Source organism: Felis catus, chromosome D3, assembly GCF_018350175.1.
Source record: "Felis catus isolate Fca126 chromosome D3, F.catus_Fca126_mat1.0, whole genome shotgun sequence".
NCBI lineage: Eukaryota > Metazoa > Chordata > Mammalia > Carnivora > Felidae > Felis > Felis catus.
Window position 1 is genome coordinate 35,278,238 of NC_058379.1, and position 72,089 is coordinate 35,350,326.

General features: G+C 39.4%; 2 protein-coding genes and 1 long non-coding RNA gene across 6 annotated transcripts in view; all 3 read right to left on the minus strand.

The window, feature by feature from the left end:
* The window catches only part of ANKRD12 (ankyrin repeat domain 12), a 128,586-nt gene extending 124,239 nt beyond the window's left edge, over window positions 1-4,347 (minus strand). For 3 of the 4 annotated variants that reach the window (XM_023241751.2, XM_045042439.1, XM_011287973.4), the window contains exon 1: window positions 4,212-4,347. The gene's annotated coding sequence lies outside the window, so the exon portion shown is untranslated. Of the gene's footprint in view, window positions 1-3,733; window positions 3,869-4,211 lie in introns of those variants that run through there. The other variant, XM_023241750.2, reaches the window with a different exon arrangement.
* A 4,661-nt stretch (window positions 4,348-9,008) lies between these two features.
* Window positions 9,009-40,371, minus strand: NDUFV2 (NADH:ubiquinone oxidoreductase core subunit V2). The gene is made up of 8 exons (XM_003995021.6): window positions 40,239-40,371; window positions 25,155-25,220; window positions 23,260-23,322; window positions 23,056-23,172; window positions 19,887-20,055; window positions 17,653-17,762; window positions 13,564-13,640; window positions 9,009-9,164 (listed from the first exon to the last, which is right to left on the minus strand). The coding sequence occupies exons 1-8, from the start codon at window positions 40,290-40,292 to the stop codon at window positions 9,071-9,073; spliced, it is 750 nt and encodes a 249-aa protein (XP_003995070.1). The 5' UTR covers window positions 40,293-40,371; the 3' UTR covers window positions 9,009-9,070.
* Window positions 40,372-50,760: 10,389 nt separating this feature from the next.
* Window positions 50,761-62,681, minus strand: LOC109493324. Its single transcript, XR_006588469.1, has 3 exons — window positions 62,534-62,681; window positions 55,340-55,450; window positions 50,761-51,905 (listed from the first exon to the last, which is right to left on the minus strand). It is a non-coding gene; the product is annotated as an uncharacterized LOC109493324 (long non-coding RNA).
* Between the last annotated feature and the right edge of the window lie 9,408 nt (window positions 62,682-72,089).

The following is a 72,089-nucleotide window of genomic DNA, read 5'->3' on the forward strand; positions in this document are numbered from 1 at the left end:
TTTTAAATGCCAAAGAAAAAGAAATTACTTCCACTCTCTAACTTGCAGCTCCATAATTTATCTCTTCTACTTATCTCAATTTGGAAGCATTTCTGTGTTTACCTTAATTTTCTAAGAACTTAAGAGTCTGAACTTCTTAGAATTTTGGAGGCTGTCACTAATTGGAAAACCTATTGGGTGCTATTTTCTAACCTGCACAAATTTTCTATTGCTGGATCTATTCCTTTACAAAAGTCCTAAATGAGTTTGGTTGGTGATCTTTTTCCTATAGTAACTATGATTAAAATGTTTCTTTAGAAAAATGGCATCAATATCAAGGTGGAGTTTGTTAAAATCACCTCTTGTAACGTTAAAAACTGTAGTCCTTCTGTAGCTGGGGAGATTAATTTGCTTCTGACAACATAAAAAAAAAAAACCCAACAGTTACCTCAGCATCTCACAAAAAGGCTTTCTGCCTACCTTCCAAGAATCTCATAAGGTATTTACTTTCTTTTTGGTTTTTTTGACCAACACAGTAGAAGGTAGAATAGCTGGCCTCCAGATATTTTCACAAAATCTGAAATTAAAGAAACTCTGCCTCAAAACTTTTCAAAATCAGTTAAACACTCTTAATGAGAGGCAGAGCACAAACAAATGATTAAGAATGGGAACAATACGGTCTGTCACTTTTTTCAGGTCTATGAATATATACACATCGCATAATAGTTCAAAGCCTTATTATCCTGGCCATATGTTAGAATAATAGTAGTATCTGTTTAACAAGATTATTTTGAAAATTATCTTAAATATTTCACTTAGAACTTTGAACATTCTAAGTGCTTAAGAAGTATTTATCATAATCTTCAAACTCACGATTACAGGTAAAATATGTAATACTACAATAAACAATATTACTATATTGGTTTCCAGTATTATCAATTCAAAGCACTAGAAGCAAGATCTTTAAACATAACAGCAAAAGCCAACAAACAAAAACTCACTTTTACATATTTAACATTAACATTTCTACATATTTAGATCTACAAGATAACCTTAACACCAACCATTCAAAGCTGAGTTTACAAAGGAAATTATCTCCTGTTATTGCCATATGTGGAAACTAGCAACAGACAAATTAACATTGCAACTAAGACACTTTCACTATTACTTTTAAAAAGCCACTGTTAAAGAAACAGATTATGCATGCATGAGTGTAAATGAGAATATTTTCAAATGCTATATGGAGAAACTTCATATTCTCCAGAGGAAGTCAGGCTCTAACAACTGCAATATTTAAAATGTTCATAAGAGGCTTTACTAAGATTAGATCTAAGTGGGGATCAGAAAATGTATCTACAGGGAGTTATAATCTGTAAAACAGCAGGTGCTGGAAACAATAAAGCTAAGGCTAAGCAAAAACCTAGGGATCTAGACACCTTGTTACACAGATATTTTAAAATATCACCACTTTTTATATGTATAAAAGTTTACAATATACCATGTGCTTTTCATATGTAATCACATTTATTCCATCCCTGTAAATTATGTAGGAAAATGACTTTTTGTAGATTAAGAAGGTCCTGAAAGTTAATGCAATTTGTCAAAAACCACAGTTAGGAAGTAATAAATCAAGAATTTTTAGTTTTAAATCAAAAATTTTAACTGAGGCTTTCTTGCTTATATTTCAATATTCTTTCCAGTACTCCAAAAAACTACTTCTTAAAGGAGCAAATTAGCATTTTCACAGAAAGGAATCTCTAGGCCCAAACCACAGACTTTTTGAACTAGGTTGTACTGACTTATGTAAGTTAGTTCACTTTAGTAGGACTTTATTTTCTCATTCGTAAAATGAGAAAATCTGAAGTCCCTTCCAGTTCTAAGGACAAATCACCATGACTCTACCCTTTACACAATACATTTTACAAATACATTTTGATGTTAATTTTAGAAACTCCAAGTAACAAAGTAGTGTGTGAACAGCTCTTAAACAAACTATTGCAATTATTAAACAAATTCTTCATGCCCTTCTGATAAATGTTGCTTCAGTATCAAGTTTATATACAGAAAACAGTCTAAACCTCTTATGGACTATGATGGAAGCAATCTCATAAATCATTCTCTTTTTAGACTGAAATAATGCTCTTAAAACAGGAGAATGAAAAAATTTAACTACCAGTCAATACCAACAAATTGAACATTTTTACTATTATTCTTCTTATTCCTTAGAATAAAAACCTCTTTTCCAACAAAGTGTTTTTCAAATAGCCCACTGACTACCATTTTCTACAATCTACCTCAAAAGAATATCACACTTTCCAAAAACTTCTACAGGATTATATATATATACACACACACATATATATACACACACACACATATATAAACACCTTGATAAAAACATCTTCCTTTTAAATTCATTCCACTGAGTAGGCACTTGTCTCCAAACAAAATTCAACTGTTTTCCCCTTCCCTTGATATTCAAGAACTAAAACTAGCGACTGAACATATTTTTTCACCTACCTAAGTTCTTTCCTCATCAGAATATTTTAGTTCTCTCTATTCTATCTCAAATACTCCTCATGGAATACACACCCAAGATTTTCACTTTCCCAGCTCTGCTTGCTCATTAAACCATACTAAACAACTATGGAAATCACAGAGACAAAAAACATTAAAGGTACCCTGTTTCTTTTTTTTTTTTTTAACTCTTTACCTTCCATGAATACCCCTTAATACTCAGATTTTAGTTCCCTTTAACACCTTGCATGCCCCTAAAATAGAACACATCCCTGAATAGCTTGACTTTAGTCAAGGTGGCTGCATACCTTCCTTTAAAAGACATTTAACTGGTACTTGTGTTAACTATAAAAGATCTTTAAGAAGTAAAACCTTTTCCTCTTGCCTATCATCTCCTGGAGAGACATGAATTTTTATTTTTTGCGTTTAGCTCAAATATAATGACTTGATCTTATACAGTCAACACTATCTCATTTTGTTTTTAAGCCACTTGGCACCAATAGAGCATATGTTCTGCCAGTTCTGAGCTAATCTCCAGGAAAGCCTTTGTACAATGATTGAAGAAACTGAAACACATCAGTGCCCGAGATTCTGAACAGCCTACTTGAGCATATGTTTTTAATAAACAGTCAATTTATTTTAGAATAGCTATTTTACCAGTTCACCTTCCTTCATAATTTACGTAAACAAATTTTAAAATTAAAAAGGAGCACATGACTAAGAACACAGGTTCATTTCAACTTCGGGATTACAGATAATTCCAAGGCTTTACACATCACTGAATCTGCAACCCATTTCACCCGCGGGTGTCCGGTGGAAATTACAATGTCAAAGAGTACACAGCTTAAAATGTTTCCTACGGTTTCAACTGGTGCAATAGTGTTAACTTCCATCCCAAACTGTTTCTTACTGTTATTATTAAAACAGCTGTCAGCTGGGCTTCGGTAACCTCTTTGTACAACCGTTTATTCAACGCTTTGGGATCCTTGAGGATGCGTCACACCATATTACCCCTCAAAATGAGATCTAAGAATCTGACGTGCTCCAAGGGTCTACGAACACCATTCGAATGGGCACTTGCAGAACGATGAAGAGAACCCACTGCCCAATGCGGCAAGGACAGAGTACACTGGCATTTAAGACAGAACTGCGGCGTGCCGCTCTCCTTTCCCTTGAGACTCTCAAAGCGGCAATTTCCCTTCTCCCTTTCATCTTCCTCTCCCCCTGACCCCGGTACCTCCGATGCTCTCTCCAGGAGGGGCCGCAGCGGTCTCCCGCGGCCGCGCCCGCACCCTGGATCACGGCGGGCCGGCGGGCGCGCGCGACGGGCCGGGCGCGCCCCCACCCCCGCCCAGCCCCGCCTCGCCGGGTCCGGCCGCAGCACGCCGGCGGCGCCCTCTCGGGCCGCGCACACTCGCACACTCGCACGCACACGCTCCTCCCGGCCCCGCCATGTTCCGGGAGGCGGCGGCAGCCCAGCCCCGGGAGCGGCGGCGGGGGGGGGGGGGGGCCCGCCGAATCCCCCCGCACCACCGCCCTGCTGGCGGCTCCCGGCCGCGCCGCAGCTTCTCAGGACTCCTGGAGGGGCGGCGGCGGGCGGAGCGGACCCGCGCCGGGGCCACTAACGGCCTGTCACTGTCAGGCCGGCGGCGCCTTGGGCTGGGCCTGGCCTGGCCTGGCGGCACGAGACAGGGTGGGCAGGGCGCGTCCCCTACCTTGCTCTGATGAGGGGAGACGGGAGCAGCGCAGAACTGAGGGGTCTCCTCCCAGGCGCCGGGTACGGGGCTCGAAACCGCGCCCCTCCTTCCTCCTCGCCTGTCGCCACGCCCCCCTCACCCTCACGGACCCAAGGCACTAACGGCGCAGGAGGGTTTACCCCCTGAACGAGTGCCTCGGTGTTGCCGTCGCTGTCGTTGTCTTCGTCGCCGCTGCAACCGCCACGAACGCCGCGGAGGCCGGGCTTGAAAACATCTCCGGTCTCCGTCCGTCTCTCACCACAGCCTCCTCGCTCCCAGGACAGCGCCGCCCGGCGATTGGCTGCGACGTAGGCACGTGACTCCACGGGCACGGGACGGGCGGCGTGACCGCCCCGCCCCCGGCGCCCGCCCGCCCCTTCCGCCAGCCCCTCCCCGCTACCCCGCCGCTCTTTCAGTTCTACGGAGAAGCTTCCCGAGCCGCGGGGCGGGGGCAGTCGGAAGGTACCAAGTGGGAGGCGGCGGGGGTGTAGGCCGGAACTCCTCTACGTGCTCGTACCTCCTACCACCTCACCCAGGTGTTACCGTCTTCCTCCGCCGTCACCGGCCCGAAAAGAGAGGGGAAAATCTGGGGGTGAGCTAGAAAGCAGAATAGGCTCCGCTGACGCTGCCAGGGCGACGGGTTCTGCGGTCGCTTTTTGTGGCGACCATGGCAGTGGATGTGACTGGAAACTTCTGGAAATGGCGGCGGCGGCGAAGAGGCTGGACATGGAGTATTCACATACTCTTGTTATTTTTGCAGATCGGGTGGGAGAGTTTGTGAGGTCGAACCCGGGAAGACAGGTCTAAAGGCAGAGGCGGGGAGTCAGCCCCCTAAACTCCTAGCTGCAAACGGCCAGCCCCAACGTGTTCGGAGACGCGGGGCGCGGCTGGGCGCCCACGTCCACGCCGCAGTGCGCTTGCGCGCCGGCTGGGCAGCACCTGCGTCGGAGCCCGCGGGACGGGGACGCTAGCCGGAGTTCGGCCGGGCAGCGACGCGCCCGCCCTCACCTGCGCCAGCTGGGGCCCCAGTGCCAGTTTTGAAAGCACCTTAATGTGCACCTGCAGCGGGGATATTGCGAACCCCAGGATATACTCTCTCCCATTCACACTTTCGAGTAACCATTTTAGAGAAACAAGTATCTTTCTCCATATCCGAGATAGTATTTGAGGGGGAACTAGTCAGATACTGGAGTAGAGTGCGTGAGGAAAATTTACGGTCTTGGCTTACCAGCAGCGGGAATTTACTTCGGATGCTTTTTATTTACATCGAGGTTAGTCTGCGACGGTTCGTACATGCCTCTGTTTAACCACCAAGGGGGTTACATAATCAGAGGGAAACCATTTTATTGACTAAACTTCTGGACGCTTTTTATTTACATCAAGGCTAATCTGCGACAGTTTAGGAATGCCTTTAACCACTAAAGGGGGTTTACGCATTGGACGGAAACCACCGTCCTCATTGTTAACATTGGCCTTGCCATAGTAAGCTGTCATTTACAACTACAGCACGTATTTGTGACTTAATGGAGTTACAGGTTTATGTCACTAATCACAGTTTTGACACTTTAGACTTGACACAACATTAAATCTCAACAAATTATATAAAGCATAAACTTGCACTTTTCCCTTCCTAGGTTCCTGATTTCTCCCACCTATAAAACATTAGGTTCTATATGAATAGTAAAAGAGCACTTTATGGCTGTAGGTGGAATACTGTTACCTTTAATATGCGTTATTTACGGCATGAAATACAGAGATCCACTAAAAATTTCACCAACTCTGCCATCTCTTCAAGTCATTGAGTTCTCATTTTACTGTCAAAGAAAGTCCATTAGTATTGATGGTAATGGCAATTGCTATTTCTATAGCAGTTTCTATAGTGCCTCACTTCAGAATTGAAACGTAGCTAATCTTTAATTTGCTCAAGCAAATTAACCATAATTTGTGGCAACTACACGTACAACCTTATTAAAATCACTGAATATATGAAAGATTCATAAGGCATTGGCTACACTCGATGGGACACTACCTGTAGAAGAGCTCATTGTAGAATTCAGCTGCAAAAACATTTCTTAATGAAGCCCCTATTTATACGTGGTAAATGACATATTAGCTATAACTTATTTTCCTTTTCAGTGTGAAACTAGAAATGTAAATCAAGACATAATCATTATAGATATTACGGATAATGGTCTCAAGAAAAGTCTGAAGAAAACCGTATCTACAAGCTAGTAGGTTAGTAAGCTGCTAATTAAGACTTTTAATTGTATATCCCTGTCTTTTGTTGGCTCAAGTCCTGGAATCCATCTTCAGCAAATGGGTAAAATACCTATTTTCCGAATAGGACCAAACAGTCAAGGACTGCAAGCATTGAACCTCAGTCTTAGCCAAAGTTAAGCAGGCACTTAAAGTGTGCATACAATTGACTTTTTTTTTTTTTTTTAAGTTTATTTGACAGAGAGAGAGAGAGACACACACACCACGCATGGGGAAGGGGCAGAGGGACTGTCAACACGGAGCCTGCTGGGGGGCCCAACCCACCCAACCAAATCGTGAGATCATGAACCAAGAGTCAGATGCTTAACCCACTGAGCCACCCAGGCTCTCCACAGTTGACTCTCGAACAACATGGGTTTGAACTGAATGGGTCTACTCATATAGAACTTTTTTTGAGAAGTTCCGTATTAAAATGTATTTTATTTTTAACCTTTTCTGTAACTTTATAATACAGTATATATAACACATATAACATAGAAAATATGTGTTAGTCAACTATGTTACCACCCAACAGTAGGCTATTAAGTTTTGGGGGAGTCAAAAATTACATGAGGATTTTCAATTTGGAGAGAGGTGGGTTGGTGCTCCAACTTCCTTCCACTCCCTCGCACTGTTCAAGAGTCAACTGTATTTGGTATCTGTATCAGAAGCCATTCTGCAAAATTTACCTTCCCACCAACGTACTTAGTTCTTCACAACTTTAGAATCAACTATCTTTATGTTTTGCTACATTACATCCAGATATATCAGATCATTCAAAAACTCCTGCCATATTTCAGGAAGATGAATGTAATAAAAGTATAATCTCAGATCATAGCTTATCATATGACTTAGTCTATATGTAATACCTTTGCAGTGAAAACTCTTACATAACTGTTATTATGTGCTGTAGGATTTTCTGGAGCAGTGACCCCATCCAGTTACAGCAAGTAATTCTGAGCAATCAGTAGCTTTCACTACCAACTTTCAGTAGTTGCTACAAAAAAACTGGTAATAGATCCTTTGTCATTAGGGAGAATGATACATTGATTTATTCTTATTATTAAACAATAGTAAGATTTCCTCCTCAAATACCCTTTTTTAAAAAAAGCAGAGCTAGGAACTGAGAAGAGGAAATGAGGGAGCAAGTGATAGTAAACACACAAATGATGCCTAACTCTCCCTACAGGTTTGAGAAATAGGCCAGGATACAGCAGTCATCTCTGAAAACTGGCAAGGAAATTTTAATCAGTGTGTTCATATACATTTTGAAACCATGTTGGATTACCGTAATAAAATTTTACCTGGCAGGTGTTTTTAAAAGCTAATCAGGAAACTATCATTTAAACCGGTATTCTTGTATTAAAATTGATACAATTTTTAAGAGAAATAGGCAAAAAGATTAAGACTCAAAATCCTAATATATACTGATACAATACAATGTAACTGATGATGTAAGAACTACAGAATATGTTTTGATAATGGTATAATATTATGTCTGTAATTATAATGACTGAAAGTTAATTTTCTAGTTCCAAAATATTACATAAAAATTGATCATCAGTGCATATCCTTAATATGTCTTTTTTTCACCCAGTATCTGAAGCTTCCCCACTCCTAACTTTTTTCCGAGTAAAAACAAAACAAAACAAAAAATGTCAACATAGAAGGCATTTTTACAAAAGTCAGTAGAAAATCAAGAGGATAGAAGAGAGGTATTTTCATTGTGTTACCTTTCTATGCCACTTGTGTAACTACTGTTATTGTTTACCCTCTCAGATAAAAATAAAAACAAATTTTTAAAGATCTTCTTGAAAATAATGATATTTTAAAGCATCATAATTACTATTAGTGACTGATTAATCTGTCATAAGAGCAGCCAAACAATGACTTTGAGAAATTCTGAAACAAGCTATAAACATTTTTTTTCAACTTGCAACTAATGTACAATAGCTAGTTTCTTGAACTGGATATAATAATACACAAAAGGTTTTATCCTTTGTTCTACGTTGAAATATGCATTCAACCAGAGTCTATTTTGTTTATTGACTGCTCTTTCCAACTCAGACTGTATGTGCAGTATACAATAATATCAAAGTATTTTCTACCTTCCTTTTATAAAAATGATAAACAGTACTTCTAGAGACAACTACTTTATCCTCCTTACACCTACAGTCTGCTTGAGGTGTCACTTACCAGTTGGAAATACAGTAAAAACTGTATGCTGTAAATATAAAAATGTTTTCTGTAGAACAACCATTTTAAAACTTGGCTATAGCTAAAGATGAAAAAGCAAAATATATGTGAAATTCACAATAACCTAATATTATTGATAAAAGTGACCTGGCATTTGAAAATGGAAATACTGGAATGACTGTTAACTAGATTATGTGATACTGTCTTTAGAGTTAGCCACAGATAGCAAAAGACTTTAAAATGGTACTAAGTATTAACATGACACTCATAGCAGCCAGTTGCTAGGTATACACCATGAATGAAATGAACAAATAATATAAAAAGTTTATGTAGATAGAAGATTCATGTTTTATTCCTCCTGGAACATATTTACAGTTGAATATAAATTAAAGTCCTGCTTGCACACCAAAGCCAGGTCCTTTGGGTGGTTCAGTCAAAGAGGTAAGACCTCCAGCTGGCTCACAAGAGAAGCGTCCACTCCTGAAAAGAAAAGTAACATTAAGTTGACTATTAATAACTACCATTTATAAATCTTTACTTAAGAAAATAACTGTTACTTTACAAAGCCCAGTTAGGTAACTATTTTTCACCCAAGAATTAGCATGGATTATTTAATTCAAACATTTCAACTGCTGCAAGATTTTCTAAACTTAAGTATGAAAATGGACATATCCAAAACTCACCATAAATATGAAAGATATAAAAGTAACACGTTACTAGTAGTTCCCATTTATTGAAGAGCGTACATATATTATTAGCTCATTTAATCTTTAGAACAATGCCATGAGTCAAATGATACTGGCCTTATTTTACAGATATAGAAACCAAGGCTTAGAGGAGATCAGCATCTGCCCAAGGATCAGAGCTAAGAACTGCAACATAACAAACCCAGAGGACATTTTATTCTTTTTATATTTGAATTTTATTTAAACTGAATTTTATTTTAAATTGAGATCTACCATAGTGAACAGAAGGGAAAACAAATTTATACATATGTTTGGAAGTCAACAGAGGAATTGGAAGGAAATGGGAATCTGAAGATTTAGGAGGGTATCCTTTAGGGGCAGTGAAAACAAAGTATATTTCTATTCATGTTTTTAAAAGCTCTATCAGTAGTAGTAACTTTTCAAAAACAGGTTCCAGACTAGGGTGGCTACCACAGCCACAAAGAAAACAAGAACAGGTCCTTAATGCAGCACAGAGGTAGAAGAACCTGTCTTTTTTTCACCCCCACACATACTTTCCTAAGTAATCACTCAACTCTGCCCCTGTCTGACCTCCATTGCTAGAGCCCAGCTCAGCACCTCCTCCTACTTCACCCTTCCTATTCCCTAGCTTTGTTAATTTACCTTGTTCCTGCCATATATTTTAGCTAAAGGACTGTTCAATTTATATCTTTTTACTCCTTGCTTTGCCCTTTAAATTCTGTCATCAATCTTACAAGGGTCTTTTTACAGCCACAGGAAATTATTTTTTGTTCAGGGGACAGGACAATGATACCACGTTAATAATGTTATGATCTTTTAAGATATTACATTACACAGTGCAAGTAACTAAGTAGTATATTGTAATGAAGAGTGCCTACAAAGTCAGAAATTAAGTATTATTTGCATTACAAGTTCACTGTGAAAATGAGATAAAAAAACAGTCACTATTGGGTCGTGTGAGTGGCTCAGCCAGTTAAGTGTTCAATTCTTGATTTAGGCTCAGGTCATAATCTCACAGTTCATGAGATCGGGCCCCATGTTGGTCTCTCTGCTGACAGTGCACAGAACCAGCTTGGGATTCTCTCTCTCCCTCTCCCTCTGCCCTTCCCCCACTCGTGCCTCTCTCTCAAAATAAATAAATAAACATAAAAACAAAACGTCACTGTGAACTGACAGAACCTAAAACTAATGTAGGGTAAGTGGCAAAATGAGATCAAACTTTAATAAAAAACAGTATTTGGCTTTGTAAATTTTTTACGTTAACTAGTAACACAGGTATACCTGCTGCTCTTTAACTGCCAATGAAATAATTATTCTGGAAAACTTTCTTCCCTTTACTAAGTCCCCTCTACGGTTTAAGCTCATCTACCTTCTTTACCAACACAAAGGACCAATTAGGAAGATTATAAAAACTGAGGTTTTTGAGAACAATAAATGAGAGAATTAATCATGCACACTGTCTGAACTCTTCAAGAAATTATGGATTTTTATATAAGAAAGTAATTTCAAGAGTAATCTGGTCCATTTTCCTAGTTGTTCCGTAAATTACAGTCCTATGACATACTTAAGGGGGAAGAAAAGGTTTCAATGGTCTGTTATACCTGCCAACTTTCTCCTTCCCTCACCCTTCACAAAATGCACAAAAAAAAACCGCTATAAAGGCTGTTACAACCTCTGGTAAAGCCCACAAATTGTCTTTAATCTACTAATCTCATCTCTCCCCTCATTTTATCTGTAAATATGCCTCAGAACACCAGACAGGCAGCAATCTAGCCCTTCCATTCACGATTTACACTAGGGCTTTCACTTCATAAAAAACATCTGCTTTATGCATTATACTTAAAATGCCATCTATTAATTACTTTGTTCTCATTACAACTTAAAAGGTAAATCTGGTTTTTCAGCCATCCCAACACGATTTGTAATTCATCATTTTAAACTCATTTATCTTCTAGAAAACTTGACCTTTCTGTACATTGTTTATGGCTTAAAAGTACTTTTTAGGGGCTCCTGGATGGCTCAGCTGCTTTAGTGTCCAACTTCACCTCAAGTTGTGGGTTTGAGCCCCACATCAGGCTCTCTGCTGTCAGCCTGGGACCTGCTTGGGATCCTCTGTCTCCCTTTCTCTCTGCCCCTCCCCCGCTTGTGCTCTCTCTCTCTCTCTCTCTCTCTCAAAAATAAACATTTTTTTTAAAAAGGTACTTTTTAAAGAAAAGGTACTTAATGAAAGTTTAATGCTTATCTTTTTAATAATGCTGAGATATATCCACCAATGCCCACTACTTTTGGTATAAAACAACAAAAATGGGGGCGCCTGGGTGGCTCAGTCAGTTAAGCGTCCAACTTCAGCTCAGGTCATGATCTCACAGTCCGTGAATTCGGGCCCCAGGTCAGGCTCTGTGCTGACAGCTCAGAACCTGAAGCCTGCTTCGGATTCTGTGTCTCCCTCTCTCTCTGCCCCTCCCCACTCATGCTCTGTCTCTTTCTGTTTCAAAAATAAATAAAAACATTAAAAAAATTTTTTTAAAACAAAAATGACTTTACATTCTAGACTTATCCGTCAGCAATGACCTATGCTTTTTTATATATGCATTGTGGCCTACCTATATATTTTTACATCTCATAATATCTGCATCCCATAGAATTCTGCAAATTTTAAGATATCTTTAGAAAACTATGAAGAATTCAAATTGGACTTAAAATTAATTTTATTAAAATTTTTTTTTAATGTTTATTTATTTTTGAGAGAGAGAGAGAGACAGACAGACAGAGCTCAAGAGGGGAAGGGCCAGAGAAAGAGGGAGAAACAGAATCTGAAGTAGGCTCCAGGCTCCAAGCTGTCAGCAGAGCCCGATCGATGCGGGGTTCGAACTCACAAACTGCGCGATCATAACCTAAGCTGAAGTCGGATGCTTAACCGACTGAGCCACCCAGGCGCCCTGGATTTAAAATTAATTTTAGCTAACCCATACCAAAAAACAACTTCTATCTCTTAATTAGTAATTTTTTTTCCTATTTTTTAAAATTTTTTATTTATTTTTGATAGAGAGAGAGAGAAACAGAGTGCAAGTGGGGGAGGGGCGGGGGGGGGGGACACAGGATGTGGAGCAGGCTCATCTCTTGAGCTGTGTGCACAGAGCCCAACGCAGGGCTCAAACTCACAGACTGTGAAACCATGACCTGAACCGAAGTCGAATGCTTAATCAATTGAGCCACCTGGCACCCCATCTTAATTAGTAATTAATAATTGAGAGCAGGTTTAGAAGTTATTTTCAGTACTTAAGAAAAATGAAAATAACAGAGCGCGTGGGTGGCATCCGACCTCATCTCAGGTCATGATCTCGCAGTTTGTGGGTGCAAGCCCCACGTTGGGCTCTATGCTGACAGCTCAGAGCCCAGAGCCTGCTTCAGATCCTATGTCTCCCTCTCTCTCTGCGCCTCCCTGACTCTCACACTCTTTCTCTCAAAAATGAATAAACATTAAAAAAATTTTTAAGAAAAATGAAAATAACAATCTTAGCACAAAAATTTAACTAATGTCAAAATATTGTCTTACCATCAGTTTAATATTTCCTTTCTAGCGATCATTTACTAAAAATATAAAAAAGCAGTTCCAAACCACTTATAGACCTGAATCTTTTATTGATTTTGGCTAGGGCAGACCTGGTAATGGTACTCCAAAATCAGGTACTGTTGAACCAGTTTAATTGTTCTGGTTACTCAATGACTCACAATGAGCACCTGTTTTATGTATCTGAGCAGAGAGCTTTATTATAAAAATACTAATAAAAAAAGAACTAGCCAGCTTTGGTCAATTTAAAGAATAACTATATTTTGGTTATTACTATCACTGCAGTCTCTTTCATCATACTATATATGCAAGAAATTAACTTGAGGAAGGAAAAGAAAAGTTTGTTTTCTGATACAATGGAATAGATTTCTATTTGTTAGTAAATTTCCCTTCTCTCTAAATATTCAAGTAGATACCAGAGGATTATCTGATAGGGTTTTAGAGGGGGGGAAAAAAAACAAAACTTGTTTTAGATGACAAGTTGGTTTTGATACTATCCAAAGCACCTGACAACTCCTATGAACACATGGAATAAAATTTTAAAATGAAGTTTACATTAGGTTAAGCCATTAAAATTTATTTTATAGAAATAAAAGCATACCTTGGCCCAGGTTTTGGAATTTTGCCAGCTTTGAGCTCGTCAATAATTTCTTCAATATCCTTAGGTGTCAGATCCTCCTAAAAAAATAAATAAATAAAAGTCATATTAAAATTATTTCCTACTACTGAAATCTGTGTAAATTTTAAATAATAAAATAACAAATACAATTAAAACACATAGACACTTATGCCCATAAACCTAGCTATACCCTAGGTTTAACCAAAAGACGCTCAAAACAGAATGGGAAAGATTAAAGAGAAATGCCTAAACTGTACTCCCATTCCCACCACCCCCCCACCATCCCCCTGGAAAACTGTTTAATTACTTAGGAAAATGTTTTATGACACTGTGCTGGAGAAATCATGATTCAGTAATACTGCATCTCTAGTGCCCAGCCACATCGAAGTTCTTTAATATTTGTTCAATGATTAAACTTTTATAAAAATAAAACACTGCTTTCAAATTGCTTAGGGTTCAACAAATGTTCAAAACTTCAAAGCCAGAAGGAATCTTTAACTCATCTAATGATTTTATGTCCCCCAACTATTTATTATGAAAATTTGAAAACTATACATGAATACCCATATTCTTACCACCTATATTCAACAATTTTTAATTTGTCATATTTGCATTTTAATGCACATAACCTGCCCCCCCCCCCCCGCCTGCTGTGGGTTGCACCATTTTGAGGTGTTTGGTTTTTTTTAAAGATGGCATTAAAAAAAATTTTTTTTTAATGTTTATTTTGAGAGAAGGAGAGCCTGCAAGTGTGAGCAAGTGGGGGGGGGGGGGGGGAGAGGCAGAGAGAGAGAAAAAGAGAGAGAAAGAAAGGAGAAAGAGAGAGAGAGAGGGAAAAACAGAATCCCAAGCAGACTCCAGGCTCTAAGCTGTCAGCATAGAGCCTGAAGGGGGGCTCGAACCTACAAACTGTGAGATAATGACCTAAGCCAACACCAAGAGTCTGATGCTTAACTGACTGAGCCACCCAGGCACCCTTGCGCTGCACCATTTTGAAAGCAATTGCACACATGATGGCATTTCACTCTTCAGCAGACATCTAAGAATCTAAGAATAAGAACATCTTCTAAATAACACAATGTCACCACACCTGACAATAATTCTTTAATCAAATGTCAAATCCATATTGAGAATCTACCCAACTATCCTCAAAATGTACTTCACAGCTGTTTTTTTTCCTAAGCAGGAGCCAATCAAAGTTTATGTGACTATTTCATTTTATCCACTAGTCAAATGAGTTCCAGAAAAGTTAACTGCCCTGGGGGCACCTGGCTGGCTCAGTTGGTAGAGCCTACAGTTATTTTTTTGTTTTATTTTGTTTATTTATTTTTGAGAGAAAGAGTGGGGGAGGGGCAGAAAGAGAGGGAGAGAGAGAATACCAAGCAGTCTCCATGCTATCAGCTTGAACCCACCAATGGTAAGATCATGACCTTAGCCGAAACCAAGAGTCAGACACTTAACCAACATAGCTACCCAAAGCATGCAGCTCTTGATCTCAGGGTCATGACTTCAAGCCCCACGTCAGGTATGCAGTCTACTTAAAATTAAAAAAAAAAAAAAAAAAAAAAAAAAAGAATTTATCTTGCCAAAGACCATACCACTACTAAGTGAAAGAATCTTTATCTTTTGGATAAACCCACAGGCTATTATATTTAAACTTAGAGTGCTTCACACAAAGCCTTGACTGATTCCTGCAAATCAAGATCCTCTTTATTTTAAGTAAATTACAGAAATGTGGGAGAAGGAAAAACTGTTGCCATATTTTTAAAGGACTTTAAGTTTTATTTATTTAAATAATCTATCTCCACACCCCATGTGGGGCTCAAATTCACGACTTTGAGAGCCGGAGTCACACACTCTTCTGACTGAGCCAGCCAGGCACTCCAATGACTTTTTTTAAGTATAGGGGATAAAGAAGGTAAGAAATTTGAATCTCTGATCATTAAAATGAAGAAAATCACAATAGAGAATGAGACCACTCTAAAAATCTAAACAAATTTTATCTCCATTAAAAAATAAAATTGTAGATTTCTATTGCAGGGACTATAGCAGATTAGCTATCCTGAATGACCCATCCCCCCAAATGTAACAACTAAAAATGCTAGATAAAATTAAAAAAACAAAAAATTGTAAATGTCATCAATATGCTGACAAGAAAGAAATACCCAGAGCCAAAAACTCAGTGAAAACCCAGGCAGCCAAGTGGAACACCAAGCAAACTTGGCTTCAGGGTTTCACAGTCCAGAGGGGCAAGAGACAAAGCCCCAAGCCACAAGAGACATGTCAACCACACAAAGTTAAGACCCTAAAAAGCTATTCCCTCAAGGGTAAACTAGAAATTAAACTGTCTCTCAAGAAGAACTCCTAGTCTAGAACCTTACACTTTGGGTAATAGTGGAGGGTATACAGAAGAGCTTTCTTTTGCAATAGTAGAATTTCTAGGAGCAAGAGAAAACCAAGGCAAATACCTTCTTGAAGAATCCATACTCACTCAGTGCAGGACTAAAAGAATTCCCATTAACAAGTTTCTAAGAAGTAGGAACTAACAAAATATTATGTATGAAAACCATTAAATATAATTAGATAGCAAGCAATCTTTTAAAAAGGTAACTAGAAAATTCCACATGGAGATAAATACTGTATTTCTAAAAGACACAGGCCAAAGAAGAAATCAGAACATATATTTTAAAATATTTAGAACTAAATAATAAAAATATTACTTATCAAAACTTGTGAGATCCAGCTAAAGCAGTACTTAGAGGTCTGACACCATTTCTGTAAAATTTTTAAAAAGCAATATAGTATTGGGCCGCCTGGGTGGCTCAGTCGGTTAAGTGTCCAACTTCGGCTCAGGTCATGATCTCACAGTTTGTGAGCTTGAGCCCCACGCTGGGCTTTGTGCTGACAGCTCAGAGCCTGGAGCCTGCTTCGGATTCTGTGTCTCCTTCTCTCTCTGCCCCTCACCTGCTTGCTCGCTCACTCTTTCTCTTTCAAAAATAAATAAAACATTTTTAAAAATTAAAAAAAAAAAAGCAATATAGTATTATACATTAGTATGGCTGGATACATTACTCAAACAGTTTAAAAACATGTACAGGAAAAATATACACAATTTATGGTACTGGTTACCTCAGAATGAAAGGGAATATAGGATTTGGGGGGCTTAGGAGTGGCTTATCTGCATCTGGAACTTATTTCTACAAATAATAATGATGAGGATAAAAATAATAGTACCTAATATTAGAGTGGTAAAATATTATGTTATGTTTTGGTGGTTATTTTCTGTATTTCTATGTAAATTTTTTTTCATAATTTATAATTTTTTAAAATTTGGCATTCTCTCCTAGAGTTAAATGCAAAAATGTTTAAAAATAATAATTTTTAAGAACCTTCTAGTAGACAACAATGTGGAAGTTAAAACAGACATATTTTGTGCAAAGTTTTTCTAGTCTTTGCTTTTTTTTTTTTTTTTTTTTTTTTTTTTTTAAATTTTTTTTTCAACGTTTATTTATTTTTGGGACAGAGAGAGACAGCGCATGAACGGGGGAGGGGCAGAGAGAGAGGGAGACACAGAATCGGAAACAGGCTCCAGGCTCTGAGCCATCAGCCCAGAGCCTGACGCGGGGCTCGAACTCACGGACCGCGAGATCTTGACCTGGCTGAAGTCGGACACTTAACCGACTGCGCCACCCAGGCGCCCCTCTTTGCTTTTTTTTTAAGATGTGTTTTTTTTCATGTTATTTTGAGAAAGAGAGAGTGTGTGAGTGGGTGAGGGGCAGAAAGAAAGGGAAAGAGAGAATCCCAAGCTCTGCCTGGTGTGAGACTCATTACCTGAGCCGAAATCGAGTTGGACGCTTAACTGACTGAGCCACCCAGGCGCCTCCTCTATTCTTTGCTTTTTAATAAACTTGGAAAAAAAGAAAAAAAAAAAAACCCTTCTGGATAATTATGCCACCAGTTTCTTCTAAATGAATAATTCAGAAAATAATATCCACAGGATAGGAAATCAAATACTTAAAATTTAAAATATGGTATCATACAACGTTAATTTATATTAAATGGAATACTTACATAGTAGTTGTCATTTATTTGAACCATTGGTGCATTTACACAGGCCCCTAAACATTCCACCTCTATAAGAGTGAAAAGTTTATCAGGTGTCGTCTCCCCAACCTTTATTCCTAAAAATATAAATGATTGCTGTTAAGGACCAGGTTACACTTTAATAGCAATATAGCTTAATAAAACAACAACAACAACAAATTACAGCAGCATACAAAAAGTATTTAAGAACATTAAGTTTCTTAAAACAACTCTATATAATTATACTAGAATATGCAAGGATTTCTTTTTTTTTTTTTTATCTTTTTTATAATGTCTATTTTTGAGACAGAGTATGACTGGGGGAAGTGAAGAAAGAGAGGGAGACAGAATCTGAAGCAGGAAGCAGGCTACAGGCTTCCAGCGAGCTGTTACCACAGAGCCTGATACAAGAGGGCTCAAACTCATGAACCAGGAGATCATGACCTGAGCGGATATTGGATGCTTAATTGACGGGGCCATGCAGGCGCCCCAGAACATTCAAGGATTTAAATGGACTTGTTCCTTTAAAAACAATCAAATTTCAGGGGACTCATCTCTACTGTCTGTTGTTATACAGCAGAGTATCAGAATATATTATTTTCATTTTGACTGTGATAATTAACCTACTAAAATCAGTCACACTGTCAGATTGGCAAAGACTCAGAAAATTGCTAATGTCAAAGACCGTTAAAACTAAAAGGAGGGGCACCTGGGTGGCTCAGTTGGTTGAGCATCCGACTTCGGCTCAAGTCATGATCTCACAGTTCGTGAGTTCGAGCCCTGCGTCGGGCTTTGTGCTGACAGCTCAGAGCCTGGAGACTGCTTCAGATTCTGTGTCTCCCTCTCTCTCTGCCCCTCCCCACTCATGCTCTGTCTCTCTCTGTCTCAAAACAAAAACAAAAACAAAAAAAAACCTAAAAGGAAAACAGGTACTCTCATATCTTTAGGGAAGGCATTTTGGCAAAATATAGTAAAATCTGACCCAGCAATTCTACTTCTTGTAAACAACCTCAGTATATATAATAGGACAAGTATGCAAAGATATGTATGCATGAAAGTAATTGCAGAATAACTTATAATAGAGAAATGAGGCAGACATACATATGTTATAGCCAAAATAAAGTACAAAAGACAAAGACATATTTATGTTTTTAATAATGAAAATAAGTAAAACAAAATCTAATATACACAACTAATATACACAATCTAATATACACAATCTATAATTGTGTATATTAGATTTAGATTGTGTATATTAGATTATAGATAATCTATAATCTATACAAAATCTAATATACACAAAACTAATATACACAACTATTATCAGAATTTGTACATTAGAGGGGCGCCTGGGTGGCTTGGTCGGTTAAGCGTCCGACTTCGGCTCAGGTCATGATCTCACGGTCCGTGAGTTCGAGCCCCGCATCGGGCTCTGTGCTGACAGCTCAGAGCCTGGAGCCTGTTTTAGATTCTGTGTCTCCCTCTCTCTCTGCCCCTCCCCTGTCCATGCTCTGTCTCTCTCTGTCTCAAAAAAATAAATGAACGTTAAAAAAAAGAATTTGTACATTAGAATTTGTACATTAGAGGGTGGGATTTTGAGCAGACTTCAGCTTTCTGTGTTACATACTTCAATACAACCCAACTAAAGTAACTAAACTGTTACTTTATATTCAGTAACAAGATAAAAGTATACATCCTTTTACTTCCTTTGATTTTCAGTTATTAATGCAGCAATGGCAGTTTTGTATGGAAAAATGCCCTTTTAATTTTGTAAATGCTATCATAATAATACTTCAAGTACTTCCAAGCAGAAAATACTTCAAATTTCCCTTCCCAACACATTCTTACTATTTTCTTATCTTATTTGTTCCAAGACTCATTTGGAAGAATACAAGGACAATGCAGTCACTTTTTTATGTACCACATGCTATTATTACACAATGAGTGAAATTTAATTTTTAACAATGAAAACTTTAAACCCCCCACAAGCTTTTCCAATATGCTTAATGATTACAGGAAAAGAAGAAAACTCAACTTTGAGGCCGAGAACTAAGGAAAAATATAAAATAAGAATAAATAAAGGTGGGCAACCACAGTAAGACAAAAATTTACTGATGAAAAGTACACATCCGGTACGATGGCAAACACTGGAAAACTTAAGTAGAAATGGGTCAAATCTAGAAAGACAATTCTATTTTTCATTAAAGTTATGTGTCCCATACCAAGCTTTTTCTGGATGGCCTCCAGTATGCTGTCAGAGTTTCGAAGCATGCAAGGTGTAGTAGTGCAGACCTGAATGTGATACTTTCCAACTGGCTTTCGATTATACATCGTATAAAAAGTTGCTACTTCATATACTCTCATTGGAGGTACCTGTAAAACTTCCGCAACCTAAAATATTAGGAAATTTTAAGATGGTATAATTACAATGTTTATTAATTGAACCTTAGGTATGTTGTAAAGCACATAAAGTCAATATTGCTTCAATTTGCTAAAAACACGAAAGTTCTTCCGAGGCAGAAAATACACTTGTATTTGATATTTGTGAGGTGCAAGTCCCTCAGTTGTTGCAGCCTTTACACTTAAACCACACAAAGCCCAGAAGCTAATGGTTACAGCACCTCCTCCACTTACCCCATGCCCCATCTCTGCCAAAGGATCTTCTTTTCTCTAAATGTTTCTAAGTTTTTCACTATCAAGAATTTCTACTTTGATCATTTCAACCCTCATATTTTATAATTTTAAATTTCTAAATGTCAAAAAATTTGTTGGTCAAATCCCAATAAATTAATTATATTTTTTCAACCCTTCACCAATTTTTTCAAAAAGTCTTGATATTACTGGTGATGTACAATGCATGCAAATGGTATGGCAACACAAAAAAGGGCAAGAATCAAAGCTCACCTATTAGCCTATCTTGATTTATATATCTACACGCTTATATACACACAAAGCTCACATACATACACATACGTTAAGTCTCCAGAAAATCTAAAACACAACTTCTACTTCTAATCAAGACACTCTTTACAAAAATCTTATGGACTAGTACTTCCCAACTCTTCACATCAAGGTATTTAGCAAATATGTATTGACACAGTGAGGTTCAGGACCAAGGGATTCATTGTCTAAGCACAACTCGCTTGGTCAGAGCAAATCTGTTAATGAAAACAAGGTTGTTTTAGTTGTTTGCTAGGGATAGTCTACATACAGTCTGTCATGACTACCATCCTGGTTACAACTTTCCAGGTGATCTAATATCATTTAATCTATCAGGTCTTAAGATTTGCTATCTGGCATTCTTAAAAAAATTATGCATATATCCATGTTTTGACATGAAAGAGGAGTTTGTTAAATAGCATTTCAGATGACAAATATGTTGAACTTTCTCATATTAGAAAATCTAAAGGATATGTATTCTCAAAAGACATATAATCATGGCTCACTAGTGAAAGATAAGTAGCTGTGCTAAATTTAATTTGGGGATACTAAACCAGGTATGTACCTCTGAAACTGGGAGCTCTCTCAAAACACACATGCTAGAGCCTGAAAATACACAGTGTTCCTGGAACCCTACCACTGATGCTAACTTGAAAGAGCGTCCCTGGGAAGACTGCTGTGCATCTCCCTACACTCTAGTGATGGTTAAAGAACTAACATGTGAGCTTCTGGATTTTGTTTTGGTTGTAAGATTGGGCTTTTTCTTTGGGGGCTAGGGGGTAAGAGAGTAAAGAAACAACAATATTAAAAGTCTCAAATGTAAAATGGAATTTGATTCTATCCTCTGTACACTTTCCTGCCTCTCACACATACACATTCAATTCTAAATAGAACAGGACAATATTTGTGAGATGTTCTCACATTAGTTCTCATTTATTTTACTCTGCTAAGCTTGCCATTCAGCAAGACTTCCAACACAACTCCTATTATTAAAAATGTGAATTTTGGGGGTGCCTGGAAGGCTCAGTTGGTAGAACATGCAAGTCTTGATCTCAGGGTGGTTAAGTTTGAGCCCCACAGTGATGTAGAGATTACTTGAAAAAACATAATCTTTAACAATGTGAATTTTTGCCAAAAAAAAAAAAAAAAGCATCATCTATGGTTAGAAACACACCTAAATCATTATTTAGAATGTTGGCTATTAATACAAAACAGTGTTAAGTAATTTAGAAAATACCCAAAGAGGCATGTGATTTATTGGGGAAAAAACCCACCTGACTATATTTTACCAAGTACAGTACCAACCAAACTTGCTTTGTAACATTTTTCATAGTCAAAAAAAACAAAAAAATGTAAAACTAAAGGTCCATAACCATGTTAGAGTACTGTACAAAGCAAATAAGCGATATGAACTGAATCTAAAATTTGTATATGGGATTCCAACAAATCACTGAAGACATTCCTGTTCTCTAAGAAAGATGATAATGGTCTATTCTAATAGACCAAATAAAATTTAGAAGGTGAAAAGAGGAATGAAGTATAGCAGAATCTCTGCCAATACTCAGTCAAGCAGAAAATGCAATGAACTGGAAATGTTCAGTCCCAACTCTATCACTTAGGAATCATAACATAATAATTTAAAGAGATCTACCCTAGTTCAAAATCTTCACTGTACATAAGGAAGTAAGTCTACAGAAAAGTCAGATCTCTTAGCTCGAAGTCAAATATACTTTCCATTATATTACACTGGCTTATTATTTGTGAGATTCTTGTAAGAATCAAATAATATATGATTTTGTATGGTACTTCATAAACTATACACTGTAGCATAATACCACAAAAATTTAATTAATACAATGTAAGTGTAAAATGTGGGTAACTGTTGAAACAACTCATCAGAAAAAAATTAATCTTAAAATATGTACGAACAGATTAACTCCCTTTAAATGGGTCACCCATAGCATTTTTGTAAGTTGCTGATTATTAAGCATAGGGTGCCATCAAGTGTCATAAATACGATGTCATAAACACTGATATAAATCTTTATTAAAGCCTACAGCCAAAGATAAAAACTAATAAAAAGATTCATATTAGGTATGAAAGATCAGATCTTTTTCTCTATAATTTTAGTGTTTAATACATTAATTTTCAGAATACCTTGAGAGCAAATTATACACATGTGGGATCTTTTTATCTTTATTATGGTCATTTAAGAGAAAAAAGAGAAAGCTACTGTGACTATAATGCCTCTACTATTTCTTGCAAGGATAAAAAGCTCTCCATGTTATTAAGAGAACCAACAAAACCACAAATTTGAGGAAACAAATGATTAAAAAGGCTTCAAACTCCTAGATTCTGACACTAATAATCATCAGAGGAATTTCTACATAAGGAAGAAATTCTTACACAGTCTCTTCTCTTTTCAAACTAAGGCAAAAATGAATTCGGTACCTTGTTCATGGCAGAGATGGGCAGCCATCCATTCTGTCTTTGGGCTAAATCCAGGACTGGAAGCACAGCTGCTGCTTTATGTCCTTCTGGATAGTTTCCTACAATTGCCTCTATCCTCTGTATCAAAGAAAAAGCACCTGTTTTCATACATTTGGAAGATACTAAATATTTTGTAAATTAATCGTAATGTTAATTTTGTCATACCTTATAGTTTTCTGGTGTGAAATCAAATGGAGTATCTGGGTTATTCTCAGGAGTATCTCTGTGCTATACAAAGGAAAAAAAAGTTTTTCAAAATTATCAAAATTACCTCAAAAGTGTTAACAGCTTTATTACTATACTACTACTGATCATTTAATTTCTTCACTTTAGTGGCATCTGGGTTGGCCAGTCAGTTAAGTGTCTGACTCTTGATTTCGGCTCAGGTCATGATCTCACAGCTCATGCGTTCAAGCCCCGCATTGGGCTTTGCACTGACTGTGCAGAGCCTGCTTGGGATTCTCTCTCTCTGCCCCTCCCTGATGCTCCCTCTCTCAAAAACAAAAACAAAAAAACCAAACCAAAACAAAACAAAACAACAACAAAAAAACCTTTAATCTCTTTGCTTTAATTCCACTATAACATATTATCAATCTATCCTTGCATCAAAAAGAATGGCTAATTATTAAATACACATTTGAGGAGTATGATTAACAAAAGTAATGTTAACAGAATTTAAGAGAACTAGCTTTAGAACCAAAATCAAAAAAAAAAAAAAACCAAAAAACAAGTGTTATCCAACTTGATTAGAGAATATAATCTTTTTAAGTTGACTTATTTATTTTGAGAGAGAGAATGAATCCCACGCAGGCTCCACACTGTCAGTGCAGAGCCCAACGTGGGGCTTGAACTCACAAACTATGAGATCATGACCAGAGCTGAAACCAAGAGTTGTGCATTCAACTGACTGAGCCACCTAGGCAACCCGAGAATAGAATCTTCTAATGTAATTACCAAAACAAACAAAGTGCCGGAACGCTTATAAAATTAAGGCACAAAATTCTTAGTGTGAACATAACTTGCATTGTTCCAAAAGAATTTATCAGATTATCAAAAGGACCCACTACTTCAGGGAAGGTACAAAAGCACCATCTCTTCCCCACATAACAGAAACTAGCCAATGGCAAGCAGCTTTATTTCTTCTCCGTAAAAAGAGCAGGCCCTCTTCAAAAACTGACAAGAAATGGCATGTCAACAGGAAATCAAATGAGTCACACTGAGATTAACACTTACATCAATTAATGTTTAGTATGTACAGTCAACAAAGAACTGTATCCCTTATGCTAACTCTCAAAGTTCTGCTTTTTTAAGGATATAAAAGAAGAAAGAAAATGGAAACTTTGGACAATGATCTCAAATATGTGGCAAATTTTATGTTTCTAGACAAACAAAATATAAAGCAGGAATCAACTCAATGGTGTGGCTAACTCACTAGGATTCAGCCTGGAAATAACTCAGTTAATAAAACTGTACCACTAACTCAAAATCATCCTACAAATCCACCAAATTGCCTTTAAACAACACAAAATTAATCCCTGAAAATCATGCCTTGTCACAGAAAGGAGAAACATCTCTCTTTTACTTGTACAACTAAGCTGGGGAGTTCACTGGCCTCTACCTGGAGTTAAACCCTGTAAAGCAAAAATATAAAGGCAACCACTAATGTATTCACTGTATTACTAAAGTCCGTGAGTTTCAAACTGGAACCACTTTGGGATTCCCCAAGTTGCAGCCATACAATCTTTATTCAGCCAATATGACTGATTTTTAAGAACCCGAAGTGAGACTAGAAATCTTGTTAGGGCTCATAGTAATTTCATCAAAAAATAATCTACATTCTTATTCCCAGAGTCGCCCTGGTGTCAATTTGAACTTGAGAGGTTCAACTGCAATCACACAACTTTTGAGATGTAATGAATTCAATTAGCTATCTTTAAATCACCACCTTGGCCAGCATATACCAAAGACACTGGTGTTTAAGATACTTCTGATTATCACAATAGATTTGCCCAAATTTCCAAAAGTCTTTCCATTCTGAAGAAATCAGAGTAATTACTTACAACAAATAAGGCTCCTCCAGCTCCATTTTGCACAGCTGTCTTATGTAAATTCCTTATATGTCTTCCCTAAAATTTCAAGAAAGTTTCGTAAGTCATAAGCCTTAATAAATTTTCAGGAGTAAATACTTTAAGATCCATAATTAAAAATAGAATCAACTTATATAAGTAAAAGATCTTAGGAGATATGGCCTACTGTGCTACACCCTGCCTATCTCTATCTCAGAAGTACAAGGAAACGGAGATCCAAGGAAAGGTTATTAACTTGCCTAAGGTCACACATGCGTCCATGGAAGAACTAGGTCCACAACCCGTATCTCTTGGAGTCATGTATCCTATTTCTACTGGACTCTTTTTGGCATGCATTGAGAAAGTTAGTGTTCCATTAACTTACAGCCTTTCACTTTTGTCTGAATCAAGTTGGGTGCCAGCTTTCATTTACTGTGGGCTTTCATAAACATGTTTTCATTCTGTACAAATGAGTCATATACTATGCACAAATGAGTCAAGTGTGTCCCCCTTTTTCGATTCTTTGCTGAATTAGTTTACAAACTCTAGCTATAAAGTTTCAGAGAGCTGCTTATGATGCTATGCAGTGACCATAGTCAATTGTTTTAGAAGAAATCCATTTGACTACTTTCTGTTGCATTTCATTTCTCTTTGCCCTCTTGCTCCCCACAACACCCCTACCCTCCCCACAGCCACCAAAAGCAATTCAACAACTATTCAGGAATCCTGATTTCTGAGTTCTACTTATCACAAAGATGGTAGAACACTGGATTAAATCAAGCATGGAACTAGCGAAGAGTTGAAACAATTCAAAGAAAGCAAATACAAAAGAAGTAAAAGCAGTGATGTATAACACAATCATGTATTTAAACTATCCTAGGTCCAAATATTGAAGTTGAAGAAATGTTTATGTAAACACTTGTTTAATTAACAAAAGATCCAAGTACAGAATGTGAGACATAGGTATAAAATATAGGGGTAAATACCAGTTTCAGGATAATGGGAGAAGGGGAGAATTTGATTGGCTAAATGGTATACAAGGGGGCTTCAACTCTTGTTTTTGTTTTCTTTCTTAGGCAGTAAATGGATACACAGTGTTTATCCTTTTTTGTGTCTTAAACACATACAACTTGAAAAAAAAAATCAAGGAGATAGTTTAGGTTCTTATACTTTTATTCAAATTCTCCTCAACTGCTCCAGGGTCAACCTGTGAATTACACACAAGGTTATGCTTATATCCCCAATTTGCCTGTCCATAAAACTGAGATAGACAGATAAACATAAAACCAAGGTCACATTCCCAAGCAATACTATTAAAAACAACATCAACAGAAGGCTTTAAAAAATTAACTGAAACTAAAGTTTAGGAAATAGAACCTGCCGTCACTTTAGCTGAGATTTTTTTAAATCAAAGAACAATTTTTACAGAGTAACATTAGTGAATTACTTAACTAAATTTGGAGGGAAAATAAAGGATTTCATAATAAAGTGAGGAAGGATTAAGAGAATGGAGGGGCACCTGGGTGGCTCAGTTAGTTAAGCCACCAACTCTTGACTCTTGATTTCAGCTCAGGTCATGATCTCACAGTCCTGAGGGTTCTGAAATGGAGCAGGCTCTGAGCTGGGTGTGCAGCCTGCTTAAGATTCTCTCCCTCTCTCCCCCTGTCCTTCCCCCACTTGTGTTCTCTCTCAAAAAAAAAAAATAAATAAATTTTAAAAAATTTAAAAAATGCTTAAGAGAATGGAAAGCATCCAGTCCCCTCTTTTCCTAACTTCCGAACTATTTTACTGTCTCTTTACCCACTCCCTCAGGGTAGGTTGTCCTCAGGGCTCAGCTCTGTCCTAGGTTCTGTTCTCCATAGATCTTTTGCCCCTGAAGAACTTATTTATTCTCATCTATGAACTCCATGATGATGATTCTTGAATCACTCTTGGCAAAAAATTAACAGCCTGAAGAGATCATAAACACATATAAACCAATGAGAAAAATGAGTATACATGAACAGAAATGTCAACATAATTTTAATGAACTAGTAATCTAAAACATGCATTTTTAAATGAGAGAATATTTGCAGCTATCAAATTAGCAATGATTTTTTTTCAAAGATAACAATTCTGTTGAGCACATGGAGAAATGGGCATGCTTATACATTAGGTAAAAATTGGTAACAGTCTTTTAGGAGAACAAATTGACATAGTATATGGACAGACTAAATAAAGTTTCCATCTTTTAACTTAGTAATTCTACTTTTAGAATTTTATCCTAAAAAATAGTATAAAATGAGGATAAAAGTTTATAGAGAAATATATTCTCTGTATTGTTACAGGAAAATACAAACGCCAAAAAAGGCCAACATAGAGATCTTTTAAATAAATATTAATAATTCCAACAAAAATATTATTTAAAAAAATTTGTTTCCTATTTAAGAGAATGCACACGTGAGCATGAGCAGCGAAGAGGATCAGAGAGAGAGAGAGAGAGAGAGACAGAGAGAGAGAGAGACAGACAAAGAGACAGAGAGACAGAGAGAGACTATCTCAAGCAGGCTCCATGCTCAGCACAGAGGCCAACGTTGGGGGGCGGGGGGAGGAGGGGGTATCATGACCTGAGCCAAATCAAGACACTCAACCTACTAAGCCACCCAGGTGCCCCCCCCCAATCATATTATGTTGCTACCAAAAATCATATTTCCTAAAAATAATGACACTGAAAGATGTATTTGTGACACAATCGTAACTAGAAAACATCAGAGTTAAATGAAATAAAAAAGCATAAACTACCATCCCAATTATATTCAATATAGACACTAAAAGACTGGAAGGCCATAACAATTTAAAGTGTTTGTCTGTCATTATTATAACAAGATTATAAGAAACTCTTACTTTCGTATTCTATTTTTTATATTTTTCTCCATTTTCCATGCTTCCTATTCAGTATGGATCGACAAACAAAATATCTTACTAAAAACAAAACATTCATCAAGTATAAAATGAAACTTAACACCTCTACCGTTAATCCTATTTATCTTTCCAACTTCCCTATATATTACCAAATTAAACACCACCAATCTCTAAGTTAAAATAGCTTCAGTTTGGGGTCAATATTTGATCCCTTCCTCATTATTCCAGGATCTGCCACACAACTTTACTTAAAATGAATAATACAGGGGGTGGGGCGCCTGGGTGGCTCAGTTGGTTAAGCGGCCGACTTCGGCTCAGGTCATGATCTCGCGGTCCGTGAGTTCGAGCCCCACGTCGGGCTCTGTGCTGACAGCTCAGAGCCTGGAGCCTGTTTCAGATTCTGTGTCTCCCTCTCTCTGCCCCTCCCCTGTTCATGCTCTGTCTCTCTCTGTCTCAAAAATAAACGTTAAAAAAAAAAAATGAATAATACAGGGGAAAAAAAAGAAAAGAAAAATGCAGAGATAATCTTGAAAATCAGTCTGGTCTCTGGGACTATGTAGCTACATACTGGAAAATCTGGTGCTATGTAGCTGTATATTGGAAAATCTATTTTGAGGCACTGTCTGGCTGACCTGTAATTCTGGATTTGCACATGAGTTTATACACAAACACACAGACACTTCTACCCAAAATTACGTGTTTTAAAGTCCAAATCATTGAAAGCAGACTACTGATTGAGGTCAGGAAAAAAGGAGCTACTTTAAAGAAAAAAACCACTGGAGTTTCAGGTTAAAAAGAAATTTTTTTTAGGGGCGCCTGGGTGGCTCAGTTGGTTAAGCGTCTGACTTTGGCTCAGGTCATGATCTCACGGTTCATGAGTTCAAGCCCCGTGTCGGGGTCTGTGCTGACAGCTCGGAGCCTGGAGCCTGCTTCAGATTCTGTGTCTCCCTCTCTCTCTGTTCCTCTCCCACTCGCGCGCTCTCTCTCTCAAAAATAAATAAAGATTAAAAAACATTTTTTAAAATTTTTTTAAATTTGGGTTTAAATCACCACTCTGCCACTTACTAACATGTGACTTTACACAAATCGCTTAATATTTTTAAGCCTCAATTTCTGCACCTATATAAAACAGAAATGTTTTGAGGTTCAAATAATAGTTTCTCTGAAAGCACTATATAACCTCTTAAAGCATTATCACATCTGCTTAGTCGATATGGGGATAAAACATTTAATAAGTGAGGAATGGAAGATTTAAATACAACTGCATTTTAAGAACTAAACAGATTTTAAAATTGCACTTGGTTAGCTGACTCTAACTCAAGAGGCACTGTCACAAAAGGACAGATTACTGAGAGCTTCCTGAATATCCACATAATTATTTTTATTATTTATAGCCACATAAGACTACCAATTTTTCTAGTGAAAATATAAATGCTTGAAAAATACTATCTCCTCCCTCATGACTGAAGTTAATATAAAAATCTTTTTTTTTTTTCTAAGTGGAAGGAGGAAGAAGCAGTACTGGTAGACAATTTTTCACGGGTGTGGGTTTCTGCACATCTCTGCACATGAGCAGAGGCACTAGCCATTAACAGCTTTCGTTCCACGCTATCTTTTCAAGGATTTTTGTAGAGAATATCTCCCTCTTGGGCAAAGGTTGGGCAAGTGCTCTTGTAACTGGGGTTGGGTTCCTCAGTTGTGAGGTACAGCATTCGCCCAGGCTGCTCCATGTCACTCCCATGGGATGTGAGGGTAAAGGAAAACCAATTCTAACACGAAGCTTATGCTGGCTGCTATGCCAGGTATTAAAGTCCTCTGACCCAAGAGTCTCAGTCAGATCCATTAAACTGAGGCAGGTTAACTTGTTAGCTAGCAAATACGGTAAAATCTCAAGAGCCTTCACAGTTCTTGACAAGAAAAATCAAAATATACAAATATGCCAGTCTGCATGTCCCACTAATTTTTCAAAATATAGAAAATACTATAAAAGAGAGAATGAATACAGTGGTATTACAAAAGAAACCAGTAACAGTGGCTGTCTCTGAAGAGGGAGATCAAGGATGTGGAGTAGGGAAGGAAATTTACCCTTTAATATACACAATGTATTTTATACATTCACAATATATATCCTTGTACCTCTATTCTTTAATATATATTTTATAGTTACTATAATATATATATCCTTGCATACCATTTGAATTTTTTGCCATGTATATATTTCATATTTTTCATATTTTCATATACATTTCAACTTTTAAAAATGAATAAAGTCTTTAGTCCTTTTTTCTCTCTTACTTTCACCACTCTATTTCAGACATTATTTCAGGTTTGTGCATTACTCTAATAGCTTTCTAGCTGACTCTTCCCCTAATCAACCTGCTTAATGTCATCAAACTAATCGTTAAAATACCACTTCCTTATGGTGGTCAGGATATGAAAAAAGGACAAATACAAACAGGAAGTATCAATTCCATTGTTTCTAAAAGCCACATTTTCCGCATTCTAACATCTCAGGAATTGGGATCATCACTGGTACTTAATATTCTATAAATATACCACATACAGAGAGACAATAGCCAACTGGTTAAAAGCCCAACTCCACAGCCACTTTCCTCTTCTGTAAAAAGGGAATAACAGTACATACTTCATAGGATTATTGTAATGATTAAAAGAGATAATCCATGCAAAGTGCTTAATATACTGCCTACATATAGTAAGTACTGTATTAGTGTTACCTATCATTAGCTATTTTTATAGTAGTACTATATGTCAGGCACTAAGCTTTTTTACACATTTAATTCTTACAACTTTCATGCAAGATGGGTATTATTTCAAGAAAATACAGATTTAAATGAGTTATGAAAACTTCTCATAACTAATTATTGGTAGAACAAGCATTAAATCTTAGGTCTAATGCCTACAAGGTTATGGCCTTATTATCAGCCACTTGAATGGAACTATTTGATGAAATCAGAGCTCTAGAAGAACAGAGTAAATCTAGGAAATGAAAGAGTTTAAGAAAACCAGGAATGCATCCATACACAGGGAGACAGATTAGAAATGAAAAGACCTGCCTCCTCCATTGGCTCACCACGTTCCCATTTAGAGACTGAGGGATATATGTATGTCCTTTATTTAAAACAAGCTATTTACTGTTTTTTTAAAAGCCTTTTTTGAAAAAAAAACAGTAAATGCCACTCTTCTGTTCCTATAAAAAACTTAAATATGTGTGTGTGTGTGTGTGTGTGTGTGTATTAGCATAGCATTTGAGCAACTTAATTTTGATGTCTGAAGCCAACTTCAAGGTAGTAGAAAAAAGGCTCAGATAATTTGTTTATGAAACAATAAACCAAGTGAAATAGGGTAAACTGATAAATATTAGCCCTTATCAAGTTAGCAAGTGGCCATTTTCAAAGCTACCCTGTTTTTTGAGATGTTTAAAAGCTTCATCTATTTTATATTCATTATAACATCCACATCAGACACTTGCAATAAAGGAATAAATAAGATATGAAAAGTCTGAATTAACATCTTTGCACTAGTTAATAAACCATTTGATTTTAGTTTCACCTTGGAATGAAGAGGTATTCCAGGACCCATTATCGGTCTTAAAACTAGACTTAGCTAGGCTGGACTGATTTAAAGAGTAAGCAGAGATTCCCCCCTTAGAGTCTACTCTTTTCACCAGACTAGAGTCTGGCTTCTCACTGAACTCTGAAGTATCTATGCTTCAATGAATTCCATTTGAATACAGTGAACACCAGTTGAAAATTCAAGTAACTTTTTTTAAAATAGACAAGAACATAATTTGACATATAGCTCAGAATTAATAGTGGGCTTCGATTCTAGCTTATTCTTTTTTCAGAGTGTTGAAACACTTCTGAAGAAGGAACAGAGAGGATTTACAGCAAATAGTGGCAGTGTTTTCTCTGAATTCAACTCAAGTGGCTTTGTGTTAAGTACACTTCAACACACCTTTTTTCACTGACTCCTCAAAAATCTATGGTTAGTTATTATTATTTCCATTTTACTTTTAAAGAAACTTAGGCTCAGAAACCGTAACCTGCCTTATACTACACAATTAGTGACAGAGATGGAGTTTGAGCCCAAGCCTTTTGGATTTAAGTCCTCAGCTTGATTAGCCCTTCCCTTTTTAATCACTATTTGTATTACCAAGACCAGTAGCTCAAAATGACGATAATTTAAATTTGACACTCTTCCACCCACTCCCCAAGAACAGAATCTTTCATGGGCCCTACATTTGTCTTTTTAGTTTCTCTTGTTGCTCAAACATTAACAGTATCCACTCTGTTCACTTTTCAGTTCTATCAGACATTTGCACTTTAAAAGGCCACATCCAGCCAGAGGAACTTAATAAAGGACAAGGAAGCTGCAAGACAAAACTGACAGAATCAGTAACCTAATTAGTTAGAAAGACAGGACTAAGGTCAGGCAATAGAAAAAATGTTTTCCTTTATTAGCAACTAATTCAGGCAAGGAATATACGTTTCACACTACCCTGAATATTTAGATTAAATCCACAATATATGTGTGCACCAGCGGGGGGGGGGGGGGGGGTCACAACTCACATGTGAAACATCTGGTAAAGGGAAAGTGATATTGGCTCCCAATGTACTTTCTTCCCATTGTTCACCGATTATCTACTCACCTATTACCTACAGCCTCCCTCACTGCCAGCTTAAGCAAAAGCCATTTCTTTCAGCTGTCTAGAGCAAAGACATGCAGAGAAAACAAAAAGCTCCCAAGAGCTTTATGTATAATATACTCAGAGTAGGTATTCCCTACATTTTAAAGTTTTCAATCCATTTGGGTTTAATAAAGTAGATGATGGATGAGCTAATAGTAACTGTGAAATCTATTTCAAGGATAGTGATAATAAATACAAGTGCTAACTCTGCATCAAATACGTGCTACAAACTTTACAAATGCTGTAACTCATTTACTTCTCCCAGCAACCCCTACCATATAGGTATTATCATCCCCAGTTTTACAGATGTGGAAACTAAGGTGCAAAGAACAAAAGAAAAAACTTTTCCTAGATCACACAGCTAAATAAAGCCAAACATAAGTTTTCCTGACTACTAAAATTAAGTTTTGTTAATATTTTCAACTATACATGGGAGGGCTCTTACAAATGTCTTCCAAATAACATTCCATCAATAATTTAAAAATGTTAATTCAGATTAAAGAAATCGGATTTTTCTAGCACTGTATAAGAGAATTAACAAGCAAAATTTGGCCAAATTATGTAACAGAAAAGCTACCCAAAAAGCCCAGGTATTACAGGAGCACTGCAGATTAAGATAACCATATCAACAGCAACAATACTGTCTATCCTGACCATAAATTAAACAAAGCACTCTTTAAACATGTAAAATCCAATGTGGATATAAGCAACACTCAAATATTCTAACGATAGGGATACTTCCTAGAAATGAAACGTCCAAGTATCATTTTAGCCAGCACACCTAGGTTCAGTCACACCTTTGCCAATTCTAGTATGGTAACCTTGGGCAAGTCACTCTACCTCTCCATAACTAAGTGTGCTTACCTATAAAATCACAGCAATACCTATCTTAAACTGTTAAAGATGAAATGAGATGAAATATTTAGCAAAGTATCATTATAAGTACTCGTGTACTGGCCACTTATCATTATTATCATTATTATTATTACTGGAACTTTAATTAAACAGTAACACTCCCAATTTCCCATTATCTTTTCTTCTTGTGCTCCATTAAAATGAAGGAAATAAAATGGCCAAGCTATAGGCCTGAATAATTAAAAAAATAAGACCCTAAATAATTACAAGTTGACTGTAGGAGCAAACATTCATTTTCAAAAGGTTAAGTGATTTGAAGAGCTTTTGGCCTAAAGAATTAACTGGTAAGGGGTGCCTAGGTGGCTCAGTCGGTTAAGCGTACAACTCTTGATTTCGGCTCAGGTCATGATCTCAATGGTTCGCAAGTTAGGGGCCCCTGTCCAGCTTTGTGCGGACAGCTCAGACCTGCTTGGGATTCTCTCTCTCCCCCTCTCTCTGCCCTCTCTCCTTCTCTCTCTCAAAATAAATAAATAAACATTAAAAAAAAGAATTGGTAAAACCTAAGCACAATTTTTTGTTGTTGTTTAATTTGAAAATCAAATAAACATGAACAAATGCTCTGTAAATATAAGTTGTCTTATTTTCTAGTCTTAGGGACTAATACTCAGACAAGCATATATTGTTTAAAATTTAGTAAACCTATGACCAGGTGGAGCTCAAGTATGTGTATTTTTTTTTTTAACTTTTATTTATTTAATTTGAGAGAGCAAGTGCATGCATGAGAGCAGTGGAGGGGCAGAGAGAGAGGCAGACAGAGTCCCAAGCAGACTCCACACAGGGCTCCATCTCATGACCATGAGATCTTGACCTGAACCAATGACGGATACTCAACCAACTGAGCTACCCAGGTGCCCCCAAAGTAGGTGTATTTATTTATTTTAGAGAAAGAGATTGAGAGCAAGCAGAAGAGCAGAGAGAGAGAGAGAGGGAGAGAGAATCTCAAGCAGGCTCCACACTGTCAGCACAGAGCCCAAAACGGGGCTCCAATTCTTGAACCTTGAGATCATGACCTGAGCCGAAATCAAGTTGGACGCTTAACTGACTGAGCATGCAGGTGCCACAAGTATGTGTATTTTTAAAGCATCATAGACGATTCTTTTTTTTTTTTTTAATTTTTTTAACGTTTATTTATTTTTGAGACAGAGAGAGACAGAGCATAGAGACGATTCTTTTAATCAAGTTTGGGATTTACTGCTTTAGAGTATATGGCATCTATATCCTAACATGCAGATGATGGATTTTCTGAATGGTCTTCAAAATTTAAGGATGCCAAGAACAAGAAATGCTAGGCTATCTTTTCCAACCCAGAATCTCTGGAAGTACTGAGGGATATTAAGGAATATTTTAGTCAGTGATGATAAGGAACTATCATGGTATCTCCTTAGGAACAAAATTGCACCCATCATGACCAAAGTTAACCTCTTCTTCTTATCCCCTCCGCTCTCTTCCTTTAAGTACAGTGAAATCACTTCCCTGGTTTCTGATCACACTGACAAACTATTCTACTATTATAGCATCTATAAAACTTAAATCTTCACCAAACACACCAATTTCCCTTGGTAAATTTGAGCAACTTAAGAAAAATAAATTTAAAAAAACAAAAAATAGGACTTGCAAACAAACCCAGTTCAGGCTCCTACTACTGTGTAATTTGGGGCATATTTGTCTGGGAATCATCAGCTGTCTCATGTACAAAATGGGATAACACCCAGAAAAGTATCCCACGTATAAGGCATTTTCCCTCTCCACCAACAAGGCAAAGAAAAAGTGTGTTTAAATGTTAAATCTTTAGTGCTTGTTGAATGAAAAAAAATCTCCTGCAACCAATTTATAACAGGTTTCCTGATCTGACTCAAAAAGTAGTGGGTGAGTCAAGGTTTCTCAATGGAAAACCAGACTGACATGGTCAATGAACCTATTATTTATTACCCAATGTACTGAGCTGTTATTAAACAGTATGCAAAGAGAAGGGAAGTACAGCTATTTATATCTTTGAAATGGAGATGGAGTTTACACCTCCAATATAAAAGATCTGAATTTGTAGTATGCAGTAGTGGTCTATTAAACCTCACTGAATAAACAAAAATTTTGCCTATTTTCTCTTTCCCCTGAAGTGTTTAAGGCCATGGCAGGCAGAGTAATAGTGCCCCCCAAATACCCATTTCCTAATCCTGGAAAGCTGTGAATGTATTAGTATGCATAGCAAGAGAGAAATATGGTTGCAGATGGAATTAAGATTACTAATTAGTTGACCTTAAAATAGGGAGATTCCTATTCTGGATTGTCAGGGCCCTTTAAATGTGAAAGAGGGAACAAAGTTAGAGAAGGATATGTCACAAATGATGGAAGCAGGGTCAGTGATGCAACAGTTTAACCTGCCTTTGCTGGCTTTGAAGATGGAAGAAAGGAGCCATGAGCCAACAAATAAGGGCAGCTTTTTCTAGGAGCTAGAAAAGTCAAAATAATGGCTTGTCCCCTACAGTATTCCAATAAGCTCTGCCAACACCTTGATTTTAGCCCAGTGAGATCCATGTCAAACTTTTAATTTACACAATCATAAGACAATAAATCTGTTATGTCACTAAGTTTATGGTAATTTGTAATAGTAGCAATAAAAACACTAATACAAATGCCTTTTTTGTTGTTGTTGTTAAAGAACTCCTTTAGAGTCCTTGAGTCAAAATGGAGATACCCTGGGACACTGCAAAATCAGGTTTAATGATCTCTAATGAAATGACAAAACAGTCCATTCTACAAAACTTAAAGTTTAGAAAGAAAAATGCCACTAGTAGAAGGAGGTTCTACTTCTAGAGTGACTGAGTAGATATTATCAGGCCAAACCACTAACAACTATAAACACTGGGCAAATTATTTTTAAAAAACCAAAACACTTTCTGAAGGCACTGGAAAACAACCAAATGCAGGAAGACACCAAAGGGAGTCTATACTTAGAAGAAGCCAATGAGAGTTTTTTTGCTTTACACTCTATATCTTTTAGCCTAAAAGCAGGCCCACAGGCCTGTGCTGGGCAACTAAAACCAAAAGAGAAAACCTGCAGTCTTAATGACTTGAAGAACCACAGAACAGTATGGGACAACAGGCATGGGAAAGTGCGAAATCCCAGAAAAGTAAGCCAGAGAGAAGCCCCAAATTCCGTTGGCTGACCCCAAGGCCTGCATGCACATGGGGCCAACTCCAGGCAGCCCAGCTAAAAGAACTGAACCAGTATTTGAGGTGCTGCCTACAAGGGAGCTGGATTATAGTTCAAGTTCAATTGAGTTAACAGCCTGCACAACAAACACTTATGGAGAAATTAGAAAAATTGAGAGTCTCTATGATTTATTGTTCACAATGTCCAGGATACAATTCAAAATTACTCAACAGCCCATTTTTAAAAGAGAAGGCAGTAAATGGAGATTACCACACAACAATTTCAAAACTGCTACACCCATGTTTGAAAAAAAAAAACACTTCAATGAACAAAAAAAATCAAATAGACACTATAAAAAAGAACCAAATGAAAATTCTGAAATTGAAAAAAAATTTCTAAAACTGAAAATACAATCCTTGAAAATGCCACTCACTCCTACTGAAGTGGTGGCTTGGAAATGAAGCAGCGATGAACTCCAAAGTGGTGTCAACAACTCAAAAGCCATGGAAAATTACTGAAGAGAATAAGCCTATTCTGACTATTTACTACTCCATAATTCACACTTTTTAGGCAATTCTTGATAATCAAAGTGTTACTGTACTTTTTACAGAAGACTTCAAGAGATTAAGAAATATGGTTCATGGTCACACAACTATGGTCTTGTAGGCACTTCTAGACAGTACTAAGTTATGGGTATTTTTAAATCAATGATGAACTCAAGTCTGTGGCTGAAGAAATTAATGCAGCAGAAATTGTAACAGAATAAGCAATTTCTTTGAAAATGTAAAGGGTTTCCTTAATGGTTTCTTTTTTAAGAAACAAACTTTATTAAAAGGCACCTCTTTACTCACACATTTCCTAGGTCATTCTGATATTACACTATTTGGAAAAGGACCTGGTTATATAAGTTATAGAACATCCTCACAATGGAATGCTATGCAGCATTAAAAATGACAGTATAGGGGCGCCTGGGTGGCTTGGTCGGTTAAGCGTCCGACTTCGGCTCAGGTCAGGATCTCACGGTCCGTGAGTTTGAGCCCCGCGTCGGGCTCTGTGCTGACAGCTCAAAGCCTGAAGCCTGTTTCGGATTCTGTGTCTCCCTCTCTCTCTGCTCCTCCCCTGTTCATGCTCTGTCTCTCTCTGTCTCAAAAATAAACAAACATTAAAAAAAAAATGACAGTATAGAAATGTCTACTGGTAAGGAAAATGGATCAACAATGTTTTTATGGGAAAAAAACAGGCTACATAACAATGTGAACAATACCATCAATTTTTCCTGTAAGGTCTCTCAATTCTAGACACAAAAATGTTCACATTTTGGTTATTTCCAGGTTGATGAGACTATGGGTAATTTTTATTTTTTGAGCTTATTCTGTTTGCTGTTCCCAAAATCATGTTTTCCCTACAAAGTATTACTTGTGTAATGAAATCAAACATAAATCAAATCATCAGGCTATACACCTTAAACTTACACAGAGATGTGTCAATTATTGTTCAGTAAAACTGGGGAAAAAAAGAAAAACTTACTGATTCATCAAGTCAACAAATATTTATTGTGCACATACTACATGCCAGGCAATATTTGTACAAATAAAAAACTGTTGCAGAAACATAAAATTTGATTGAAATTTCTTCCACTACCTGAAGATATTCTTCAATTTTCACCTATAGCCCTTTCCCTCAAAACCTGGAGAAAATCTATCTGTACTCTTAATTCTAGCCTTTCTACTAGTAGACAAGGTCTACTTCATCACCTCTCACCTGGGGTTCTGCAAGAGCCTGTTTATCTATTTCATCTCCCTGCCTCTGGCTCCTGGCAAATGTATTCCCTCACTCCATCCAGTCATCTATCCAATACGGGGAAACCTGGCCATGACCCTCTGCTTCTCTAAAAGCCTTCACTGACTCCACACTGCTTCTAACATAAAGCCAAATTCTATGGCACGGCATGCAAGGAGCTCCAACACCTGGGCCCTATCCACCTCTTTTATTTCATCTCTGGATTCACCTTACTTCCAACAATGGAGTCCAGCAACATTGCTTGAGGCTTCCTATAGGCACCAAGTTTTTTCTTGCCAACTATCAATAGTTTTTTCTCATGTCGTCCTTTCCATCTAGAATATCTCCTCACCAATGTTAGTATTGCCTCTAGAAAAAATCTTATACCACCTTCAAACCAAATTGACTTTATTCATATCTCTTAACACTGCACGATATTTACCTTAAAGTTTCAACTCCGCAAGAACAGGGACTAAGTCTGTTTATCTGTAATATAGCGAAATAGTACCAACTATGAGATTTAGAATGTGAACATTTAACAGTGCTTGGCACATGAAAAGTAATCACCAAATGTTACTTATCACTATTATCCACGTTGTTACCTGCAGCCCAGCAGTGAAGTCGAACCTCAAATGTTTATTGAACGACTAAACTCTGCAAATTGGAATATTCCTCCCGTTTTACGACCAAGAAAACTAAGTGCAAGAAATTACAGCCCAATGTCACAAAGCTAGAAAAGGCGGTGAAGCCACTATCTAAACTCAGGTCCAATTCTAAAGCCCTATTCAATTCTACTATGCACTATCTCCCACTCTTCTGCTAAAAACTGACTCAACCTCTCTATTTTACTGCTAGGGGAAAAAAAAAGGCTTCCTTCCAGTAAATGCTGTAAAAATCGCCATTCCTGGAATCACCATTATTAAGTTAACTTGAATGCGTGTTTCGATTCAACGTCCTTGCCTAAAATAAGAGCATGTACTTGGATCTCAGAAGCCCATTCAAGTTCTAAATCCTTCTGGGTGCAGTTTTTCTGATGGTGTTCTTTCATAGGGTTAATGTGACACGATTATTTACCGAACTTTTCCGATATGCAAAACACAACTGCAGTAAATCAAACACCTTGCCCTAAGGAAACGCTCTTTAAGCTTTCAACCAGCAAGCCAGAGCCTACAATTTCGGAATCCTTTCCAGTGCGCTACTACAGGCCGGCAACAAGGTCACCAGGCTTGATATGCAAGGTAAGGTGCCTCCTTCGTGGGCGGGGGATCTTAGAAACCTATCTGGCCGACGAGGCCAGGCCTACGTTCCGCGCTGGGGCGAAACAGCAACAGACCACCGGCGGCCCCTCCTTCTTCCTCTCCTTGACCACACTAGGCGTAAACTTCCCAGTCCTGTGGGGGAGGCCACGCACCCGCAGCAGCTACGTCTGCGACCCTCCCTCGGAGCTCCTCGCCGGCGGTGGAGCTGCAGCGGCCTCCCTGAGAGAGGACGAAGGCCGCAGTGTCCTTGCCGCCGCCTGCAGGTCGTCCAGAGCCCAGGGTTCTCGTGTGCCCACCACAAAAGGAGACACCGAAAAATAGGGGAGAGTGGCGGCAGTGCCGGGGCTCATTCCGAACCTCCTTACCCACTGGGCGATGAGGCCTGCCGCCTTGGCCCGGAGCGCCGCGGAGAAGAACATGGCGGACCAAACAGTTGGCCTTTCCCTGCGGCACCAGGCGAGAATCCCGAGCGAGCCTGGGACGCACGGCGTGCGCGCTCCCGAGCCGAGGCCTAGCGAGTCCAGGGCGGCGCGCCCCTCCCTGCTAGGAGGCGGCGGGGGCGCGCGGAGGTGCGCGGGGGCTGCTGGGGCCCAGTGGGCGGAGACTTCCTCGCGGCGGGGCCCGGCGAAGATCAGCCAGGCCCGTAAAAGGCTGGGTGCTGCAGGCCGCCGGTGGGGTCCCGACCTTGAAAGGAAGCGTCAGTGAGCTGTACCTTGGGCCTCTAGGGAATGAAACGCCGATCTGGATTTATGGGGTGAGCTTACCTCCTGGAGAGCTTTATGGGAATTACCACCTCCTTTTTTTATTGTAGTTACTTAAAAAAAAAAAATTCCGTTGCACCCCCCCCCCCATAAATCATATTTTACAAGTTAAAGGATTGAAGATGGAAAAGACTGCTCCCCAGTGAGCTAGACACCAAATGCCTTGTTTCCCATTCTTTTGATTTAGAGATGTGTGCCGACATATTTAAGGGTGAAATGATAAATCCGGAATTTGCTTCAGAACAAAGGAGATTCAGAATAATGGACATAGAAATGAAACAGTATTGGCCATGAATAGTGACTGTCGAAGCTGTGGTAGTTCTCATGGCTATTCTCGGTACTTTTGTACATGTTAGAAATCTTCCATAATAATAAAACTTAAAAAAAAAAAAAGGCCACTTCCTTTTTGATGTTTGTTTGGTCATCTTTGGAAATTCCAGGTATTTTTATTCAGCAACAGCCGTAATATGCACAGCGCAATTTCCTGCTGTGTAGCGTTTACCAGGCACTTTACTGCCTCTTGACTTTTCCCTTCACTGCCTTCTTTTCTTGCGTGTCATGTCCTGTAGACCCCTTCATTTTGCCCATTTTCCCTGCTAAACTTGTGAATGGTTTCTGGAACTTTCACAGCAGTATAAGGATTTTAAATATTTATTCTTCATGTGGAAACTCTAGGGGCGCCTGCGTGGCTCAGTTGGTTAAGCCCCTGACTTTGACTCAGGTCAAGATCTCTGGGTTCCCAGTTTGAGCACCAGGAGGAACTCTGTGCTGACAGGTCAGAGCCTGGAGCCTGCTTCGGATTCTGTGTCCCCCTCTCTCTCTGCCCGTTTCCTGCTCACACTCCTCTCTCTCTCTCCAAATAAATAAACATTAAAAATTTTTTTAAATAAAATATTGCATTATAACCACTTATGAGTCATATTGTACAAATTATGAAATGTAAGTCACAAGAAGGCTGACAGCCAGTGAGCTAGAAGTGCTTTGGTTCCCATTTCATTGCTTACCTTTTATATTAGCTTGCTTCTCCTAAACTGGTTCAGTATTTACCTCTCAAAAGGAAAAATATTCTGGATCTCCATGTTGATTTAAATTATTGTATCACAGGGGCACTTTGCTGGTTCAATCAGGGGAGCACGTGACTCTTGATCATGAGTTTGGGCCCCATAGTGGATGTAGGGATTACTAAAAAATAAACTTAAAAATAAAAAATTTGTTTAAAAAATTAAATTATGGTATTATAAATTTACCTATATATATGTACGTGACACTACTATGCACATAAGCTGTTCTTGTAGGCCTCATACAACTAAAACCAAAATATATCACAAATTAAATACATAACAAACTTATTACAAATGGATGATACTAGTAAGACATGGAGTCTGAATCTGGTATACATGCTTTCTCTTGATTCCATTAGGGCCTTCTCTGACCCTAGGTTAAGTCTCCATGATACCTTCCTTATAAATGCCTGCCTCCATTTTCATTATCACATTTACCACCAGATTATAACCTCCATAGATGTAGAAACCTGCCCTTCCCAACTTGTTTGATTCGACAGCTTTCGCTGATATATGGAAGGCATTCGATACTTGGAAACTGAATGAAAATGTTGCACATAGTACAAATATTTGGACTCTGAAGGGGTTGTATGTCTCTGGTTGGATTATGCTTTTATAAACATGTGTATCTGTGGGAGCGCTTTTGGATACGAGTAACAGGAAACCTAACTGAAGGAAATTAAACAGTAATGAGTTCATTATGTCACATGAGAATAATTCCAAAGGTAGAACAGTTCCAAGATTAGGTAATTCAGTTACTCAAGGATGTCCTTAAAAACTTGAGAGCCTTCCCATCTTTCTACTCAACCATACAGGAGCTGTGACTCCTGTTATGGTCACAAGGTGGCTGTAGCAGTTCCAAGTATCATGTGCAGATTACAACCTTCCCAGGAAGAAAAAGAACTCTTTCCTTTCAGGGGTCTCAGATGTTCCTCCAGCAGACTTCTTTATCTCATTGGCATACCCATCATGGTAGTTAAGAGAACAGGCTCTAGAATGAGACTGCTGGTTCAGACCCTATCTCTACTGCTTTCTAGCTGTGTGACTTTGGGCAAGTGAGTCTCTCTAGTGTTCTGTTTAGTAATAGTACCGTCCTCATTGCTTTATGCTGGGAATAAAATGAGTTAATAACTATGAAATTCTTTTTAAAGTACTGAACATGGAGTAAGTGCTCAGTAAATGTTAGCTTGGATGTCTTCCGTAATGGAATAACATCTGTGGAGTTCACAGTTCACAGAGAAGGTATATATCTCATTGGCGTCTAATAGTCCCAGCAAGGACTTAGCAGATATCCCTAATTTCTGTTACCTACGGGCCAAGAGTGCAAAGAGTAATGTTTAAAACATTAGGGATCAGAGCTAAAGGAGTTAGTCTAGCCTGTTAACGCTTCCTTGAAGATGATACAGAAAGTAAATGCTTTCAACAGTCATTCCACTGCCAGTAAGTGTAATACCGCTTTGTTCAACCGTCCAAAAGGTCTGTTAATGTCCAGCATGATTTTGGCTTATCCTTAACCCAAATAATTCTCAAGTGAAAACATTAGGATTAATCTTCTTCACACCTGGTAATGTGAGTTCATTTCTAGAGCCACCCCACTCATAAAGTAATCTAATGCACAACTATTCTTCCCAGAGTCTTTAGGATAGAATTGTGGGGGCTCTTTGAAAAATCGCTACTCTCAAAGCCATCGTTTCTAGGCACAGACCAACATGGATGCCAGTGATGTTAAATGTTAGTTACCTAACCCCATAGGCTTGATTGAAATTGGCTTGATTACATACTGTAATGAATATTATGGCTGCCTGGTTAGACATATCCCATGATTCTAAGTTAGTGCTACTACCTTAAGCCCAGGGAAGTTGGCCCTAACTATAGTGATCAACCATTTGAGTAAAGAATGTGTGTGGGTTTGGGGTGGGGGGGGGGGGTGGTAGGTAAGGGGAAATGAGGGACTGGGAGCTAGGAGAACGGGGATAAAGTTGAGGGGAATGACCAAAAGTGGGAACTTGTGCTCTGCCATTTCTATGATTTCTTCTCCATTTAAACCAACATAAACAGGCTCTAGTGAGGGCATAGTATGATGAAAACCATGAGCTTTGTAGTCAGAGGGACTTAGGATTGCAATTCTGACTTCATCTCTTACTAGATTCTGTGAAGCTTTGGTCCTCAATTTCTTCAAGTATAATTAGAACATTAAATCATTCTCCTAGGTCACATCATACTTATTAAAGCAGCCTCAGGCACTTTATAGTATGTTCTGCCTCCCATATGGCCTACTCTAACCATATTGACTGGCCTCAGGTTTTCTAACATAACATGAAGCGTGGGTCCAGTCTTGTTTTGAGGGAAGAAGAGGGACTGAGCCAAAACTCAAAGGAAGGAGGAAAAAGAGATAAGGCTATTGCTGGATGAATAAGAAAGAGTTTTCAAGAGAGAAAGGAATAAAGGTCCTTCAAGTAGGAAATTTGAGGGTGCAAAAAGTGTGATATAGTCACATTCGTACACTGAAGTGTTAGACCTGCTTCATACTGTTGCACTCTGAGGTGAGGGGGGATATTAGAATAATGAACAACTTCTTCATGATCTTTCCAAATTCTTCTCAAGTTAATCTGGGATATGTGGGACCAAAGGGAAAATGAAAATCAAAACAGCCACTAACTTAGCTATACAAACCTCAAGAATAGACTGTCTAAAAAAATAATAAGCAGAATGTCACCTAAGCCATTACCAGATTCAAGTCGCTTGTTACTAAGGAAATTTATCCTAAGGAAATAACTGGGAAAGTCTACAAAGTTGTACAAACAGATACGTTCATCACAGCGTTATTCATAATACTGAAATCTTGGAAGCCATGTAAATGATCATCATCAACAGAGAATTGATTAAACAAATTACAGTACAACCATACAATGGGATGTCGCTCTACAAATTTAGAAGTAATAACAAAGATCAGTATTTATTTTTAAAGGAAGGATGCCCATGATGTGTTAAGTTTAATTTTTAAAATTTTTTAAATTTTACAAAACATCATGTGTAACATGACCACAGTTTTTGTATGTGCATAGAAAAAAATATGGGAAAGTTACATATCAAAATGGTAACAAGAGGGGGCACCTGGGTGGCTCAGTCAGTTAAGTGTCCAACTCTTAATCTTAGCTCAGATCTGGATCTTGGTGTCTTGAGTTGAAGCCCCGCGCTGGGCTCTGTACTGGGCGTGAAGCCTGCTTAAAAAAAAAAAAAAAAGTTAATAGGGGCTCCTGGGTGGCTCAGTTGCTTGACCATCCAACTTTGGCTCAGGTCAAGATCTCACAGTTCGAGGGTTGGAGCCCCCTGTCAGGCTTTCTGCTGAGCCTCCTTAGAATCCTCTATCCCTCGCCCTTCTCAGCCCCTCCCCCCACTTGTCCTCTCTCTCTCTCTCTCTCTCTCTCTCTCCTCTCTCTCAAAAATAAACAAAAAAAATGTTAATAAGAGTTCTCTCTGGGTGTTGAAATATAAGGTAATTTTAATTTTTTAGACCTTTTGTATTACCAATTTATTTCAATTAACGTGTTATTTTTATTGCAAGAAAATAAAGCCGTGTTCATTTTTAGAAACGGGGTAATAAAGGAAATATAAAAGTGAAAAAATTGATAACTCTCTTTTATACTCACTTCTTTTTAGTGAGTTGGTCTACTCTTCAGAGTAGAATTCCTTATACTGCTATTAATTCAAGTTTTAATTTAGGGCATCAGTGAGTGTGGACTGGGACGAGGGAAATGAGCCAGTTCTTAGGATCTTTGGGCAGTTTTAATTTTAGGCAGAAGAAACAGCTCTGGACTCTTTCCCACAAAGCTGTGCCTTAAAATTCCTGTGCAAATCTGAACTCATTTCTTCCTTGACCAGTCACAAAAAGATTCATATATAATTTCTTTAAATAGCCAATTCTCCTTGCTCATATAAAATATTCCTTGACTAAGAAATATTATATTGCGGCTAAGTAGTTCATTTGCTTCATGTACTTGTGTGGTGTGGCATAAACAGCCTGAGCTGTGTAATGAAAGAGTAACCCGAGCAGGGTGAAATTGGTCAGAAAAGTCTTTCATTCATTCATGTGCTGTACAAATATATTTTCAGCCCCAATTATCTTCAGCAATGAAGATACATAGATGGAAGACCGTAGTCCCTTCTTGGGAAGACCTAACACACTGCAAGGAAATGATTATAATACAGAGTATGTGTGCAAGATGAAATGGGAGCTTGGAGGAAGGAGTGCCAAAGTCTTCCTGGGGCAGTTCATGCCAGGCAGAGACTGGAAGGCTACATAGGAATTGCCATAAATAGTTTCTTGGGGATAAGTTTTCACCTGAAGGAAGTGAAAGATATGTATTGTTAGAAAGAAGCTGAAAGATCAAAGTGGCAAATAACTAAACTTATAAACTGATCCTGCTAATAAAAAAGCTTAGAGGAGACATTTCCCTGCTTCTTCGGGAGCCCACTTTGTACCAGGTAATTTCAGTTCATAGTAACAAAGACACTTGATGTTGGTGCTGGGGTCTTCATTGTCCTTTCTAGAAGCGAGATGCTTTTGGCAGGGACTTGCACGCTACTGTGTGTTAATGGTTGTGTGTTAATGTCAAGATGCCATGTGATAGGAGCACCAGGGTGGCACAGCCAGTTAAGCGCCTGACTTCGGCTCAGGTCATGATCTCACGGCTCATGGGTTCGAGCCCCACATTGGGCTCTGTGCTGACAGCTCAGAGTCTGGAGTCTGCTTCTGATTCTGTGTCTCCCTCTCTCTCTCTACACCTCCCCTGCTCATGCCCAATCTCTCTCTCTCTCTCTCTCTCTCTCTCTCTCTCTCTCTCTCTCTCTCTGTCTCTCAAAAATAAATATTAGAAGATGGCAGATGAGGGGCGCCTGGGTGGCGCAGTCGGTTAAGCATCCGACTTCAGCCAGGTCACGATCTCGCGGTCCGTGAGTTCGAGCCCCGCGTCGGGCTCTGGCCTGATGGCTCGGAGCCTGGAGCCTGTTTCCGATTCTGTGTCTCCCTCTCTCTCTGCCCCTCCCCTGTTCACACTCTGTCTCTCTCTGTCCCAAAAATGAATAAATGTTGAAAAAAAAAAAAAAAAGAAGATGGCAGATGATAGAATTAGAAGAGATTGTGGTATTAAGGTGGTAGAAGGACAGGAATTAATGCATGGATTCTGAGATAGCCTGATTCAGTGGGTCCTTGTATTAGCATTTTAGAGCAGGAAAGACTGGAAAAGATCTGGTCCAATCATCTCACTGTACAGATTTTTAAAAAGTTACTGAGCTTGCCAAAGATCTTAATTGCCTTCTTTAAAAATAAATTATTAAATGTAATGTTCAGTGTAATAGTGCTGGAGTATATCTCTGTAAAACTTAATGGGAAGACTCATTCCATCCATCTGAATAGCAGAGAAATAATGGTCTGTTTTCCGAGCTTTAGCTCAAGTGTGTCTTGTGTTTATATAGTCAAAGGTCAAAAGCTGACTAGGAACAGATGAGCCCTTTCCTTTTACATCATTTTTCAACTTTTCAAAGGGCTTAAAATAAACTATCATTTTCCATTATTTACTTAAGGGATTTGTTTTGCAGAATTTGTAGCTCTTGGGAACCCCCCCGTCGTTCTTATGAAGTACACAATCTGATTCTTACTCATCTATCAACATCCAAGGAATGTTAGTATTAATATGTATGGTTTAAATCACCCAAAACAGAATAAGAAGGCTGAATTGGCTAGTAATGTTTGTGACTTTCCATAAATATCTTATGTGTATAGACTCAGGAAATCACTCTTCCTTGAGATAGAGGAAATGATAGAGATAGAGATATAGACATGGTGGGGGTGGGGGTGGCAGGGAGGAGGAAGAAGAGGAAGAGGGGAGAGACAGAGAGAGAGAGAGACAGAGTGAGAGAGAGAGAGAGGAAAGAATGAGAGCGTGTACGTCAGTTCTGAGACCAAGGATTAATTTCTCTGAATAAAAGCACTTCCTTTTGTAACCAGCATTTCATCTGACACATTCTTAAAAACCACTGCAATCCTAGACTTCTAAGGGCGTACAAAAAATTTGTAGCTGACCTTGTGTAGAGAAAGGTTTGCACTAATTTTTACATGGATTCATTCTTCTGCTGAACTCCAACTTGAAATCTCTGTGAGACGGTACTCCCCAGAATACATCCAGCACTCAAATCCTTGCTAGTCAACGTCTAAATGAACCTAAATTCTAAATTCTACCTTTACAATGCCTGTGCTACAGAGATTCAGTCTGACGTATTAGCAAGTGGAGCTTTTACTGGAGACAGTCTCTATGTGTCCACATTATAGGTTTTCCCAGATTAGTATTTTGAAAGGTATCATTAAAAAAAAGATAATCAGAGCCAACATAGGGGAATGCCTTGTTGACATTCATTTAATCAAATATTTGTTTAGTATTTCTGCAATAGTAAACTTCCCCATGGCCCCGTGACTGCTTGCTAAATTGGCATAACATTTTGTTAAATGTGTAACCTGGGGGGAAAAATACTAAGAGGAACAAAACTTGTCATTCACTAAACCATTCCTCGATCCATTCAATGTTTGCCAAGTTCCTTTCATGGGTCAGGGAAAGGGCAGTAAGTGTTGAAGATGTCAAGATAAAGGGCACAGTCCCACCCACTCCAAGGAGCTCACAGTCTTGATATGAGTACATGATTGAGTTCTTAGGTGGATTTGTCCACTGAAGAGAATGTACAGCTCCAAACTCTCTCTGCTCCCTCTGAAATCTAATGTGCTTTTGCTGTGATGCAGTTTTGCAACTTGTCCTGTTGTTTTAGGAACAATAAACATTCAAAGTAATAAACATCATGGAGCACCTACTATACCAAGTGGTAAGGCAGGCAGACTCATAAGATGGCCCCAGTGGTCCCTGCTTCCTTGTATTCATGATCTTATGTAATCTCCTTCTGTTAAGTACGGGCTGGACTGAATGACCTGCTTCTCACCAATAGAATATGGCAAAAGTGATAGGATGTCACTTCTATAATTAGGTTAGAAAAGACTGTGACTTTAGTCACTATTGCTTTCTTGGTTTGCACATTTTGGTGAAACAAACTGCCAGATTGGAGAGGCCTACCTGTGAAGGAACTGAGGGTGGCCTCCAAGCAAGGTCCCTAGTTTACCAGTCTGTGAAGAACTTAATCCTGCCAACAACCACGTGAGCTTGGAAGCAGATCCTTCCCCATTTGGGCCTTCAAATGAGACATGAGCCTTGTTGAAAGACCCTGAGAAAGAAGACCCAGGTAAACTGTGCCCAGATTCTTGATCACAGAAACTGTAAGATAATAAATCCATCTTGTTTTAAGTTTAGGTATAATTTGCTATGCAGCAGGAGATAACTAACATGGAAATTATCCTCGTGCTCGAGGAGTTGACAGTATAGCTGAAGTCAGACAAAACACTATAGCCCAATTTTTAAAGTAGTGCCATCTTCAGTAACTTGGCAGAGGTTTAAATCAAGGACTGAATGCTGTGATTCTGGCATTTCAGTTCTAATCTCAAGTTGACTGGATTTCTGTTTTTATAGGTTTTCCAGCTGGAAAAGCTCTCGAGCAATTCTGTCCCTTTAGTTTTTACCCTGTATTCCACCTGAAAAGAATAATGATACACACTGTAATTGACCACCTGAACTACACAGCCCTTGAGGGTAGGAAGAGTATTTTATACTTAGTGCTTTTTCACATGCCCTTTCATATAAGGGGAGGGTTCACCAAATATGAATGATGAACTATATTCTCACAATTAGGAAAAGACCAAAAAACACGTGGAAGACTTATGCATTCATTTCCTGAAAGACCTGAGAATTCTGGCACGTGTACTGGAAATAGGATGGGGTGGGGAGCTGCCAAAGCAGTCGTATACAGGGCTCTGATGCACAGTTCATGAGCCAAACAGAAGAAGCCTTAGAAGACTTCCACAGGTGATATTCACCATGACACTATATACTTCCTCCAGAAGCTTTCCAGAATCACGAAAACAAGAGCCCTGAAGGTTATTTTTATTGACAACAGCAGATGCTGCCTGTGCTCTGCCTATAATCCCTAGGTACTGGCCATCACAGTGTATTCCAGAGCACCCTCCTGCAACTTTCCATTTGCAGGCTTCAGCCAGAAGTGCAGATGCAACCTTCAGCTGCTGACATTTGAATGGGAGGAAAAATCCCCAATCTTCCTTGCCCTGTTTTGATGGGACGACTCTGAGGTGTGTTCTATGCTGTCACCCATAGCCCCCAGTGGCACTGACTCCCAGGCATTCACAGGGGTAATCTACTCAATAGCACTTTCTTGGGTCACTCCAAAATAAACTGCTCGGACTCAAATCTTTGTCTTAAAGTTGGTTTCTGAGGAAACGTGATGAACAGATAAACTAAAATAGGATGCTTAAGTTTGAATCTTGTTGAATTAATCCTGCTGAAGCTGTCTTGCTCAAACATCTCAGGAAAGAACTAGACCTAACTTTAGTGAAGTGTGATCCAATGGGAAGCCTGGGTGGGGAGGGCAGTACTTGGAAGCTGACTTGCTCATGGGGTTGGAGTGAACACTGGGGACTGAGTTGAGAGATAATTTTTTTTTTTAATGATACAGACTTTCAATAAATTTTAGAATATTGACAAATGAAATAGTCACTAAGAGGGGTGCCTGGGTGGCTCAGTCGGTTAAGCGTCTGACTCTTGCTCTCAGCTCAGGTGTTGATCTCGGGGTTGTACAAGTTCAAGCCTTTGTTGGACTCCATGCTGGGCATGAAGCCTACTTAAAAAAATAAAAATTAAAAAATTAAAAAGTCACTAATAGCTATCAATCAGCCCAGAGCTTGGTTTCTTTCAGCAAAGCTGGGAGAATGTCTAAGTCAACTCATCAGGCCCCAGCTCTGCCCCAAGCAAGGTCCAGAAAGGTCCCAGAACTGGTTATGCTCTTGCTTTGGCCTCTTGACATCCTAAGCCCTTCCAGCTGTTGAATGGCAAAAGCCAAAAATGGGGTCACTTCCATTGCTGCACCTGGCTCCAGTTATAATCACCCAAACCAAGTCCTGAAGGTCCCCAGTAGCACTGGAGAAGTACGGATGTTTATTTTTAAATACATTCCTTTTCTTCTGGTTTAATCAAAAGCTTTTATAAAGTTTGGTTTTAAACCATCCGCAAACACACTAATCTCTGAAGGATTTGGCAAAGATGTATGTGTTTTTCTATTTCCTGTTTTTTATTGTACACACAGATTAACACGGATTCAAAGAGCCCCCCCCCCCCCCAAAAAAAAAAGTCCAGCACAAAGGATACGGTTAAATACAACAACTACAGTGAGGAAAGGTCTGAAACAGATTGGACAGTTGCCTCAGACAGAAAACTAACAAATAACTGTTACTTAAGTGAGTCACAATTGGAAGTTTCAGTCATTATATGTGGAAGCAAACACATTTTAGTGTATGAACCTCTACTGTGGAGTTTGCATTTGCCGCTTGGTGTTTGAGTTCCTGCTTCTCCAAGAATAAACAGCCTGGTTAAGTACAGTCTTTAACAGACAACCTCCACTTTTTTATGAGCAAAGTCAGATCCCAAGTGTTCATCAAAAGGTGCTGACAGAGGTTATCGGACATCTTCTGACAAAGGTCCGCATCCAATGGCCAGCGGGATGTGAGAGAGTATCAGAGACGGAAGAAAAACGTTTAGAAATTTTGCTGAGAAAATGCCGCCCTTTCTTCAAAACACGTGTGTTCCTTCCTCATGCTGAGAGAAGCCGAGTGCTTTCCATGTTTAGAGACGGTCTTTTGGAGGGGAGGGGGATTTTTCAGACCGACTTGACCAGCCCCATGTCTGATCTGAGTTTTTCTTCAAAATGCTTTCGATTTCCTCTTTCAATGTAATCTTCAGGCTGAGAGCTGTTTTGTCCTCCCCCCCAATGGTATTGGTGCGTATTTCAGAAACTCTATGAGTATCTTGTGGTATCTGTGAGTGAGATGGCTCTTCACAGTGGGTCTTCTCTGAGTGGCATCATCTAGATTCATCCTGGGCATTCAGTAAGAGCACTACTGAATGTAAACAGAAGTCATGATTGTAAACAGAAATTGAGGCTGAACACTGCTCAGGGCCCTTACTGCTATAGCGTGGCTCCACACAAGGACCCTGAAGTTTGTCTTCCTACAGCCCAGACACTGCGATTCTGCTCATCTGGTCAGGGTCTGTGACAAGAAGGGAGGGTCTAAGCTCATTGCTTTTATGTCTTGCGGTATGCTTTATAAATATTTTAGTAAAAGTAATATGATATTCAGATAAAATTCAGATCCATTTTGCCCCCCTCCTCAATTACCTTTCTTCATTTTCCTCCCCAGATCCTCCCCTGGTAGTGTCACCAGTGCATGTATGTGTGTGTCCGTGATCAATCTATACAGTGGTTTTTTTTTTTTTAATTTTAAAATAATTTGTATCATATGTTTAAATATTTTTGCAACCTGGTTTATTCCCTCTCAGTGGTATATTTTTGTGATCTACTTACAACATGAATACATGGACACCTAGTTCACTTTTTAATCTGCTACTCCAATGTTCTTGGAAATACAAACTTTATTTTTCATTTCAAACCCCTCTGATGGGTTTCAGATTGTTCCCAGCTTCTTATAGCTGTTTCCTATGCACATATTTGCAAGTTTCTCTACAGGAGGACTTTTCTAGGGCACAAAGAATATAATTTTTAGCTTTGCTGTATGTTGGAGGTTTTTCAATTTGCATGTGTGTGTGTTTTTTAACAGTGACATTTTAGTTTATTTTTTGTTTTTTAAATAAGCTCTATGCCCAACTCGGGGATTGAACTCACGACCCTGTGAGTTGTACCTCAGGAGTCACGCATTCCACTGACTGAGCTAGCCAGGCACCCTTTTACTGGATGTTAATCTGATGTCAAAATAGTTGTATTTATTTTCACTTCCACTAGTAGATTTTGTAAGTTCCTATTTTTCATCTTTCCAACGTCTCATATCGTCAGATCAAACAATTTGTAGACAATCAGAGGGATATGAAGTGGGATCTAATTTAATTTGTATTTCTCTCAGTATAGTGAGGAAGACCATATTTTTGTAAATTTTGCTGGTTTTGTTTTCCTTTTCTGTTTCCTGTGCATATTTTTTGCCCATTTTCAAAAATTGGGGTTTTGTTTTCTTATTAATCTTAATTCCTTGTATATCTTAAATACTTTGTAATACATAGTATGAATATCTTCTCCAAGACTATGGCTTGTTTTTAACCAGATTTTAAAAATTAAGCTTTAATTTTGGCATCATTTAAAAATTACAAGCAAATTTATAATTTTTTTTATTTTTTTTTTATGATTCATGTGTTTTCTACCTTGTTTTAAGAAATTCTGCTTAGGGTCACCTGGGTGGCTCAGTGGGTTAAGCATCTGACTTCGGCTCGCTCAGGTCATGATCTTGCAGTTCGTGAGCTCAAGCCCTGCATTGGGCTCTGTGCTGACAGCTCGGAGTCTGGAGCCTACTTCAGATTTTGTGTCTCCCTCTCTCTCTCTCTGCCCCTCCTCCGCTCACACTCTGTCTTCCTCTATCAAAAAATAAGCATTAAAAAAACTTTAAATTAAAAAAAAGAGAAATTCTGCTTAACTCAAGGTCATAGCAATTATCTATATATTTCATCCTAATAGTATAAAAGTTGTGCTCCACATATTTTGATCTTTATTCTTTCTATAACTTATCTGTGCATAGGGTGTTAGGTAATAAAAATCTAATTTTACTTATTTATATCTAGAAGCCAATTTTTCCAATACTGTCTTTTTTTTACAATGGAAATGGCTTTCTGATTACCTAAACAACTCATGATCACTGTGAAAATTCAAATAATTATTTGACATATGAAGAAATACATTAAAAGTCACCTGAGAGCCTGTTGCCCTAAGGTAGTCATCATTGATATTTTCAACATCTTTAATCAACAGTCTGTCCTCTCCTCCACTTGATTATGGTACCACCTCAGTCATACAGAAAGAGGTCTTTTCTAGGATTCAGGCAAACTTAGAGAATTAACACTAGATCTGGATATAATTTGTAGAATTTGAAGTATCCGTGTAAAGGGTTTTCAAGTTAGAGTATATCACATGATTGCCTGATTTCATTAAGCAGCGTAAATAAGTAAACAGAATAAGTAGGAGCAGCACATGAAAAGTAAGAATTTTCCAGTGACAACCAGCTCTTCTATGGTTTGAGGACGTATGAGAACAAAGACTACAAATTTATGAAGCAACAGCATAATTTTTCTTAGTATCATACCCAGCATGCAAGGGTCATCTTGCTAAATATTTTCAAATTAAGACCATTAGTACTTCTTCTAATAAATAATTTATCTTAAATGTTGTCACAGAAGTAGACAAGGAAAAACAGAGGCAGTTCCTAGAAAAGCACTGTCTAACTTGGATAGAATGTGAAAATCTGCATCAGTCCATCTTGGAAGCTCTAGGGTGTAAAAGGTGAAATGAAATGGAGTGCCTTGTGTCAAAGGGTTTAAAATGGAGCCAGGAGGCCATAAAGGAGGTGGGCCTTGTGCACGTCTTCATCCTCACCGGTGGAGCCGTGAACTTTTGAGCTGGGCCAAACTGCAGATATTCTGAGGACCCAGCTGGAAAACCTACAACCTGCTGCAGTAACAGACTTTTGCTTAGTGGTAGTCTTAGCAACCAATTCTGTTCAGCCTCGATTCATGTTCTACAACCGACGCCAATCAAAATTCTTTGTAAACAACTTATACAAACATTCCCTTTCCTCTTTAAAAACACTTGACTTTTGTTCTCCGGCAGGATGCTATTTGGCTTGCTGCCCAAATCTGTGTTCCCCAAATTGCAACTGTGAGACCCCGAAGAAATGTTTTGTTCTATTTTAGCTCTGCCTCTTTTTTTTTTTTTGGTTGACAATGAAAAGTTATTTATCATATTTCAGTACCACCAAGAAATAGAAGACCGTATCCTTCCTCTGCATACACAAATATCACCCTTCAGTATCTTAATATTTTCTATTCTTCACAAAATTTGTAAGTAAATTCTTTGAGGCACACATTAAAAATACATTTGATGTTTTAATTAAAAATAATCAGAACCACGTATAGGCCATGTCTATCAGCATGTAGGATGAGTGTCTGTTTTTTGACCTTGTGCCCACATTGATGTCTAATGAACACAGATGAAGTTATTCAGTTTTTATGTAGGCATCCTCTGGTATATATGGCATGGGTTTTTGAAAACGTATTCAGACATTACTCATTTCTGTTCCAAAGGGATTTGAAATGTTTTAAGTGATAAGAATATGCAGTGTAGAGTTCAGTTATAAATTGCAGTACTATATGAAGAGATTTGGAAGAGCTACATAAGGATTAAGTCCCTCTTCCCAAATATAGCCATGTAGATACATCTGTTCTAACTTTACCTCGTCTCCATTCTACAGCTTTCTCTTTTGCCACATTCTAAAACCAAATTGTCAGAAAAGAAAGGAACAAGCCAAAGTATAGCTAGTGTGTTAGCCCAGGACTGGATTCCCGGTACTTGTGATTTCTGAGTGTGTGCAGACCTGGGTGAATCAGAACGACTTCTTTTCAAGCATGTGTGATTTATCCAGACACTGACCAGCTCCAAGTTCTTCCTGCCCACGTGCTTCCTGCTCCATCAAAATTAACCCAGGCTGCCAAACTGCTCCAATGCTTTGAATTTCGAAAGCTGTTTTCCTTGAGGACACTCCTAAGAAGAAAAGAGGAAATTGCCCATGTGCGTGCTTCTGAGACAACTTCAAGGGGTTTTTAGCAAGCAAAAAAATTTCCAGTGTGCAGGTTTTTTTTTTCTTCTTTTTTTCTTCTTCTGATCTCATCTGAAAGACACTGTGGTTTTCAGCTAGCTTGGTGCTGTTACTACAGTCATTTTACCTGACCTCTTTTTTTTCAACAGGCGTAAGACAAGGCTGAGCTCATACTTTCATGAAAGCCACTCTGCCATCTAAGCAGAACTAACACTGTTAGAAGAGCATGCAAATTGTAATTAAAAAAAAAAAATCCATAAGCCAGCAGTTTCTTTTGACCACAGTGGTTTTTTTCCTCCTGCTCATTCTGCTGAAACAGCAGCGTTGGGGTACATTGCAAGGCTTCAGCTTTCTGCTCTAATTTGCTGTTCTTCTGATGAGAATTGTGCGTTTGAGGATGTTTTGTTTCATGTGTGCGACGTGTTGCACACCCAGCTGGATTTTAAGTTTCTGAAGGCATGGACCCCTCCTTTCTTTGCTCATCTCATCTCTTCTAGAGGATCCCATATGGTGTTCTATTGTAGGTGCTCAATCATCATACGTGGAGTGAATGTGTGATTGAACAAATGAGTGACTGAACAGATACTTCCTGTCTCTCATTTTCTCAACTAAACTGGGCAAACTGGATAGGATCCATTTCAGTCCTAGAGGAGGATCTGTGGCAAGGCAGAAATGAGATGAGAATCCAAGGGCATGTGGCAGGAGCTGAAGTGTTCAACAATTCCACAGTGAAGGTGGTTTAGACCTATGTGGATGGATGTCATAAGGTGTAATCAGGTGTTTGCATGGATGTACATGTGATAGGTATTATGTTTTTAGTTTCACGCATTCATGTAATTACGTATTTCTATCGGTTGTATGTTATCTACGTGTGTATGACTTACATATAAACATACATGAGACAAGTATGTGTGTGTGTGTTTGTGTGCATGTATACAGTTGCCCCTTGAACACCACCAGTGTGAACCACGAGTCCACTTATACACAGATCTTTTCTGATAAAGACAGTACAGTACTGTAAATGTATTTTCTCTTGCTTATGATTTTTCAAAAGAAGAAACACTTTCTTTTCCCTAGCTTGCTTCATTGTATGAATACAGTACATACAATATACAACACACAAAATATGTGTTAATCAACTGTTTATGTATTTGGTAAGGCTTCTGGTCAGCAGTAGACTACTGGTAGTTAAGTTCTAGGGGAGTCAAAAGTTATACAGACTTTTGACTGTGCCAGGGAGTGGGCGCACCTATCCCCTGTGTTGTGCCAGGGTCAGCTGTATGTCCATTAAAGAATTTGCACTGAGATCCTCTTAGAGAACCACCTTTGTTTGGAAAAATACCATGATTATCCACTTATGGTTGGAAAGTAAGGCCCTGGGGCTACAGATAGAAGAATGTATGGAAATAAAGTCACAGCTAAACCAATCTGAATCTAATCATCAAGAGGAATTTGGGAGTTGAGAGAGTACAAGGGAGAGATTGAAGAGAGATGGGACTCCACAGGGCTTTGCTTAGGAAGGTCGTCATAGGGGAAATTAAAGAAAAGAGGCTGAATTCCTTGTCGGGGTTGGCCCAGAGCAGGAAAAAAGAAGTGGACCCCTAGAGAGATGTGAGTTCAGCTGAAACAGGACTTTGGAACTAGAAGTCAACACAAGCCTGTGCAATCTCAATAATTAATGAGTAAATCTGAGGTGATCATTAGACTTTTCATAGAGCTTGGGAGGAAAGCTCAAGCAAAAAAATTTTAAGTTTATTTATTTATTTTCAGAGAGAGAGAGAGAGAGGAAGAAAGAGAATGAGTGGGGGAGGGGCAGAGAGGGAGGGAGAGATAGATTCCTAAGCAGGCTCTGTGCCATGCATGCAGACCCCAATGCACGGGTTCAAACCCATGAACCCATGAGATCGTGACCTGAGCTGAGATCAAGAGTTGGATGCTTGACCAACTGAGCCACCCAGGAGTCCCTAGAAAATTTTGGTTAAACCTTAAAAACTGTTGGGGCGCCTAGGTGGCTCAGTTGGTTAAGTGTTGGACTTGATCTTGTTGGTCATGATCTCACGGCTTGTGGCTTGAGCCCTGCATTGGGCTCTTTGCTGACAGCTCAGAGCCTAGAGCCTACTTCAGATTCTGTGTCTCCATCCCTCTCTCTGCCCCTCTCCTGTTCATGCTCTGTCTCTCTCTTTCTCTCAAAAACATTAAAAAAGTGTTTTAAAAATCTTAAAAACTGTTGTCACCTCAACTTCTATCTCTGGGTTCCTTAAAACCAGCATAGGGTGAGCGATTGAGAAACCCTCTACTCATTCCAACAAATCAGTCTCATGCATGACCTTCCTGAAGCGCAGAGTTATAAAGAAGATCAACAAATAAAGTCACCCCATGGTCTCTTTCAGGGGCTGTTAACAACAGGTATTTGAACTGGTAAGACAAAGTTAGCAACTCCAGTCCTGATTCTGGTCCCAACTCTAAGCAGAGGTAACCCTGCACCCAGAGCGTCCCTGATTCAGCCTATTCTCACTCTAGCCATGCAGTGAGGACAGGACACCAATGGGGCAAACTATGAAAATGTGGCAGGTTAGTCATAATATTTACAACCTGGCTTTAGAGTCTTTTGACCTGTTTTCCCAGGGCTACATTAGCCACTGTATTAAAATACCAAGGTAATTTTCACACTTGTATGATATGGATGGTTATTGTTCCTGTTTTACAAATAGGAGGACTGTGACATAAGCTTGCTCAGCACCAGCCGAGCAGGCTTCTGAGTGAGGAATTATGATTTCCAGGGTTGGGCTTGGTTCACTGGACACCATTGTCCTTCTCTACAAAAGGTTTATTGTGAAATGTTTACAAAAGCACTTTTAGGAAGAGTTCAGTGTCTATTTCTGTCTTGGTGAAAATGTGGGTGAATGTATAGGAGTGCTACAGAGCCCCCTCGCAGAGGGAGAAGGGCATTCACTCTTGCTGTGTTCTTACCATGAGCCCCGCATTAGGATTCCTTACCTATATTGTCTGCACTTTTCTGAAAGATAAGGCAGCAGGGACAAACTTTCTGGAGTGATGTAACGTTCTATAACTTAACAGCATGGATACACAAGGGAATGCATTTGTCAAAAGGCATGCACTGGCACATTTAAGATTTAAACCTTTCAAGGGCCCCTAGGTGGCTCAGTCCGTTGAGTGTCCAACTCTTGATCTTGGCTCACGTCTTGATCTCAGGGTCTTGATCAGTGTAGTGAGTCTGAACCCTGTGCTGGGCATGAAACGTACTTAAAAAAAAAGGTTTAAACCTTTCATTCTTTTAATATATCAAAAGAAATAGAGCCCTAAACAGATATCGAACTCTTATTAATGACATACAGGCTAGACTGTTTGGCCATGACATGTTCTGATGTCTAAAACTCACTTTGAAATGCATCCAAAAAATAAGATGGATCGGTGGGTGGATAGAGGGATGATTCAGTGGACAGATATGTGGTAAAGCAGGTAGAACACAATGTTAACTGTAGAATCTAACTGATAGATACACGAGTGTTCATTGTATAATTCTTTCAACTTCTCTGTATGGTTGTAATTTTTCATAATTAAATGTTAGGGGAAAAAAAGTGGAGCTGACAGTTTATACCAATTTTGGAGGCTACAGAAAAGTCCAGAAATATGGATGCTCAGAAATAAAATATTCCGGTTAGGCTAGTTTTAGAGCTATGTGGGGGAAAGGCCCTCCTTGAAAATATAGAAGGATACCAGCTCCTTGTAGTTGAAATTGCATTTCTACTATGCACTGCTCTTCTCTGTGAACTGCCATTGGGTGCGTTCTCAAGACACAGGTTATGGTCCTTACTTGATGGCCTCTCCACGGCATTTGGCATCACTGGCCACTTCCTCCTCAAAACACCCTCCTGGTTTCTCTCCCACTTCTCTGCTGGCTCCTTTAACTACTTTTTAACATAGGTGTTTCTTTGGGGTGAGTTCTGGGCCTTCCTTTCTTTTCCTTGCAGTCTTTCTCCCAAGAGGGTCTCTCTGGGTTTGGGTACCATCTCAGAGATGACATCTACCAAAGCCGTAACTCCAGACTAATCTTCTCCTTTCAACAAGGGACTCTTAAAGCCAGTTGCCTCCTTGATATCTCCACTTGAATGTCCCCATGAACTCATCTCTAAAAAATGTACACCCTTGGGGTGACTGAGTGGCTCAGTCGGTTAAGCATCCGACTTCAGCTCAGGCTGTGATCTCACAGTTCGTGGGTTCGGGCCCCATGTTGGGCTCTGCGCTGGCAGCTCAGAGCCTGGAGCCTGCTTTGGATTCTGTATCTCCCCCTCTCTCTGCCCCTCCCCTGCTTGCATGCTGTCTCTCTCAAAAATGAATAAACATTAAAAAAAATTTTTTTTTAATGCACATCCTTTCCACACGATTCGATCCTCAGCTACAGTGTTTCTCTTTCTCTTGACCTTCCTGCGCATCCCCCTTCCGCCCTGCCCACTGCAGTGACTGTCATCTGCCCTGCCAGCTGGTCCAAGACCCTCACTCCATTCTCATTGGATCAAAGCCACCAATGTCATCTCTTAAAAACACATATCTGATTATGTCTCTTCTCTACTTAAAAAACCTCATTAATGGCTTACCACTGCTGTTAGGCTAAAATACACAATTCCTCATATGGACAACAAGGTCCCAATGTTGGGGCCTCTGCCTGCCTCTCTGTCCTGTCTCCCATCACCTCCCCTTGGCTCAGTCGACTGAGGTCACATGAGCTTTGGGTCCTCTAGCAAGCTGAGTATTTTCCTACCCCATGGCCTTTGTAGAGGGCACTCCCTCTTCTTGGAATGTTTCCTACAATCTTTCCTGGTAAATCCCTACTCATTGTTTAGGTCTTAGCTGAAATAATGCTCTTTGAGAGAAACTTCCTGACACATCCCCCCCTCCCATCTAAATTATGCCTTATTCTCTTGTTGTCTGTCATAAAGCTTTCACTTTTTGTCTCACAGTAGAATTAGTGATTATATGTTTGTGTGTGTACTTATTTGCTGATGTCTGTCTCCCCTGCTAGACCTCAAACTCTGTGTGGGCAGGGACCGTGTCTGCTGTGCTCATCTCTGTGTCCCCAGCCCTATCATGAGTCCTGGGCACTGGGGAGGTGAGCAACACCCACTTATCAGTTCAGTGAACACACAGGTGTGCCTCACAGAGTTACAGTTTGAACAGTCGTGTATAATGGCATAAATCAACGGGGCATCAGGATTCAGCATCTTTAGGACGTGTGCAGCCCTCCCCACAGGCGTCACCAAGAACCCATTCAACGCGGGGCGTGAGGATGACTGGAACACACAGTCTGTTCTGAGTCATTCCTGTCTTGCCTCCTGACTCACTCCCTGCGTGCGGGCAAAGGAAAAGCAAGAAAGAGCAATGCTTTAAGTGCCTGCTAAAAAGACTTCCTCTTCCTCTTCCTCATGTGGGAAGCGTTTGTGGGCATAGTCTTCAAGCCCACAAAAATGAAAGGCAAGTAACTTGAACTCAGAAGCACATGGTTGGCTGTTCCTGGCTCTGTCGTTTATTAGATATAGGACCTTGTATGGAGAATTTATATCTTAGAAACTTGATATGCCCCACCTATGTCATACAGCTATTAGTTAATGGGTTAATGTAAATGAAAGTGTTTCTCCCATCTCTGCCTGTAGACTATCACAAGCATAGGGCTTACTTTGCAGCTTGAAAGACAATAAAATAGTAGAGACACTGATTTTGCTGTTTTTAACAACTGACCGCTCTGCTACCAGTTTCTTACTAAATGTTTTACAATTAGAATAATGAACAACTTGATATTCTTTCCGCTTTCAATACTTAATTGTAGGTGGGAACATGGTGGACATGACCTAAATACAGAAATATCATTTCCTAAATCAGCAATCCACGGTCGGGATTAACTTATGAAGCGCTTACATTGTGCGAGCATCCAACCCATCTATTGGTAATACCTTTCTGGGTGATGCTGTACTAAAATCTATGTTTTTCCTCATAGTTGCCTATTATTTTAATGACAAAAACATCTTTATTTCCCCAGTTGTAAAAATAAAATGCATTCATAAAAATGCAAATGATATGTAAATATACTAAGTAGCAAGAGAAAATCATTTATAAATATCTTCTCTTTACTTACATCGAAAAGACTATAAAAATAAGTAAGACCACCAAGTAAATATAAACAAGTCATATACACAGGCAGCACTTGATGAGAATTTTAAAAATCTCTCATACATGGGATTATTTCAAAAGACTACTTCTACCTTGCAAAAAGCACACATTTTTGTTTATGATACATTTTTCAACTTACTGGCTATTAGTTCTTTCAGGGAAAATGGCTTGCCGATGTATATTTGAGAAGACCATCCTTTTCATTTGGACAGTAAGAACGAAAATATCCATTAAATATTTCCAATGACTTTACCATATGTAGAACAACTAAGAGATATAGAAATTGTCAGCAAGGAAAGTGATGTGAGGACCCATGGTATTTCTTAAATGTCACATGGAAGAGGCAAGGACTGCAAGCTTAATGGCATATGCTACCTTTGCAGATCATTAATAAGTACAGACATTATGATGGCTTTGACTTCATACAGCAGCAGTTCATCTGTACAGCCACAAGGAAGTAGCCACGGATATTACTAATTTAATTTTATTTAATTAATTAATTTGGATATTGCTAATTGTAAATGCTAGCCTGTCATCAAGAAGGATGCTAAAATCTGGGAGGTTCCAAGAAAAGGCAGAAACACAACAGGAGCACTGAGTAAACTTTCAGGCTGAATTCAAGTGCATTGCTGGGCGACCGTGGGTTTCTAAATTCTTTTGCAGCATACATCAACCCGCAGGTCCGCGTAAACAAGGCTAAGGTAGGGGCTACGCCTGTTCTGTATCGCCATCTAGCGGATAGTGATACCCATGCTCTTTCGGTGCGTTTGCTTCTGAGGTAGACTTGCCCTAGTTTTAGCAAGCGAGCTGATGAATATCATTTGAGACACAGAAGATGAACTAACCTTTGAGTTTTGGTTTCCTTTGGACTTTAAAATGTCTCTTTCGGGGCGCCTGGGTGGCTCAGTCGGTTGAGCGTCCGACTTCCGCTCAGGTCATGATCTCACGGCTTGTGAAAGCTTCGGTTACACAAGACGAATGCATTCTAGACATCTGAACAACACTGTGTCTAGAGTTAACACTGTATTGTGCACTTAATTGGTTTAGAGGGTAGATCTCATGTTAAATGTTTTTACCACATTGTTTTGAAAAAAGAATCATGAGGAAGACCGTGAACAAAAGAAAACAGAGAGAAAAGAAAGACTAGAATCGAAAATGTCAGAGTGCTTCTCACGTGTATAAGGATTATTCTGTAAACCTTCTGTTACACACACGTGTGTTTGTGGGTACTAGGGTGTAACGTAAAGGGCTTTTCATTCTGTGGGTCGAGTTCAAAGAAGTTCAAAAGCCACTGTTGTACTCTCAGAAAAAAAAAAATTCAGACTAAAGCTAAAACTGATATTGTGTTTCGAGGGAATTTGGTTTCCTTGTATGTAGACGTGCTTCTCTATCCCTAAACAAGGCAGTTTAAGATCCTTGAGACAGTACATGGGGTAACTTAGAGACACATGAATTGTGGACTCAGTGTATGCTTTCTCTTCTATGTAAAAATAAGGTAGGACTGATCTGGGAGCTTCATTATACTGAGCACAGCCTTTGAAGCAGGACAAACCTGGTGTCGAATTCTGATAACAGAAACTTCTAGCTATATGTTAGACTTTGTGAATGTCAGCATCCTGGTCTGAAAATGAAGCTGATAATTCTTCCTTCGTAAAGCTGTTGTGAGAAACTGATGGTAATGTAGACAATGAGTCACCAATTTGCTGATAACATTTGAAATAGTTCTTGTCTTCCTTTATTGCCCTAGATTTCTATATCTTAGAATTGCAAATTTCTCTAAATCAATTTTATTTATTTATTTATTTATTTATTTATTTATTTATTTATTTATTATTTTTATTTATTTATTTATTTTTAATTTTAATTTTTTTAACGTTTATTTATTTTTGAGACAGAGAGAGACAGAGCATGAACAGGGGAGGGTCAGAGAGAGAGGGAGACACAGAATCCGAAACAGGCTCCAGGCTCTGAGCTGTCAGCACAGAGCCCGACGCGAGGCTCTAACTCACAGACCGTGAGATCATGACCTGAGCCGAAGTCGGATGCTTAACCGACTGAGCCACCCAGGCGCCCCTATTTATTATTTTTAATCTTTATTTTTGAGGGAGAGAGAGAGAGAGAGAGACAGAGCGTGAGCAGGGGAGGGGCAGAGAGGGAGACACAGAATCGGAAGCAGGCTTCAGGCTCTGAGCTGTCAACACAGGCTCTGAGCCCACGTGGGGCTCAAATTCACAGACTGCGAGATCATGACCTGAGCTGAAGTTGGACACCCAACTGACTGAGCCACCTAGGTGCCCCAGTATTTGTTTATTTTTAAATGTTTATTTATTTTTGAGAGAGATGGAGACAGAGACAGAGAATCTGAAGCAGAGCCCAATGTGGGGCTTGATCTCACAAATCGTGATATCATGAACCGAGCCGAAGTTGGACGCTGCTTAACTGCTCAACTGGTGGAGCCACCCAGATGCCCCATCCATTAATCAACTTAAAACCTACAATCGAGCTGGAACTCCAGTAAGAGTTTTTTCTTCCTCTTCAGGGAGGTCCAGTGAAAGCCTTAACACTATACTCTCTTATTCTGCTTATGATTATGTTTAATTCATTGTGAATCTCAGTGGGAGTGTATTTCTCGTTTCTGCAGTGGCTTTTTGTTTTACCGATTTCCTTCTCAAAGTGGGACACCATCCTCGGGGACTTGTTACCCAAACATAACGACAGTGTTTTGTGTGAGCAGAGCAGGTGCTGGAGGAAGAGAGAGGACCCAGCTCCATTCCTTTTACTGAGAAATCAACATATAACATTATATTAGTTTCAGTGTATAACGTGATTCAATAGTTGTATGTACTGCAAGGTGATCACCACAACAATTCTAGTCAATATCCATCCCCATAGTTACATTTTTTCCTTGTGATGAGAATTTTTAAGATTTATTCTCTTAGCAACTTTCAAACCTACAATCCAGTATTGTCAGCCACAGTCACCATGCTGTACATTACATCACTAGGACTTACTGACTTACTTCATAACTGGGATTTTGTACCTTTTGAACTCCTTCACTCATTTTGTCTACCCCCACCTCCTGCCCCTGGCAACCACCAATCTGTTCTCTGTATCTATGAGTTCAGCTCTATTTAAAAAAATTTTTTTTAATTTAAATTTTAGTTAACATATAGTGCAATATTGGTTTCAGGAGTAGAATTCAGTGGTTCACCACTTACATACAACACCCCGTACTCATCACAACAGGTGCCCTCCTTAATATCTATCACCCATCTAGCCCATCTCCCGCCCACTTCCCTCCATCAACCCTCAGTTTGTTCTCTATCCTTAAGAGTCTCTTGTGGTTTGTTTCCCTCTCGTCTCTTCCTCGCTCCTCCCATATGTTCATCTATTTTGTTTCTTAGATTCCACATATGAGTGAATTCATATGGTATTTGTCTCTCTCTGATAGATTTATTTCACTTAGCATAATACATTCTAACTCCAACCATGTCATTGCAAATGGCAAGATTTCATTCTTTTTGATGGCCGAGTAATATTCCATTGTATGTATGTACCACTTCTTCTTTATCCATTCATCAGTCGATGGACATTTGGGCTTTCTCCATAGTTTGCCTATTGTTGATAATGAATTCAGTTCTATTTTGTGCCCTTTCCCTTCAGCTCAGTCTCTCCTCAGTCTCTTTCTGCTCCTTCCTTTCTTCTCTAACCTGCTGCAGCAAGTTTCCTTATCCCAGAGGAAATGGAATTGACAAACTATGGCTAACAATAGAACCTATCATGCCTCCTCAAGTGGGTGTCCTGGTGAGGAAATAAGAAAATGAATATGCAAGCTGTAAGAACAATGAGGGTTATACCAACATCAGATGTTTTTGCATTATGATGAATGAATGGATATTCTTGGTAATGTTGGTGAAGCATTAACCCAGAGGGTGCCTGGGTCTGCCATTTGCCAGCTGTGTGGCCTTGGCCAAGTTGTCAAACCTTTTGAAGCCTCAGTTTTCTCATCTCTAAATTGTGGAAAACAGTCCCTCCCATCCACAGGGCTCTTTAAGAATCAACATATAGTGCACTTAGACACATGGGACCAGATCTTAGCCATAGTAGATGATTGTTATGGACTGAATGTTTATGTTCCCTGAAATTCATACATTGAAGTCTAATCCCCAGTGTGATGGAATTGGGAGGTGGGCCTTTGAGGAGGTGATTAAGTCATAATGGTGGAGCACTTATGAATGGGGTTAGTGCCCTTACGAGAAGAGACATGAGATTGCCCTCTCTCTCTCCTCACCAGGTGAGGACACCCAGAGAAGGCGGCCATCTGCAAATCAAGAAGAGAGTCCCCACCAGACACAGATCTGTAGAACCTTGATCTTGGACTTCTGGTCTCCAGAATTGTGAGGACCAATGGTTGTTGTTGAAGCCCCCAGCCTATGGTACTCTTGTTATAGCAGCTGGAACTGACTAAGACAATGATCAATAAATATCAGTGGTTGTTACTGTCATATCTCCCCAGATATTTTTGTCCTTGATGGACCAGAAAGGTAGTCCTTAAAGTTAAAAAGTTAAAGTTAAAGTTTCATAACATCTATGAGTTGTGGGGAAAATGGGGGGAAAAGGCAAGACATTTGGGGCAGAGGAGCCTTCCTGAAACTCTGAAATCATCCCATGTGGGCAACCACCTGGGCGTGATACTGCTCTGTACTGGAGTGGAGACTGTCCAATTTACTTGAAATTTTGCTACAGTATAGAGAGGCCCATGTGATAACTGACGCCATGAATGGCAGATTATTGTGTTTTAAGTTAACACTCTTTTCAAACCACAGAGGCTGCTTATTACTTCGTATCTCTCACTACTATACGATCTGCTCATCTGTGGGTCATCGCCTTTGCCCCTCGTTTGTGTCCTGCCTTCAGAGACATAGAAGGCAGGGAGCTGAGGCACATAAAGGGCCTTGGTGGTGAGGATCAGGTAAGGGGGTGGAAATAAGGAGGGGAAGAGAAGAGAAGGGACTGGCTGAGCACAAATTGCTAGAGGAACCACTCTCTTACTATCGTTTTTAAGGTGGTTTTTTTTTTAAAGTTTATTTATTTATTTTGAGAGAGAGACAGAGAGAATGAGCAGAAAGGGGCAGAGAGAGAGAGAGAGGGAGAGGGAATCCCAAGCAGGCTCCACACTGTCAGCACAGAGCCCAATGCGAGGCTTGAACTCACAAACTGTGAGATCATGACCGGAGCCAAATTCAAGAGTCAGAGGCTTAACCAACTGAGCCCCCTATCATCATTTTTAGATGGAATCTTGGTCAATTCATACGATGTGCACCCTTCATAGTGAATGAGATGATTTTAGGTGGTGCACAGGTGAACGTTTTTTTAAAGTCTCATTCTTGCTAATGAAAAGATCATCAGAATAAGCCTGAGCAAGCAAAGCTGTTTATTAGACTTATTCCAAAAGAGGAGAGCACTCCTCTGACAGTTTTAGTTATGTGCCAGGAGGCAGAGCTCAAAGAAGAAAACTTACAGGTTTTGAGGTCTGGGCTCAAGTGCTTGAAGGTCGGTCTCTCAAGGCAGAGAATGGACGGGGGCCGGGTTTGGGATGGGAGGACACAGCAAGGCGAGGATCTGCAGGAGTAAACTGCTATCTGATGTTTTCTCAGGTGGGCACACTGTTTTCCTGAATAAAGTCATTTGCAGAAATTTCCTGAAGCAAGCAGCAAAGGTATTTATTGGTGTACGGTCTTATTTTCCTGGGCAAGGATTTCTTGGAACAAACGGTTGTGTTCTGTTGACACAGATGGGCTCATAATTACGTGTTTCGTTAATGTGTATTTGATAATATATAATTGGTGCTTCAAACTGCTAATCGTGAAAATAATATTATTTAGGACAACAGGGAAGTAAATTAAATTTAAAGATAAAAGCTGAGTTCATCAAAGAAAACTAATAGTATAGGTGATACTAAACCATGAGAAAAATTCTGAGTACAGTATATGAACAACTGAGGTGTGAAAAACACTATTCAATACGGGAGAATGTCCTGGTGGAGTCTAGAGTGGAGGAAAAATCCTCTTACGGGGAAGGAGTGTAGCCCACAGTTGAATCATCGGAGAAAGCCAGGGTAGACGAGCGGGATTGGCAGAGCTGGTCGCCTGGGCTGGGAGGGGCCCCGGTGCCCCCTGGGTTTAGTGTCCTCTCCCTTGTGCAAATGAGCTGAGCACTAGAAAAGTCCCTCTGTCTGGAAACTCTGACTTACTTGTGGGTCTACTTGGGGTTTGAGCTTTCAAACAGGAAGTAGCAGCTGCTGTTGGAAGATCCTATGCAAGACAGATGGATTCCCCATTAGTGGCACCTGCCATTGTGGTCACCCAGATGCCAACTGCATAATGTAGCAAAAAGGCACTGAGACTCAATGAAGGGCAAACCAACCAGAATGCCTCGGTGATGGATATTTTGAACAAACTGAAAAGGATAGAAGGAGGAGGCAAGGGCAGCTTTTGGTTTTCTAGAAACCAGAGCCGAAGCAACTTCAGTGGTGGGGTTGGTGTAGGGGAAGGAGGATAAATCCTGGGCAATTCAGGTCAAAGTTAGCTTGGCTTTGAGGAGAGGAAGCTTTGGGACCAGATAGAGAACAGCCTTTCTTAGGTAGAAAGCCCAGGACCAGGGGAGAATCCTGTAGTATCTGCTTTGTTCAGGTGCCTGCTGAGACAAAATAAAGCAGTCCGAGTCAGGGAGATGATGGGGGTGGGAAGAAAGCAGGCAGAAGGAGGCAGTTCCTTTATGTTGCCAAGAATCTCACTACAGTGCTCATCAGTGACTTGAATCATCCTGAGACCTAACTCTAAGGAACTTCATCCAGCATGCTACTCAAACCAGAGTAGGTGGGGCTCACCCTACAGCAAAACCAAGGGAACTGGAAAAGGAGCCATTCTGAAAGCAACCCTATTCCCTTCCTCAAAGACAAGGATCAGATATCGCCAGTATGCTGCAAATCAACCATTCCTAATGAGTGTGTGTGTGTGTGTGTGTGTGTGTGTGTGTGACGGCTGCAATTTTGCTCACCACTTTGTTACGCCCCTGTCAGCTTCCCTGACCAGCGTTGCATGGTGGTTGGAATTTGGTTTTATTTCCTGTCTTTTGCTGGTTTGGGGTTTTATTTGCTGTTCTTTTTCCAGCTCTTTAAGGCATAAGGTTAGGTTGTGTGTCTGAGATCTTTCTTCCTTCTTTAGAAAGGCTTGGATTGCTGTATACTTTCCTCTTATGACTGCCTCTTATGACCGTCCTAGAGGTTTTGGGTTGGGGTGTTGGAATTTGGTTTTAGTAACTAACATCAGCCTTCCAGGCACCTTCACCATCAACTGGTAACCTAAAAAATTAAGCGTTCAAAAAATGCAACAAAGTAAACAGCAGGCAATGGCCTTACCAGCACCAAAGAAACATCCAGGTGATAAAGTGGAAGACTAACCAAGATGTGGGCAATCTTGAATGTTTACTATTTATTATTCCTTAGGAAACAAACAACTAGAGAAGGAAAATGTCAGCAGAGATTTTTTTTCCCAGCAAGGACTGTACAGAGACGAGAGAGCAGCCTCCCTGAGCAGCCACGAAGCTTTTGTGTTTTGTTTTTTGTTTTCTTACTGTTTGGGTAATATGAATTGAAAGAAGAAATATCAATAACATGGGGAGAATCCCAACTAAAGAAATCTGAAACATATAATAAAAGTTCCCCCCCCCCCCATTTCTCTTATTTTGGATGCTGGTGTTAAACTTCCAAGTGTTAGGATTTAAAAGGAAATTTTATGCCCTTCTTATTTATTTCTAGGATGAAATAGGATAGCATTTTTGTTTTCTTTTTTTTTTTAATTTTTTTTCAACGTTTTTTATTTATTTTTGGGACAGAGAGAAACAGAGCATGAACGGGGAAGGGGCAGAGAGAGAGGGAGACACAGCATCGGAAACAGGCTCCAGGCTCTGAGCCATCAGCCCAGAGCCTGACGCGGGGCTTGAACTCACGGACCGTGAGATCGTGACCTGGCTGAAGTCGGACGCTTAACCGACTGCGCCACCCAGGCGCCCCGCATTTTTGTTTTCTTACATGACTTTCTTTGAAAACGTGCAATATATTGGTGGCTCAGTCAGTCGAGCCTCAGATTCTTGATCTCTGTTAGGGTCCTGATCTCAGGGTTGTGAGTTCCACCCTGCACTGGGCTCCACACTGGGCATGAGGCCTACTTAAAAAAAAAGAGTGGGGCTCAGTCGGTAAGCGTCCGACTTCAGCTCAGGTCATGATCTCACGGTTCGTGAGTTGGAGCCCCGCATCGGGCTCTGTGCTGACAGCTCAGAGCCTGGAGCCTGCTTCCGATTCTGTGTCTCCCTCTCTCTCTGTTCTTCCCCTGCTCACACTCTGTCTGTCTCTCAAAAATAAATAAACATTAAAAAGAAAACAGAAAGAAAGAAAACGTGCATTATAAAGTTCCTCAAAAATAAAATGTTTACCCTTCAAAGGAAAAAACAAATTGCTGCACCACTCAATACCCAAGTCACCATACACATGATGCTTATTCGCCCTGAGTCTGGTGTTTTCCCACTTGTGCCTGTGATGTTATGAAGACCACGTGACAGAGTATATGCAGAATGTTTGGCACGTTGTCAGGACTTAATACGTATTTGCTGTTAGCTAATGTTTTTTATGAATCTGACGGGGGGGGGGGAGTGGGGTGTGGGGGTGGGGCGTGGAGGTTGTTTTTGGATTCCTGCTTCCCGTGGGTCTGACCAGAGAGAGAAGTGAATCAAAGCGTGAGTGAGGCCAGGGCAAGAGGCACACAGGCAAAGGTCCACGATCTTTGGGAAACTTACAGTTTGCTCATGTCATTTATATTCCTGGTCAAAAAAAAAAAAAGCTACAAAACCTCCGCAAACAACAAAAACACACAAACCTCTAGGAACAGAAGACAAGAGAAGAAAGGAGGAGGAGGAGGAAGATACCCAGGGAAAATGATGAGAAATGCTGATTTGCTACCCTGAGCCTGTAGGGAAAGCTTCCATGTGATGGCTTATTTGGACCAATGCTGCTTGAAGAAAGAAAACTCAGCAGAGAAAAACAAAAAAAAAAAAAAATAGGGTGAATAAAGGCTTGTGAGAAACCCACACAGCCCATGTGATGGAGAGATATGCTCATGAAGGGATAGTCCATGAAAAGGGGCAGATTTTATTTTTTATTTTTTATTTTTTATTTTTAATTTTTTTTCAACGTTTATTTATTTTTGGGACAGAGAGAGACAGAGCATGAACGGGGGAGGGGCAGAGAGAGAGGGAGACACAGAATCGGAAACAGGCTCCAGGCTCTGAGCCATCAGCCCAGAGCCCGACGCCGGGCTCGAACTCACAGACCGCGAGATCGTGACCTGGCTGAAGTCGGACGCTTAACCGACTGCGCCACCCAGGCGCCCCAAAAGGGGCAGATTTTAAAAAGTTTGTAGGTACACCCAGTCACAATTTTGTGAAACATTATACTCACGTTGACAATAATTAGAAGACAATTGGCTATAATTTGAATATATTGTCTGGTAAAGCCCTAAAGATACTTAAATTCAGTATGAAAAGTTAATGAAGCACTATAAGATAATTTAAAATTACTTTAACGTTGTTTTGATTAATTTGGCATTGTTTCAGTTGATTCCTAGGCTATCACTTTTGATAATTAAGTGCTCCCTCATTCTGCTGTTACCTTTCAAGACAGTGTCAGACACATCTCTGTATAATCACTATTAAATCAAAAACACAAGAACTTGGATAGGATAGGGCGCTGGGGATACCACCATGGGACATGTGTCACAGGGTCCTTATTTATTTATTTAAACAATTTTTTTTAACGTTTATTCATTTTTGAGAGACAGAGAGAGACAGAGTACAAGTAGGGGAGAGGCAGAGGGAGAGGGAGACACAGAATCTGAAGCAGGCCCCAGGCTCCCAGCTGTCAGCACAGAGCCTGATGCGGGGCTTGAACTTGAGACCGTGACCTGAGCCGAAGTTGGCCGCTTAACCGACTGAGCCACCCAAGCACCCCACAGGGTCCTTATTTTTAAAAGATTTCCATCTGGCTCTCCCCAGTCTAGTCCTCCTTTAAGACCCTGTAGTGCCCCATGATTCTTCAGATGTGGCATGAAACCCACTGTATTTTAAGCACCTGTTGATTTGTTTCTCTCCCCCTTGGATGGCGAACCGAAAAGGCAGATCATAAATACTTGTTGACTTAGAGCGCAGATCTGAAGGAGGAGCAGGGGCAAGCCCTTTGAATCTTGGGGAGGAGCACTGGACAGAGGGAATAGCAGAACAAGTGCCTGGGAGGGTTGGGCATGTTCCAGGAGCTGGGGGTGGGGGTGGGGGTTGAGGGTTGGGAGTGGG

Excerpts from the sequence above, each read along its gene's own strand:
- NDUFV2 (XM_003995021.6), bottom strand. The coding sequence starts at position 40,292 with ATGTTCTTCTCCGCGGCGCTCCGGGCCAAGGCGGCAGGCCTCATCGCC. Across the intron at positions 23,173-23,259 it reads TCACACCAGAAAACTATAAG|AGGATAGAGGCAATTGTAGG; the intron begins GTATGACAAAAT and ends TCTTTGATACAG. Across the intron at positions 13,641-17,652 it reads AAATAAATGACAACTACTAT|GAGGATCTGACACCTAAGGA; the intron begins GTAAGTATTCCA and ends TTATTTTTTTAG.